The 71,677-nt window shown below is 48.1% G+C and overlaps 1 protein-coding gene and 1 long non-coding RNA gene across 3 annotated transcripts; one reads left to right on the top strand and one right to left on the bottom strand.

The window, feature by feature from the left end:
• Positions 1-16,377: 16,377 nt before the first annotated feature.
• fam110d (family with sequence similarity 110 member D) lies at positions 16,378-63,135 on the bottom strand. 2 transcript variants are annotated; one of them, XM_085962802.1, is made up of 3 exons: positions 62,952-63,135; positions 30,934-31,032; positions 16,378-19,157 (listed from the first exon to the last, which is right to left on the bottom strand). In XM_085962802.1, exon 3 carries the CDS (start codon positions 18,857-18,859, stop codon positions 17,744-17,746), a length of 1,116 nt encoding a protein of 371 aa, XP_085818928.1. In that variant the 5' UTR covers positions 18,860-19,157; positions 30,934-31,032; positions 62,952-63,135; the 3' UTR covers positions 16,378-17,743. The 2 variants fall into 2 exon arrangements, with proteins under 2 accessions (XP_085818928.1, XP_085818927.1); XM_085962801.1 differs by lacking the exon at positions 30,934-31,032.
• On the top strand, positions 51,146-69,873 carry LOC147103315 (uncharacterized). Its single transcript, XR_015072939.1, has 3 exons — positions 51,146-51,336; positions 63,866-63,962; positions 68,963-69,873. It is a non-coding gene; the product is annotated as an uncharacterized LOC147103315 (long non-coding RNA).
• Positions 69,874-71,677: the final 1,804 nt, after the last annotated feature.

Genomic DNA, 71,677 nt, shown 5'->3' with positions numbered 1-71,677 from the left:
GAACCACTAATGCTCCTCCCTGGCCCCGCCCCTCTTCTGGTATGTTCTACCAAGGGCTCGATTCGATGATGAACTCTGTTAACTCTGCCATGATTCTTATTTAATAAAATTGATGTGCCAAATAACTGCCCGAATCCGAAGTTAAAGCTTAAGACTGAAGCCTTTTATTAAATAAGAATCATGGCAGAGTTAACAGAGTTCATCATCGAACCGAGCCCTTGGTAGAACATACCAGAAGAGGGGCGGGGCCAGGGAGGAGCATTATTGGTTCCCCCCGGTGGAACATTCCAGACATTACAAGTACAAATATCAGAACAGAGTTATTTCATCACAGGTGGTCAGCGAGCACAGGGGTGATGGGTGAACAGGACTTGGTGCGAGTTAGGATACGGGCAGCAGAGTTTTGGATGAGCTGAAGTTTACAGAGGGTGCAAGGTGGGAGGTCGACCAGGAGAGCGTTGGAATAGTCGAGTCTGGAGGTAACAAAGGCATATATGAAGGGTTTCAGCAGCACGTAACTACGGCACAGTTGAATTCATTTCTGGTGAAGGTCTTTGGGATCCTTCTCTAATGTATTAGCATCCCGAAAGAAACGCCAGTTCCTTCTTATTTAATAAAATCTAGAGCCTACATCTGTGGTTATATTGTTACATCAAGTTGTCCGTCTTCCAGAGTTTTTCACTGTCTACACATCTTACAGTAAGAGATTTATTCTCCTCATGACCCATGACGGGCCTGGCGGTCGGGTCACTTGCCTATTAAATCACACGGACGTCAGCCTGCCTGTTCCATCATTGCAAAATGCTCAGCTGCCCCCCCGAAAGAACCACAAAAATAAGCAACACCTCCACACACCCAGGCCCTCGACAAAACAAGACTTTATTTATTGTATAAATATAAGATAGTCACTAATAAATCCAGTAAGGACAAATTTCTTTGCCCAGAGAGTGGTTAGAATGTGGAACTCACCACCATATGGAGTAGTTGAGGCAAATAGCGCAGATCCATTTAACGGGAAGTTATGATAAACACATGAGGACGAGAGGGACAGAAGGATATGTTGATGGGGTTAGATGAAGAGGGATGGGAGGAGGCTCGTGTGGAGCATAAACACCGGCATGGACCAGTTTGTCCGAATGGCCTGTTTCTGTGCCCTAAGTTCTATGTCATTCTATATAATATGTATTAAAGCTTCCACTTTTATAAAATGCAAACCTTTCCTTGAAAAAGAATTATTGAAAGCTTTGTATCAAACCTCAGTCCCTACATACTCCAAAGGCTTCCCATGTTAGAAACCAGGTAATTGGCAAAAAAAACACAGCGGGGAGATAAGGAGAATTCTTTTAATGCAGCGAGTTGTTACGATTTGAAAGGGCGGTGGAAGCAAATTCAATCGTAACTTTCAAAAGGGAATTGGATAAATGCTTGAAAAGGAAAAATTACAGGGGCTATGGGGAAAGAGCAGGGGGAGTGGGACTAATTGGATCGTTCTTTCAAAGAGCTGGCACAGGCACGATGGGCTGAATGGCCTCCTTCTGTGCTGCAATATTCTATGGCATCACTGAGATAGCTGTGCGAATAGGAGATAGATCATAGGACTGAATAATAATTAGCAAGTTATAGAAAAAGTAGATTTTCAGTCAGCACTGCTGGTACAGTTTAACCCTCAAAGCCATGGGCTGTTCCCCATGGTTAGCGTCCTCTTAAAAGGGGCATCCGTCTCCCTGGAAGTGTGTTGGGAATAGTCGAGTCTGGAGGTAACAAAGGCATGGTTGAGGGTTTCAGCAGCAGACGGGCTGAGGCGGGGCGGAGATGGGCGATGTTACAGAGGTGGAAGCAGGCGGTATCTCCCCTGCTAGGCTGCGAACCAACAGAAATTTCCAAGGCTGAGAGTGATTGATTCTTGTCAGGTGACGGTATCAAGGGATATGGAGCCAAGACGGGTAAATGGAGTTAAGAAACAGATCAGCCATGATTTAACTGAATGGCGGAACAGGCTCGAAAGGCTGAATGGCCTTATCCTGTTCCTATGTAATAGTAGGGCAGAAAATTTAAAAAAGTGGGGCAAGAAAGAGCGAGATAGAGAGAGAGAGAGAGACAGAATGGTAAAAGCAGGGAGAAAAATATCTGAATGAACTGAAAGATTAGTGTTTTGAAAGCGAAAGTAACAAAGACAGCAGATTCTTTCTGGATCTTGGAGTTGTTGATAATCCAACAACATCCTGCATTTATATAGCACCTTTAACATATCAACATGCCCCAAATTGCTTCACAATTAAACGCGTGGAAAACAGATGGGATTAGGAGTGGCTTGGTCCGAGGAGATGGATTTTGAGGCGGTTCTTAAAAAGTGGAGAGACAGAGAGGGTTAAGGAGGAAAGGTTCAGGAAAGGTTAGGCACGTTTGCATGGACCTCTGGTCTCCAGACCCCATTAACAGGCCCGATTCAGTCTCCTAGCACTGAAGATGAATGTGTGTCTAGACAAGAGCATTATCTATATATTAAACTATGCCCCCTACATTAAACTAGAAGGTACTGACTCATGGGTGAATACAACAGATGGTGCTTTAACCAGTGGAATGACCTGCCCATAATTCAGGGATAGGGCCCCTGATGAGTTAACCACTGCAGCCTTTCTTATTCCGAGGGGAATTACCGGGGTATAGTGACACTATCGATGCACCGGCCGAGAGGGCAAAATCAGCCCCGTACTTTCTGAATTGAATAAACAGTGAGTAGGAGAAAAGTCTGCGAGCAGTTTCAGACGATTCTGGATTTTGAATTTTAAACTGATAAACCTCCTGGGGTCAGCTAGATGCATGCTTCAGGTTGCCAACTCTCCAGGATTTCCCTGGTGTCTCCAAGAATTAAAGATTAATCTCCCGGGCACTGCTGCCAGCAACCCTGGAGAAAAATCATAAGGGCATATCTCGGCATAATGTATATCGCTGTTCCTTCATCCTTCAGGGCCAAAATCCTGGAACTCCCTACCTAACGGCACTGTGGGAGTACCTTCACCACACGGACTGCAGCAGGTCAAGGCGGCAGCTCACCCCCACCTTCTCAAGGGGCAACTAGGGATGGGCAATAAATGACGGCCTTGCCAGCGAGGCCCACATCCTGAAGAATGATAAAGAAACAAAACCCAAGTGCTGAACGTTCAGACACGTGCACTTTCCGGCTAGTGTCATTAGACTGTGATCAGCAGCAGGAAGTCTAGCTGCTTGACCCCCCTCCCTCACCCTAGGGACTGGAAGCCGAGTCCCCCTCCGCCCTAGCTCTGCGTAGTGCAGCTGATTCCCTCCTCCCTTCAGCTGAGAGGATGTAGATCACAACACCTTTGATAAACCTAGCACAGACCGACCTGGTTGCATTAATTCAGGCGGATGTTTGTACATGCTGCTGCACTTTAGTCTGAGAGAGGTAACGGTCTGTTTATTTTTGGTGTAGATGGATCACGATGATATGGAAAAGGTAGCCCTTCCTGGCCATGAATATCTCAGTATGGGAGTGACTCCCTTTCTCTCTCGCGTCTGTGTCTCATTTGCTCTGGTTTTCTATTTTTATCTGCCTCACTCACTTACTGTTTATATCTGTCTGTTTGCCCCTCTATTTCTCACTCTCACCCTCAGTCATTCTTTCTCTTTGTCTTTCTCACTCGTGTTTATCCAGTTGCTCAGTTTCTCTGTCTTTCTCTCTCTCTCTCGCTCACTCAGTTGCGGTCTCTTTTTCTCTTGGTCTGTGTGTGTTCGGCTCACTTTCTGTCCTTTCTCGCTCCCTTTCTCAGTCTTTTCCTCTGTCTTTCTTCTCGTGTTCTCTCACTGTTTCTCTTTCTCTCCCTCTCACTTTGTGTGTGTGCGTGAAATAACTTATCTTCCAACTGAAAAGCTGTATGTGGAAGTTTGTTGTAAAATCACTAAGTGAATGTCGATCAGTACTTTAAGACGACTTTATGAGTCATGGGACCGTGGTTCTTTCTTTCTTTCAACGCGGTATTTTAAATCAGAGGTGTGGTCACAAGAGGATTGCACCATTTTAGGTGTGGGGAACAGAGAGGCAGTGACCCCTTCGCCCAGTCCTCCCCCACTCTCTCCTGTCAGTGGTCAAACCCTTTTAGATAAGACCGCTACTAACTCCTTTACTTTTTCTTTTAAAAAGACCCAGCAGCTTTAAGCAGAACAAGCACTTGTGACAGAAGACCCTGTACTTTCCCATCTGAGGCTGTCCTACCTCATGCTGTTTCTGTGGGGGGGGGGGGGGGGGGAGGAGGACAGGATATAACTTCATGCCAACCATGGATGTGCTTTCTGTCTTGTCTATGTGCTGATTGCACAGATGCCAGTCTCATAGGAACAGGAGTTGTCCATTCAGCCCCTCGGGTCTGCTCCGCCATTCAATTAGATCGTGGCTGATCTGCACCTCAACTCTATTTACCCGTCTTTGTTCCATATCCCTCGATACCCTTACCCAACAAAAATCTATCCACCGTAGTTTTGAAAATTTCAATTGGCCCCCAGCATCCACAGCCTTTTGCAGGAGAGAGTTCCAGATTTTCACTACCCTTTGGGTAAAAATGTCCTTCCTTATTTTGCTCATTAATGACCTGGCTCTAATTTTAAGAGCATGTCCCCTTGTAATGATGCTCTTGATGATGATTGCTCCATCAGTGCCATTGATGCCCAGTTTGCGTTGCGGCTACAAGTCCATTGGGAACAAAAACAATGGCCAGCTGAAACAAATGCCCACATTTTACCACACATTGTAATGGGAGATGGGAGCGAACTGGGACTGATTTCTGAATTGGACTTCTGAGTATTGCAGAAGAATTGAAGAAAAGAGAAGGCTGCAGAGTGACCTGATTGAGGTCTTCAAGATTATGAAAGGATTTAATAAGGTAGGCATAGAGAAGATGTTTCCACTTGCGGGTGAGACCAGAACTAAGGGCCATAAATATAAGGTAGTCACTAATAAATCCAATAGGGCATTCAGCAGAAACTTCTTTACCTAGAGATGTGGAACTCGCTACCCCGTGGAGTGGTTGCGGCAATTAGCATAGGGGAAGCTAGATAAGTACATGAGGGGGAAAGGAATAGACGGATATATAGAAGTGCCCTTTGAGTACTGAATAAGCAAGATCTACCCACACTGTTTCATTTCTTTCAGTTGTGTTTATCATGGATGTCAGTCTTTTTATATCTTCACTGGTGAAAGCAAGATTCTTTCCTTGATCCTCCAAACTATGGAACCCCTTACCTCCCTCAGTCTTCCCTTCATTTTACAACCCACAGCCTGTTAAACCAAAGCTTGGCGATCCGCAATCACTGCTCCTCGACTTCTCTCCTACTCTTTTTAATCTTGACGCTGCCTTAAAAACAAAAGTGTGAGATTTCTCAACACTATAAAGGGCAAAGTGTGTGTGTGTGTGGGGAGAGGGTTTGGCAGGGTCAAAGTGTCAAACTATGACATCAGCCCACGGAGGCAGAGAACGCACAACAGTCACTCTGTGGAACCTAAATGAACAACATCAATTCATCCCACACGTTCATTCCAGAGTCCTCGCTGAGCAATGACTCCGAGCAGGAGCCAGTGTTCTGGTGTGAGTGACTTTGACTGAGAGATGGTTTGTCGTACCCCAGCCCACCACTCAGTTACTTGCACTGTGCCTTGTCGAGTTCAAGAAGGCGGCCCATCACCACCTTCTCAAGGGCAACTAGGGATGGGCAATACATGCCGTGGGCGACGCTCACATCCCAAGAATGAATAGTTACATAGAAGACACAGCACAGAAACAAGCCATTCGGCCCAACTCGTCTGTGCTGGTGTTTATACTTCATGAGTCTCCTCCCATTCAATCTACCTCATCTCAGCCTTTCAGCATATCTTTCTATTCCCTTTTCGCTCATGTACTCATCTAGTTTCCTTTTGAAAATATCTAAAATATTTGCCTCAACCACTTCCTATGGCAGCGAGTTCCACATTCGAACCACTCTGACGAAAGAAATTTCTCCTTATTTCCCTATTGGATTTATCAGTAACTACCTTGTATTTATGGTCCCTAGTGGAAACATTTTCTCCACATCTACCTTGTCCAACTCATTCGTATTCCCCAGAGAATAGAAAATTAAGAGGTGATCTAATTGAGGTGGTTAGGATGATTAAAGGCGTTGATAAGGTAGATAGAGAGAAACTATTTCCTCTGGTGGGGGGAATCCAGAACAAGGGGGCATAAACTTAAAATTAGAGTTAGGCTGTTTAGGATTGATGTCAGGAAGCACTTCTTCACACAAAGGGTAGTGGAAATCTGGAACTCTACCCCCAAAAAGCTGTTGAGGCTGGGGTCAATTGAAAATTTCAAAACTTTTTGTTAAGCAAGGGTATTAAGGGTTACAGAACCAAGGCGGGTAGATGGAGTTACGATACAGATCAGCCACGAATTAATTGAATGGCGGAATGGGCTCGAGGGAATGAATGACCTCCTCCTGTTCCTATACAACAGCTTTGATGTAATGTCCCACGATGGGATACAAGGGGGGGGGAGGGGCATACTGGAAGGAAGAGCGGCATTAGAGAATGCACCGTCACAGAGGGAAGTTGGGAGGAGGGTTTTGAAGGTGAGGAGAGGGGTAACGAAGCAGATAGGATTAGGAAGGGAAATCCATCGTGCAGGGGGCAAGGCAGATGCTGGCTTGAACACTAATGGTGGAGCAGAGGAAGGGGAGAATGGTGGGTGGATGGGGGATGATGGGGTAAATAGTAGACCATGGCCAGAAGAGTGCATGCTGGGATATGGAGCTGGAGAGCTAGAGGGAGAGCAAGTGAGAAATCTAAATCGTTAAAGTGGCACAGCCTTGCAGGGCACCTCTAATCCCTTAAACTGTCGCAAACTCGCTTCTTCAAGTGACGGAGGAATTAATGACGAATTTAAAAGAATTCCTAATCTCTCAGGCTGCTCTGTAACGATTGTCAAGAGGCAGTTCTAAGATAAACTGTCTCCCATGCTGCTGTTAACAAGAGTGGAAAATAGCACCTCACAGACTGGTACGACTCCAGAGTTTAAACAACATCTGGCCAAGTAAGAGAGCGGAGCATAAACAAAAGTAGTCCAGTGACCAGACTGAGGTCACGTCCTAATCACAATCTGGATTTAATGCTTGACATTTTGCACTAAACACATCTCGAGGGCTTTAGTGTTTCCCCCCTCCCCCCCCCCCCCCCGCAACACAATCAAAATAAAATACAAAATACTACTTAATGACAGATACCAGGTGCAGTTCACGTTCAAAAGTCCACCACATTCTTCCGAGTCAGTTTCTCCTTTTAAAAGTTTTTGGTTGAATTTCGATCCTCGTCAGAGACAGAGAATGGGACAGAGTGAGGCAGAGTGAATAGCGAGAGCGACTTCGAGAGAGAGCGAGAGACTAGGGTAATCTTGACATTTGTGCGATAGCGTATAACGGGCGATAGTGAGTCAGCAGCCCGGATATCTCTCTCCCGATTTATTATTTCCATTGACTTGAATAGAAATAAAAATGGGGCGAGATGTTAAATGGGCTTCCGACTCGCTGGCACCCATTTTACACTGTCACACAAATGTCAAGATCTACCCCAGTGCGTGCAATAGGAGAGAGAATGAGAAAGAGAAATAGAGGTAGAGACGGATACAGAAAGGTAAATAGCTCAGGGTGGGTGTTGACTTGTGCCGGGAAGGGGTAGAGGCAGATGGCAAACCGTCGGTGGACATTGGCAGCGTGAGGCCTGGGAGATTTTAACTCCTGGGCCTTGTCTGGCTGGGCCCCCATCAGTCACCCTCCTGAACCCAGCGGCGGGAGTGGGATGTTGGGTGGCCAACCTAACCGCCTGTCCAGGCAGGGTTAAAATCGGCCCAAATGCAGACCGAGGCAAAGACAGTGCGACAACTTTCATCCAGCCTGGTTGAAGCTGGATTTGAACCTGGGTTTCATGAGGTGCAAGTTAACTCACTGTATCGCCCTGTCACTGTGGTTTGGTCATTCTCCTGCGCTCAGCTTTCTGGACCTTGGAACTGGGTATACAGGATTTGTGATGGACTGTGGAGATCTTGCTGCCTCACACAAGTTTTAAAATACACAAATTACTTCATACCCGGTGTCAGCCTTAGCTCAGTGGGTAGCACTCTCGCCTCTGAGTCAGGAGGTCGTGGGTTCAAGTCCCACTCCCGAGACCTGAGCACATGATCCAGCCTGAGGGAATGCTGCACTGTCGGAGGTGCCGTCATTCAGATGAGACATTAAACTGAGGCCCCGTCTACTCTCTCAGGTTGATGTAAAAGGTCCCATGGCACTATTTCGAAGAGTAGGGGACTTCACCCTGGTGTCCTGGCCAATACTTATCCCTCAACCAACGCCAGCAGATTATCTAGTCACTATCACATTGCTGTTACTGGCACTCTGCTGTGTGGGAATTGGCTGCCCACAGACCCTATGGGCCTTTGCACTGGAACTTGCTGTGATTAGAAATCCACTTCGGTGCGGCGCCCTCGACAGGGGATCCGGGACCTGTGTGAACAGGGCAAGCAACAGCATGTCGTTTCATCCAATCAGATTGAAAAATACTTAGTGGCACGCAGGAGGGAGTTTTAACCCCAAAAAACAGGCGGGTTCGGGTTGGGCGAGAGGTTAAAGTGTTAAAAATCTGAATCCCAACCCGCCCATATCGGTTTTAAATGGAGGCGGGACGGGAAAGTGGGCAGTTAACCTGCTCCCAGGAGGCGGGTTGGCATTTTAAATATGATAATAAGGCTTGGAGCCTCGGATTTAACCTATTTTGCAGGTTTAACTGTGGCCAGCTGGGGTTTCCGGGATTCTGAGTAGCTGAAGCGAGGCAAGGACATCCTCAGGGGGCACTCCATGTGGACCGGGAGGAGCAGGACTGCTTCCCCACCCCCAGCCACCCAACCTCCGCCTCCCTCCCCAAACAAATCCCCCCCCCGGGATCGGACCCTCCCCGGGGTCAGATCAGACCGCCCCCGGGATCGGACACCACCCCCCTGACCACCGCCCCTCCGGGGTTGGGGCTTGGACCTACCTGAGGCTGCGGCCTCTTCTCCAGCATTTCCTGCCCAACTGGAAGCCAAGCCTGTCAATCAGGCTGACATTTGTGCGGGGAACCTGGGAGAATGGGGCGTTAAAACTCCACAGCGTGTGGGGAGGCCAGGATTCGTGGGTTTCCCGCACGCTATCAGGCCTTCCCGCTCCCAGCGGGTCCTAAAGTAAAACTTCCCCCCCCACAGAGTGTTGTTAGAATATTTAACGCAAGGTCAAATCATTTACAGAAAGCGAAATGACGTGCAGAAGTTTAATAGGGAGGCGGGTTGGGAGTGGGGGGTGGTGGGGATGGGTCAGAAAATGGTTGGGAAACCAGGCAGAACGGGTTTACCAAAGGCCCTGCCGAATTTAACGGCAGGGCCTGACTTGCATTTCAAACCTGTTTCCCACCCGCAGCCAGCCAGATGGAGAGGCTGGCTGGCTGCGGGCGGGTAGGCCTGCGGCACCAGGCTGCAGAGGGGACGGAGGGAGGGATCGGGTGGGGGCCAGGGCCACAGCAGCATCGGGAGAGGGGAGGATGGATTGGGGCCGGAGGAGCATTGGGGGTTTGGGGGGGGGGGGGGGGGTGGGGGGGGGCGGGGTGCGGAAAAAAGAGCCCGGGAAGGCAATCGGAGGCCTCGTTGGGGGGGGGGGGGGGGGGGGGAGAAATCGGACGCCTCGTGGGGAATCTCCGATCGTGGGGGGGGGCGGGGGGGGGGGTGAAAGTTAGGCAGGGATGCTGGATCCAGGAGGTAAGTATAAAGGCAGATATCTCCTGGATCCAGCAGTCCTCGCCTTACTTTAGCTGGCCTGAGAAACCCGACCAGCCAGAGTTAAATTTGAAATGCTGGTTAAATCCGATGCATGCCAGCCTCATTATTATAATATTTAAATAGACAACCTGCCTCCTGGGAATGGGTCGGGGTTCACATTTTTAACACTTTAACTTCCCACCCAACCCTAACCCACCCGGCTTTTTGGGGTTAAAATTCCCGCCAAAGAGAGGGAAAGAAAGATATGATTAAGAGAGAGAGAGAGAAAGAGAGATAAGAGACAGAAAGGAAAAAGGAAAAAATCATTTAAAGTTTTTAATTTTTTAAAATCTCCAACAATAATTAAAATCTGAAGGAATGAGACTTGTAAAAGTTAATTTTCAGTGTCAGAGAGGTTGTTTGGCGGAAGTAAGGCTTATTATGCTGTTAAAAGGTCACGTACACTTGCATGCACCAGCCCTAACTTCTGGCGAGTTTAGTGGGTATCACGTAAATACAGTAACCTCACGCACTTCAGGTGTTTTAATGCAGAGTGTCTCCGCAAGGTACGGGTGTAGCGAAACTTGTGGAGGAGCAGGGCAACTCTGACAGCAACTTCATGATATCTGCGTTTAACTGCACATATACAGACGCCAGAATTTGCTGTCCAATTTACTCCTTAATAACGGTGAGCGCCGATAGCCTCACTGCTACTCCTACCGCAATATCGGGACCAATGTAACTCGATGTGACAGTGGGTATCTGAAATGAGAACTTTCATTTCTTTATTTTGAACTCATGACTTCTCCCCCTTGATATGGTGAACCTTGGTCCAGTGCTAAATGACAGACTCTTCCCATTGACGTTTATAATTACTGATGTTAGAAACAGTTTCCACAGGCAGGAGGGTTAGTTACCAGGTGACACAAATTTAAAATAATTGGCAAAATAGGCGGAGATGAGAAGATTTTTTTAATGCAGTGAGTTATGATCTGGACCGCACTGCCTGAAAGGGTGGTGGAAGCAGATTCATTAGCAACTTTCAAAATTGCAGGGCTATGGGGGAACCACAGGAACTAATTGGATCGCTCTTCAAAGAGCCGGCACAGGCACAATGGTCCGAATAGCCTCCTTCTGTGCTGTAAGATTCTATGGGAGGCCAAACAAGACAAGGGAATACACAATGAATGGTAGGATCCTAGGAAGGACAGAGGATCAGAGGGACCTTGGTGTGCATGTACATAGATCCCTGAAGGCAGCAGGACAGGTAGATAAGGTGGTTAAAAAGGCATATGGGATACTTGACTTCATTAGCCAAGACAAAGATATATAAGAGTAGGGAGGTTATGATGGAGCTGTACAAAACGCTAGTTAGGCCACAGCTGGAATACTGTGTGCAGTTCTGGTCGCCACACTATCGGAAGGATGTGATTGCATTGGAGAGGTTGCAGAGGAGATTCACCAGGATGTTACCTGGGCTGGAGCGCTTCAGCTATGAAGAGAGATTGGACAGGCTGGGGTTGTTTTCCTTAAAGCAGAGAAGGCTGAGGGGGGGGCCTGATTGAGGTGTACAAAATTATGAGGGGCATAGATAGGGTAGATAGAAAGGAACTTTTTCCCTTAGTAGAGGGTCAATAACCAGGGGGCATAGTTTCAAGGTAAGGGGCAGGAGGTTTAGAGGGGATTTGAGGAAAAACTTTTTCACCCAGAGGGTGGTTGGAATCTGGAACTCACTGCCTGAAAGGGTGGTAGAGGCAATCCTCACAACATTCAAGAAGCATTTACACGAGCACTTGAAATGCCATAGCATACAAGGCTGCGGACCAAGTGCTGGAAAATGGGATTAGAATAGACAGGGCTTGATCGCCGGCGTGGACACGATGGGCCGGAGGGCCTCTTTCTGTGCTGTAAAACTCTATGACTCTATGGCCTGGATACTTATGGGGTTGCGCGTTCGGAGCGGAGGGGGAGGAGTTATGGATGGGAAACTTGGAAGTATGGGTTTCCCAAACACCTGCAGTGCCTTTATATTTTTCTCCGGTTATCCCACCTGACAGCCAGACTGGCTGCCTGTCAGACAGGAAATCCTGTAGCAGAAGGATTCTGCGGAGGATCAGGTAGGGAGGCAGGGAGAGGTGGGGGGGGGGGGCTCTTGTGGTTGGGGGGGGTGGGGTACAGGGGAAAGGGTGAGATTGTGAAGGGGGGTTTTACTGGGTAGCTTGTTGGGCCTGGGGGAAACATGCGTGCTCCTCCTGGCCCACAAGCAGTGCTGTAAAAGGCACTTATCTGATGGATCCGGCCCTTTTCGCCTCCTTTTACCTGCCAGGTTTCCAGAGGCCTGGGAAACACGGCCGACTTTAGTTAAAAATAGAAATCTTGTTAAAATGGAGGCACGCAGCCTCCTTAAATGGTGCAACCGACCAACCCGCCTCCTAAGTGCAGATTGGTCGCCCGCCTCCCCTGTCTTGCCTCCGTTAAAACCAGAGGTGGGCAGTTCGAGGCGGTTTTGGGGTTGGGTTTGAAATTTTTTTTAATGTTAACTTCTCACCCGACACACACCCACCCATTCTTAGTTAGCTGAGAGGAGACCCAATACAGCGGTTTAAAATTATGAAGGGGTTCGATAGGGTGGATGTGGAGAAACTGTTTCCACTTGTGGGGAAGTCCAGAACAACGGGGCATAAATATAAGATAGTCATTAACAGATGAAACAGAATAGAGGAATTTATTTGCACAGTGGTGAGAATGTGGAACTCGCTACCACATGGAATGGTTGAAGTAGAGAGCATTGATGTATTTAAGGGCAAGATTGATGCATACATGAGGGCGAAGGGAAGAGAGAGAGAAGGGAATAGAGGGACACAGTGCAGGGCGGGAAGAGGTCATTAGAGTGGGAGGAGGCTCGTGTGGAGTAAAAACACCGACATAAACCAGTTGGGCCAAGTGGACTGTTTCTGTGTTGTAGAGTATATTGAATCACACTCAGGACAGGAACTGGGGCACCGTAACTGACCCAGAAAACCTGGGCTGGAAAAGAGGTTGGTAGCGGGGGGGTGGTGGGGAGCGGGAATTTGCAGTGTTCCAGTGTCCCCCGTTGGAAAGCTCATGTCTGTCGACATCGAGTGTAAACTGGGTCAGGTTGCATTGTAATGCCCCACCCCACCCCCTCAAGGTAAAATAGCCTGCTGATACTCACAGTCTAAGCCAATTGAGTGAGGCGCTGGATGGTGACCAGCACCCATGGAATAGTCAGCGCCTTGAGGAGAGGAAAGGAGAGAAAATTGGAATTGGAGAGAAACCTTCAGGACTCGATTTTGCCAGGCCCGAGGAGGTGGGATTGGAGGCATGTGAGGTGGTAAAATCGCAAAAAATGGCGGGCGGCCCAGATCCCGCCTCCATCCCACCTCCGAGCAATTTTCCCAAATGCGTGTTTTCCGATCCCGTTTCCATCCCGCCTCCAAGAGGCGGGATAGGTTCTTACCAACCACTTAATTGCCTCTATAATCCCATTTTGAGAGGCCTTTCTGATTTTACCACTTTTCCCACCTGCTGCATGTCGCCTCTGGAACACGCCAGGTGAATCCTGCCGGCTCCACGAGTGGACGGGTTACTAATAGCTGCAGCTCCACCATTAAAAAGGAGTTTTCAGCAATCATCATTTGCAGGTGGCAGAACTTTGTTGTCTCAGGTCTGGGGGAACTTTTAGCAGGTATACCAATTGTTGTGGAAGTTTGGAGCCTGACACCCATCTCCAGTGTGACCTCTTGGGAAACCCGTCTCGTCACCTTCACTGAGTGCTTCCTCAGCTGAGGTATATACCAGAAGCATGGGAACCATTTATTTCCTTTCCTCCTGGACATCAGATTCGGACGAAGACAAGCCGTGGCAGCAGCAGAACCATGAACAGCAGCAGCAACAACATGAGCGCCAAGCTGCTGCTCACCCACCTGAAGCTGCACAGGCCAGAAGGCGCCAGCGAGCGACCACATTGCTGCCCGGGATGCAAGGGACACACTCATCTTGGCCAGATTTGCTTAGCCTGCACAATCAAATACTTTGGCCTCGCAGCTTCTTATCAGATTATCGACAATGGCCAAGAACCTACGGATTCCTATCACTCTGACCACCATACTGACAATTGCAAGTCGCTCTAAGCCCTCAATGTGGAAGTCCCATTAGCGAAATGACACACGCCACAACTGCAACAGATTGCCATCAGAATTTTTTATGACAATAAGCAACTGATGGCTTTTCAAAACGAAACACAACATTACACCCAAGTGACTACCCTTGTGACTACTTGTGCATTCTCTTCCTCTCACGCATGCTCCTACGTGGAGCTTCCCCTGTGGCTTCAGCAGATGTGGAGGACCCCTGCTCACTTTCTTGCTGCTCCTGTCTCGATACCTTTGGCGGGTGTCCTCTGGGGTTGCGAGCCTGTGAGGGCCCGGCAACAGTCTGCTGTTCCTGCGGCTGTGCAGGGGTTGAGAGGCTGATCTCAGTTGGGTGGAGACTCTTGTGGGGCTCTGACTGAGGGCTTTGCTGTGGCATGGTCGTGTGAACACTTGGAGAGGAGCACCCACTTCCTTGTTGTATGCCACCAACATCCCTCTCATGGGTCAGCCCCATTTCAGAGCTAGCAAGTGGCTGGACAGCACCTTGCTGCACTTCAGAGGGGCCATGAGGACCCGTTTCTGCACTGGAAGTCCTACTACAGAGGACTTGCATGAAGGTCTGGTTTGTTTGCTCAATAGCTGACCATCGCTCCTCAAGAGATGTCAGTCTATTCTGAACAATGACCATGTTTTCAATACCCTGGCGACTAAGCTCCTCCATGGACATAGCCATCCTTTCCGTGGTGATGCATTCATGAACCAATGCCTCCACAAAGGCTCTGCTCATGTTCGCGATGGATTCCTCCATTCGCTCCACACTCGCAGCGACCCTGGAGACAAAACCTGCCAGAGGCTCCTGCACCTGTTCCTGGAGTTCCAGCACCGCTCTCCTTCTGGATGGACCCGGAGGCACAGGGTCGACATGCAGCGGAGCTGAGCTGGGAGCGCCCTGCGCCCTCCGACGAGGACTCTGCACTGCTGTCCCCGTCTCCACTATCTGCTGATGCTCACTTGTGAGCTGTGATATACCAGGTGACAACTCTACTCTATGTCCCGAAGGTCCTACCGAGGTGTGAGCGTCTGCGCTGGTGCTGGGCGTGCTGAATTCTGCTGACGCTGCGCCCTCAGAGGTGGCAGCTTCCTCTGAGGAGCCTGGAAGCTCAGGCTCTTCCTCCTGCACAGTGGGGACGGAGGCTTTCGATGGTCCTGTGGGGGAGTAAAGGAAAGAGTTAGAGATGTGAGGTCAAGGTTACATGCACATTGAATAGCGCAGATGATCATAAGTCAATCTGTTAGAGCATCAGATTCATTATCAGTGACTCATGCAATGTCAATGAGAGAAATGCCAAACTATTCTGTCGCCAGCTTGCTGTGATGCGCCTGCCTGTCCGTCCCCCACTTGGGAATTCTCCTCGATCCCAGCAATTTCCAGGGCCGCCTCCTCCGAGGTGGTGAGCTGGGCTGAGGGTGGCCCTCCTCCTGTCCTCGCTCTTTCCCTCTTAATGTGGGCTCTCTTTTCTTGCAATGAGGGACACAAGTGGAGTTTTAGTGAGAATGAAGGAGTGAGTGTAGAGATTCCATAGCATACATGCTTAGAAGGAGACAAAGGGCCCTCCCTGTGTGTTGTAAGTTGTCATTGCATCAGAGAGTGTGAGGGCTGCATAGTCGAATAGTTAAGTGAATGTGACCATAAAGTGGGTAAGGCTGCAGGGATGTAAGTGTCAAGTGGGATGTGGAGGAAGAGGTTGGCAAAGCAGAGTGCTGGTGAGGAGAGGCGATGGGAATCAGATTGAGGGTGATGGGAAAGTCATACTCACTTTTCCTGTGCGGAGAAGGTCATGAAACCTCTTCCTGCACGGCAGCCAGGTTCTGCGGCACATAGAGATGGAGTTGACCTCCTGGACCACTTGCAGCCACACAGCTTTAGTCTGCTGTGGTGGCTTTTTTCTCCCTGAGGAAGGGAAGAGCACCTCCTTATTAGATCTTGCTCCCTCCACCAGAGCTTGGAGGGAGGGCTCATCAAAGCAAGGTGCACACTTTTGCTTGCTGGTGGACATGGTCAGTAAATGAAGTCCTTCATACAATGTCCAAAGCATTTCCAGTCTCCAGAAGAAGCAAGGCTGCTTGCAGGCCTTAAATCCAGCAGCACTGATGACATCATCGGAGGCGACTTTCAGGATGGAAAGACTAATTGGGCCAGAGGTTTCCACACGCTGGAAATCAAGTGCCCAATTAGGGGAAAATCCCACTTTTTTCCCCACTTCACATCGGAGTTGCGTTCCTGACACGAAAACCACCTGACACGCCCCCAGCCCGCCCCAGTGGCAAAATCCAGCCCACAGTCTCTCTTTCATGGGACAAACCAACCAGTTATTTTGGCCCAGTCACCACAACAGAAACAGAACAAGTTAGACAACTTTTTACAAGAAACCGATCAAAATCGAATACTTGTTTCATATGTTTGTTTTAATTTCCTTAATAAAATTTAGCATTTTTAAAAAAACTTCAAAATCCTCCAGAAAAAGAATACTGCCCCTTTAATATGGGATCATTGGGAAATGGTTTACGTTTAATGCTATCGTCAGGACTGTGTTTGGGAAGGTCACTTTGCTTTGGTTCCAGGATCAGCTCTTCACTTCCCTTAACTTTTGCTGCACATTTTCTAACATAAAGAAAAAAGGTGTTGGTGCACATACTGGGGTTTTGCTCAAAGTTGATCAAAGGTTCTGGGACCTGGGTTCATATCCATCCCAGAACGTGATGATGAAAGACACCTCTTCCCACTGGTCCTACGAGAGATCACTTTGGGCAATCTCATTCCAGTGTTTAATGGTCACAGAGCTATCCCTAATTTGGCAATCTCACTCGGAGAGCCAGAGAATTGCCACCCTGGTACGGTGAAGGATGTTCTTGTGAGGTTGTGTCTGAGGCATGTCGGGGAAAAAGTGTAGAGGAAGCTTTGCTTGGCCTCTAAATTTTACTTTACGCTGGGTGTCAGCTGTGGCTCAGTGGGTTCCACTCCAGAGATTAGCATAAAATCTAGGCTGACGCTCCCAGTGTAGTACTGAGGGAGCGCTGCACTATCGGTGATGCCGTCTTTCGGACGAGACGTTAAACCAAGGCCCTGTCTGCCCTCTAGGTGAACATAAAAGATCCCACGGCATTATTTCGAAGAGGAGTAGAGGAGTTCTCCCCTGGGTGTCCTGCACAATATTTCACCCTCTATCACTAAAAAGCAGGTGGTCATCAGCACATTGCTGCTTGTGGGAGCTTGCTGTGCGCAAATTAGTTTCCACATTGCCTACATTACAACTGTGACTAACTACACTTCAAAAATACTTAATTGGGTGTAAAGCACTTCGGGGCGTCCTGAGGTCGTGAAAGGCGCCATATAAATGCAAGTCTTTCTTCCTAATCCATGTTGTACTGGACCTAGGCATGCTTGCTGCCAACACGGGAGTGTTAATTGGAAGGCGGTCTGCTCCCCAGGAGTAACGTCCCTGACCTCAATGAGTACACAACTCCGCAAAAGGAAAAGCTCACTAGCTCCCCATCCCGCCAGGGCTAATACTGCATTAAACGCTGCATTCAGCATTAATTACTTCAACTAAAACTTTCAGACCAAAGCTGAAGATCAGCCTTACGAGTTAAATTATGAAAATAAAACTTTTTAAATATCTACTGTAGTAAATGTTTGAGCTGAAGACAGAATCGGTTCCATTTCCCCACGTTTTTTAATGAGACAGTAATGTAACTGTGGGGACAATATCCTCTTTGCATGTTGGGGTAAATTCAAAAGGTCTCTTTTCCTCTCTACACTGTCGACTCCCTTGGTCCTTCTTTGGCCTTTTTGCAACCGTACAGCCACTTGATGACCCGTGCATTCCGTTCAATGACAGATATCCCCAAAGAGATTTGCTCATGAATTTCTTCTTCATAAAGGCCTTCACCATCTCTGCTCCAGCGGGAGAATTCGCTGCCTTCGCTCTCAGTCATGCTGACATTCTGAACCCTGGGCAAGATAGAGTCTGAGGCGGCAGGAGAGAAGTTTGCCAACCCGAGATGTTCCGCCACATCCAGGTCAAGGCCGCAGTAATTAAAAAACCTCTCTTTCTCCGACAAGGCTACTGAGTTACGCAGGGGGAGGTCAGAGTTTGAGCGCTGTAAAGTCCTGCTTCTCAAAGCTACTCGTGCATTAGCTTCAGAGGGATCGCTTGGTGGGTTGAGTGCTCTGGTCACGTGAAGGGTTGGAGAAGCGGAGTCTACGATTTCTTTGTGGGTGAAGAGATTGACGCAATGCTTCTCGGCCTTTGTTGCTCCTCCGTCATTGAGACGACACACGTGCAACAAGGGGGAGCTACCTTCAGAGAAGGACCTACCGTCCTCTTTCAGGATGATCTTTGGCAATTCCAGGGAGGCCACTTGTTTGTCCCTCATAGACCCCTGAAACAGTCGTCGGATGAAGTTGTAGCCCCTGGAGTTCTCGCTGCTCCCCGCCTTGCAGTCACGTTTCTGCCGGTAGATGATCAAGGAGTCGGGCCTCATGACTCTCTTGGAGATGGTCCTCCTGGTGACCACTGCGTCGTGGGATGGCTTGTCCAGCAAGCCGTTCCTGACGTTGTTGAGCTGTTCCAAATTGGTATTCTCTTTTCTGGCATCAAAGTCCTGGCAGGGACCTCTCGCCTCGCACGGCCAGACCCGGTTCCGAGCAGAAGATGGCGGCGTCGCGCAAGGCCCAACGATGGGCTCTTGCTTGGCGTTCATCGCTTGCTGGCTTTTAACGTACTTGGGCTTGTCCGCTTCGAGCCTCTCGACAGCGCTCAGCGCCCGACCCCTGTTGTCGCTTTCCATTTGCCTGCGCAGATACTCTGGGCCTTTGTTCAGTAGCCTGAGAGGCGAGGGGGAACTGACTGGAGTGACCGGCTTCATTCTCCTCACTTCAACATCGGTTCGGGACAATAATACAAGTCCCGAGCTGAACCCAGCAGCAGTAGCAGCAGCATTCAGACCAAGTCTCCCATATCCAAGCCACTGAAATCAGGTCACTTGAAGTCTTATAAGTTTTTGAGCGGGGCGGGAGGTTTACGAACGCAGACTCCTCAATGATTCCTTTATTGCAGAAAACAGCAAGAGACGAGATGAAGAGCTTTCAGACTGCGTCTGTTAAGACACTCCACTCTCAACTGGAACGCTTCACCAAACTTTCCTCCCAGCTCCACACGTCCTCCTGAAAAATAAATCAAAGCACGCCGTGCATCAGTTCAAAGCCTCTGGACTCAATCCTTAAAGCTATTTTGTCTCTCAGCGCTGACAGATCCACTGCACCGGCTCCATCAAGACAGAGCTACACAGAGGGTCAGCTGGCTTGGCTTAAAGGCAACCGAGACACACAATGCACCAGGGAGGGGCGGTCTTTAAGCAGGGGGCACACATTAGCAAAACCCAGTGAAAAAATCCTGTACGGCCAACAGAAACTACATGCATTTATGTAGCGCCCTTCACGACCTCAGGACGTCAGAGAGCGCTTCACAGCCAATGAAGTATTTTTTTTAATAAAGTGTAGTCACTGTTGTAATGTAGGGAAGCGCAGCAGCCAATCAGCACACAGCAAGATCCCACAATGTGATAATGACAAGATAATCTGTTTTTAGCTGTCGGTTGAGGGGGAAAGGTTGGTCAGGACACCGGGACGAACTCCCCCGCTTAGTGCCATGGGATTTTTTACGGCCACCTGAGAGGGTAGACGGGTTTAACATCTTATCCAAAAGATGGCACCTCCTACAGTGCAGCGCTCCCTCAATACTGGCACATTTAACCAATTGGCTATATTTGTAGTTTTGCATGTATTCGACAACTTTTTTCACATTGTTCAGAAACGCCTCAGTGCTTGAACTGCAGTTAATTATTTTGAGGTGGATTGACTGTTGGATAGAAAGATGAGGCCTTGGTAAGGTCTTATCACAAGGACGGTACCTCCGACAATGCAGCAGTCCCTCAGCACTGCACTGATGTGTCAGCCTATTCAGGAAAACAGATTATCTGGTCATTATCTCATTGTGGTTTGTGGGAGCTTGCTGTGCACAAACTGGCTGCCGCATTTCCTACATTACATTCCTCAAAAGAGATGGCATAGGTATGATGGGCCAAATGGCCTCCTCCTGTGCTGTATGATTCTATGGCCCAGATTTTGCTGGAGTGGGGCATCTCACGGTGTGCCCAATGAGTTGGCTTTTTTCCTCACCCTTGAAAATTTTTTACACCATGACTTGTTGGAAGTGCAAGCTGGGATAAGCTGGGAGGGCAACGGGGCAGCTGGGACCTCAGCGAATGACAGGACCAACTGTCTATCTCCTTAACCAACGAGATTTAAGGATTGAGAAAGAAACAGAGAAACGACAGAGAAGGAGATAGGGTGAATTAGAGTCAAGTCAGGTACAGAAAGAGAAATAAAGAGGGAAAGAAAGATTGGATTAAGAGAGAGAGAAAAAAAGACAGAAAAGGAAAAGTAAGAAAAACAATTAAATTGTAAAATTCAAAAATATACTTGGGAACAACTTACTACCTGTAGGAATGAGACTCCACAGATCCAATTGTTCCCTTTCTGGGCCTGAGAGGCTGAATGGCATTACAGAAACATAAATCTCTTCATTAACGGGTCCTTACGCCATTAAGTACTAGCCATAACTGTGTGGTGAGCTTAAATTGGTAATTAATGCACAAATGCAGCAATTTCTTGAAACTCACAGAGAGGTTGAGGGTGAGCTGCCTTTTTTGCGAGGCTAACGCTGGAGCGGAGCATATCATCCAGCAACTTGTGGGGATTTGGAACTCGTGGGGTATCTCCCCCTTGCAACAAGTTGCTGGACGATTTATACATTAATAACAGTGAGCGCCATTAAACTCACTTATTTTGGCAGCAAATTCTGGCCCAATGATTTCAAAAGTACTTCATTGGCTATAGAGCACTTTGGGGACATCCTGAGGTCATGAAAGGTACTATCTAAATGCAAATCTTTCTTTTTTTTAAAAAAAGATTATAGGCCCAAGTCCTGGAGTGGGGCTTGAACCCACAACCTTCTGACATACCCCAAAGGCGAGAGAGGAACCAACTGTCATTACAATCACATTTCAATTAAAGTATTGTTCATTCTACTGCTCAGCATTGATTAACCAAATATTAATTTCCTTCTGCAGAAATATGCTAGAGACTGCACCTTTTTTACTGTGTTGTTCTCAAATCCCCCTATGGCATCACCCCTCTCTATCTCTCTAACCTCCTCTGTAACTTCCTCCAGCCCTAAAACCCTCCGAGATCTCTGCAGTCCTTCCAATTCCCCCACTTCCTTCGCGCCACCACTGGCGGCCATGCCTTCAGCTGCTGGACCCTAAGCTCTGGAATTCAGCCCCTAAACCTCTCCAACTCTCCACCTCTCTCTACACACTGCTTGATACCCAACTCTTTGACCAAGCTTTTGGCCACCTGTCCTAATGTCTCCTCTTTGACTCAGTGTCAAATTTTGTCTGACAATGCTCCTGTGAAGTTTTATTACGTTAAAGTCATTATATAAATGCAAGTTGTTGCTCAAGGGATGTCAAGCACAGTGACCAATCCAGCAAAAATTATTAATTGGAAGTGGGAGAGGTACATAATGTGAATGGATTTGGTCCATTGGAAACCTATATCATGATGACAGTCAATGGCAAGGGATTTGGTGTATGGGGGGCCTTCTTTAATTGGAATCAGCACTAGGACTCTGCATGATACCATGCTTTGTTCGGATGTGCTTTACGTGGTTAGGTTTTGTGATTTCTTTCTCCCAAGGCAAAAGATTTGGCACATCACTTGAGATTATTTTTATGATGCCACCTCAGTCTGTTTAGTAATTCATTGCTTGTCGTTGTTAGAGTAACCTAGGTGTGAAATGGCACAGTGTGATATTGATAACAACAGTGTTAATGAGTTTCTTATCAAATGCCTATAACAAAAGGTGTTAACCCAAATGGTCGTCGTGATATGTAGGCGACTGTAACAGCTGTTTTGTGTACAGCAAGATACCAAAACAGTAGTGAGATCAGTGATCAACATAATAGATTAAACTTGCATTGATGTGAAGTCTGATCACATCCTCAGGATGTTCCAAAGTGTTTCACATCCAATGAATTTTTTTTAATTTTTTTTATAAAAAGTGCGTTCGATAGCTAAGTGGATTAATATTTCCTGATTATAATCGCTCAACCTTTGGTGGCCATGCCTTCTGTTGCCTAGGCCCCAAGCTCTGGAATTCCCTGCCTAAACCTGTCTGCCTCACTACCTCTCTTTCCTCCTTTAAGACGTTCCTAAAACTGCCCTAATTTATTCTTATATGGATTGGTGTCAATTTTTTTGTCTTAAAATACTCCTGTGCAGCACCTTGGGACATTTTACTACGTCAAAGGCGCTATATAAATACAAGTTGTTGTTGTTGTAATATGGCGCCCATTTTGTACACAAGATCTCAAACAGCAAATGAAACGAATGATGGGTTAAACTACTTCTGGTAATGTTAATATACTGATCAATGTTGGCCCAGGACACCGGGGAGAATTCCCCTGCTCTTCTTCGAATAGTGCCGTGAGATCTTTAACATCTACCGGATCAGGCAGACGGTGTATAAAATGTTAAATCGCACTGCACGATTCGAATCCACTTTTAAAGGCAGGCAGGGAACCATGTGGAAGTTTTGAAGGGAAGCAGTGTAATGACTAGAAGAGCAGCCACTGCTGGCAGAGAGAGGGAGCGAGGCTGAGGAGCAATCCATTGCAATCCAGTGTCGGAGGAGGAGAAGGTGCATGGAGGGAAGGTTGGGTGGAGGAGGAGAGGAGCAGCTGGACTGGAGTGAGGCTGCTGGATGACTGGTTAGTGAAAGGAAAAAGATTTCTGAACAGTTCAAAGACATTAAGATCGATAACTTATTAAAATTGTCACACCTGCACAGCCTTACCCAATTATCCCCCAACCCTCTAACCCAGCTTCACCTGCAGCATTGCAGCAGGACTAGCTTGAATAGAAGTACTTTTTTTTCAGAGATATGCACGCACATTCAGGCAACAGAAATGCACTTTTCTAAAAAGGATATAGAGGCACTGGAGAAGATGCAAACAAGATTTACAAGGATGATAGTTATAACATCTCAGTTCTGCTATCAGGAAAGGATGAACAGGCTGAGGCTATTTTCTCTAGGAAATAGAAGACTGAGGGGTGACCTGATAGAGGTCTTTCAAATTATGAAAGGGCTTGATAGGGTAGATAGAATCACAGAATAATACAGCACTGAAGGAGGCCATTCGGCCCATCATGCCTGCGGTAGAGCAATCCAATTATTCGCACTCTTCTGCTCTTTCACCATAGCCTTGTAAATTTTTCCCCTTCAAGTATATATCCAATTCCCTTTTGAAAGTTACTATTGAATCTGCTTCCACCGCCCTTCAGGCAGTGCGTTCCAGATCATAACAACTCGCTGTGGAAAAAAATGTTTCCCCATGTCGCCTCTGGTTCTTTTGCCAATCACCTGTGTCCTCTGGTTACCAACCCTCCTGCCACCAGAAATAGTTTCTCCTTATTTACTCTATCAAAACCCTTCATGATTTTGAACACCTCTATCAAATCTCCTCTTAAACTTCATTGCTCCAAGGAGAACAACCCCAGCTTCTCCAGTCTCTCCACATAACTGAAGTCCCCCATCCCTGGTACCATTCTGGTCAATCTCCTCTGCACCCTCTCCAAGGCCTTGATATCCTTCCTAAAGTACGTTGTCCATAATTGAACACAACACTCCAGCTGGGGCCTAACCAATGTTTTAAAGGTTTAGCATAACTTCCTTGCTTTTGTACTCTATGGGCAGGATTTTCATTGGGCCATGGAGGCGGGATTGGAGGCATGTGGGGGATTAAAATCCCGAAATCGGGGAGCACGAACCCATCCAGCACCCAACCCGCCTCCTTGCCAGTTTCAAAGGAGGCGGGTACCCGACCCGCACTGGACCCGCCTCCCCGAGGCGGGAAGGGGATTAGTGCCAATTAACTGCCTGTTAACAGGCAGTTTTTAGCCTAATCCCTATTTTTAATGTTGAAGTGTGGGATTCCTAATGGCTCCAAACCACGCTAAGTTAGAGGAGGCGGACCGTCGGGATGAAGGGCTTGGAGGGATCGAGATGTCCGGTGTTGTACTCGCTGGAGTTTAGAAGAATGAGAGGGGATCTCATTGAAACGTATAAAATTATGACAGGACTGGACGGACTAGATGCAGGAAGGATGTTTCCGATGGTCGGGGAGTCCAGAACCAGGGGTCACAGTCTAAGGATAAGGGGCAGGCCATTTAGGACAGAAATGAGGAGGAATTTCTTCACCCAGAGAGTGGTGAACCTGTGGAATTCTCTACCACAGAAGGCAGTAGAGGCCAATACATTAAATATATTCAAGAAGGAGTTGGATATATTTCTTAAGGCTAAAGGGATCAAGGGGTATGGGGAGAAAGCAGGGACCGGGTACTGAATTTGGATGATCAGCCATGATCGCATTGAATGGCGGAGCAGGCTCGAGGGGCCGAATGGCCTACTCCTGCTCCTATCACAGAAATCACAGAATCTTCTATGTTTCTATGCGTTCAGGTGAGTGATGGGTGCATGAGTGCAAAGGTAAGTGTGTTTGGTGTGTGTAGTGTTTAAAGAAGTTTTACTTACATTTACAGCCTTCCTTCAGGTCTCAGGAGTACCTCATCTCACCGGCACAGAAAGCAGAATGGCCGCGAGCTGTCAAAAATTGCAGCATTCAGCTTTCTGTTCCGGGGAGATCTCCAAATCATCCTGAGAGGAAGGAATTTACCTGGAGTACAGATTGTCAGTGTTTGACAGCTTCAAACAGCTGTGAAACGTTGATATTTCATCTGTCAAAAGGTCTTGACAGATGAAATATCAATCTGTGACGTCACCTGTTGCCGGGTGGCCCTTAATTGGCCTGCTGAGCCCACTGGGTGGGCTCAACAAGGTCAATCAAGTCAAAATTGCGTGGGTTGGCTAGAACTCGATGGAGGCGGGACTACAACCCCAAAAGTTGTAGTCCCGCCTCCTAAATGAAAATCCAGCCCACTGCCTCTCTATATAAAGCCAAGGGTCCCGTATGCATTTTTAACAGCCTTCTCAACTTGTCCTGCCACATTGCAGGATTTGTGTACATACATCCCAGGTCTCTCTTTTCCTGCAACACCTTTAAAATTGTACCATTTAGTTTATATTGCCTCTCCGCATTCCTCTTGCCAAAATTAACCTCTTGTTTTCTCTCATTGGATAGCTCAACAACAGCCAATGAGATCAGCCATGGTCTTATTGAATGTGGAACAGGCTTCAGGGGCCATAGGGCCTACTCCTGCTCCTATTTCTTATGTTCTTATGAATGATGAAATTTTACTATTAGATTATTGGGGGGCAAAATTTGCCCGGGTGCAGCACCGCTAACTCCTCCTGCGAAATTCAGCGGGAGGTTAGCGGCGGTGGTAGCCGGTAGCGCCCTGTGGCGTGCGCCTCCGGCGATGACTTCATCGCCGTGCGCAGCGCCTTGCTCACGCCCCGGCCGCAAACTTTGGTTGCGCCCCCTGACATACCACCGGACGCTATGTCCGACAGGGTCAGGGGGGGGGGGGCGTACGTGCGGCCGGGGCGGCGATATTTAAAGGGAAGGTGCCGGGCGGCCATTTTTTTTGCTGGCCGCCTGCCACCACCTACCCCCTTGTTGTGTATGTACCTTTAAGGGAATAACTGGTCTCAGACTGCAGTACCGGCAGTGACCACCCCTGTATAAAAGGCCCTAGCAGGCTTCTGTAGTTTTCAGTTTCCAGGTTGTCTCCATTCAGTAAAGGCTTGTTATAATCAACTCCTGCAGTCCGTGTCTCAATTATACACGGACATAATACCCCTCTGCCGGGATATTGGGCTGGAGCGCCCCAAGAGGGAGGGGGAGCGCTTCCAGTAGTGCCCCGCCTCCTGCTTGGGGTGCTACCATCGAATTTTGGGCGCGGGGGCGCTAACTTTTCCGCGAAGTTAGCGCCCCAAATCAAATCAAATCAACTTTTATTGTCATTGTTAGTGCACAAGTGCAGTACAACGAAATGTAGGCTTGCGGCTCCCGAGAGTGTACAATTTGGATTAGGACACTTAACATTCAACCCAATTTTTGCCCCTTGCAGTTTTAGCAGACAGCTTTCACTATTGCCACCATGGCAATGATCTCTTTCTGCATTGAGAGAAATGCTGGGAATTACCAGCACCGTGCATTGCTGAGAGAGACTGCAATCTTCAGGCAGTACGTGTAATGCCCCCTGTGATATTGCCACTCAATGAAGAGTAAATGCGTAAACTTGAGCTCATCCAAAACTGGGGGGGGTGGTCACCGAGTTCTGTACCAAATGCCCTTTGATGTGCCACCTCCAATTTGCTTTCACCAGCTTCCTAAAAATGCTTTCTTCTTGGCCGTGCCTTCAGCCTGTTGTTTAAATTTATTTTATATGTTTCCTGCTCAGAATCTCCCCTTTTCGTCTTGTTAAATGGCTGAGACACATTTCTCTTCAAGTGAAGACTGTCATAGGAATCTGTTTAAAAAACACACCACAATGAAACAGTTTGGAGAGTATGAAACCACAGGCTTTTAGACCACAATCACTTTCGAATCTATCCCGAACCCCTTCACTAGTGCTATCTTTGTATTTTCTTTTTGCTTTTTATAGTGACTGACACACTACATTCGCAGCCTAATTTTCCTACCCCACCCTTCATGTGGGAAAAACATAGTTAGAAAATGAGAACAAAGATCAAAGCAGAGGGTGACTTTAATTAGAGGCTTGTTACTTTACATAGAATTACATAGAATGACACAGTATGTACAGCACAGAAACAGGCAATTCGGCCCAACGATCTATGCTCCACATGAGCCTCCTCCTACTCCTCTTCATCTAGAGCAGAGCAGGTTAAGGGTCGGTAACCAGAGGACACAGGTTTATTAAGGTGATTGGCAAAAGAACCAGAGGCGACATGAGCAAAAAATGTTTACACAGCGAGTTGTTGTGATCTGGAACGCGCTGCCTGAAAGCAGATTCAATAGTAACTTTCCAAAGGGAATTGGATAAATACTTGAAAAGAAAAAATTTGCCGGGCTATGGGAAAAGAGCAGGGGAGCGGGACTAATTGGATCGCTCGTTCAAAGAGCCGGCACAGGCACAATGGGCCGAATGAACTCCTTCTGTGCTGTATGATTCTAAACCACTTGCTGCGCAGTCAGGCAGAGCTGTGCAAAGAGGAAGGGAAATAAAGAAAAGGGAAGGCCGACAAAGATAGAGGGGGAGAAATTGGGTTGAGCCGCAAACGGGGCGCCAAGCTCGCCTGGGCGGCAGATTTTGCGCTGCGATCGGAGCAGCAGCGATCGCCGGAAATTCAGCTTGAGCGCCCCAAGAGGGACACGGGGCGAGGCTCGAGGCGCTCCGCGTCCCTCTTAGGGCGCTGAAACTGAATATCGCAGCGCAACGTGCCGCAGCGGCGCGCTGCGGTACTGCAGGCTTTCCTCCCATTCTTAAGGGGGAGGGGCCTGCACCAGCGCGATGAGCGATCGCGAGTGCCGGAAAAAGAGCCCGGCACCAAGGAGAAGTGCCGGGCTCTCGGAAAACAGCCGGCAATGCCGCGGGGGGAGAACAGGAGGCCAGGGACGGAGGTGCTGGCAGGCGGCCGCTGAAAAAAACGGCCGCCCTGCACCTCCACCTTAATTTGCGCCACTGCCGCCACAGGTAGGCCCCGTGAACTGGGCGCGATTAGCGAGCGGCGCTACAGAGGCGGTCGCTGCCAAATATCGCGATCGGGGCGGTAGCGGGGCGCTGCGCACACCGATGACGTCATCGGTGGTGGCGCAGCGCAACAGGCTAACGCCGCCATTAGCACCCCAGCTAAATATCACGGGCGGCGTGGCCAGTGGCGCTAAAACCGAGTGCCCTCTTTAGGCGCTAACTGGTGGCGCAACCCACCGAATTTCTAGGCCAGAGAATCATGAAATCATACCGCGCAGGAGGCGGCCTTTTGGCCCACTGTGCCGGCTCTTGAAGAGCTTTCCAATTAATCCCACTCTCCCTGCTCTTTCCCCATAGCCTGGCAATTTTTTCCGATTCAAGTATACATCCAATTCTCCTTTGAAAGTTACTCGTGAATCTGCTTCCACCACCCTTTCAAGCAGTGCATTCCAGAGCACAACAACTCGCTGCGTAAAACAATTTCTTCCCATCTCCCCTCCGATTCTTTTGCCAATTAAATCTATGTCCTTTGGTTACCGACCCTCCTGCCACTGGAAACAGTTTCTCTCTATCAAAATCCTTCATAATCTGAACACCTCTATTAAAACTCCCCTTTAACCTTCTCTGCTCCAAGGAGAACAATCCCAGCTTCTCCAGTCTCTCCACATAACTGAAGTCCCCCATCCCTGGCATCATTCTGGTAAATCTCCTCTGCACCCTCTCCAAGGCCTTGACATCCTTTCTAAAGTACGGTGCCTCGAATTGGATGCAATACTCCAGCGGAGGCTTAACCAGTGATTTATAAAGGATTGCCATAACTTTCTTTCTCTTTCTTACAAAACCAAGGAAGAAAGAAAAAGGAATAGAGGATGCGAAAGAGGATGGAAGAATACATCAACACTGCTTGATGCCACTTTTAGCCATGTTTGCGATATGTGGCTCGCAACTAAAAGCCCGACACTTCCGGGCGTGCCTAATGTTCACAGCAATGCATGTTGCTTTCATTGTTCTTCCTACAGGTCTGTAATAAAGCTGGTCTTTGCCCTGTTTCTATGATGAGACTGTGCATCAGCAGCTCACCAGTCCTCGGGCTCCAGCTCGTCGAGCACTGCCAGCGTTTGATTGCCTCGACTGGCTGACCTGACCCAATTACTGCTGGGACACCAGTACCACCTTGTCCTTTGGTGTCAGCTGTTGCTCCATGAGTAGCTCTCTTGCCTCGGAGTCAGAGGGTCATGAGTTCAAGTCCCACTCTACAGACTTGAGCCCACAATCTAAGCTGACGCCCCCAGTGCCAATATTGGGGGAGTGCTGCACTGTCGGAGGTGCCGTCTTTCGGATGAGACATTAAACCGAGGCTCCGTCTGCCCTCTCAGGTGGACGTAAAAGATCCCACGGCACTATTGCGAGGAAGTGCAGGGGAGTTCTCCCTAGTGTCCTGGCCAATGTTTATCCTTCAACCAACATCACTAAAACAGATTATCTGGTCATTTATCACATTGCTGTTTGTGGGACCTTGCTGTGCATAAATTGGCTGCTGCATTACAACAGTGACTACACTTCAAAAAGTACTTCATTGGCTGTAAAGCGCTTTGGGACATCCCGCGGTCATGAAAGGCGCTATAGAAATGCAAGTTCGTCCTTTCTTTTCTTCCTTCTGTTGGTAATCCCCAGCTGCGGAACAAGCAAGCCGCTCTTTCACCTTAACACACCACTGAAGGCTTCCATGCTTGCAGCAGGAAAATACCACACGCCAGGCTTTTATTTCCATCGGATGAGAGAGGCCAAATGAAAAGGGGAACTGTATCGCTTTTAGCCATCAATTCATGACATTAGCAAAATCTGAAACATTCGTAAAAGTTTCTTAAAACAAATCCCCTCTTTTAGAAAGGCATGTAATACATTAACATCAGCGTGTGCTTTATACAACCAAAGTTCACATGACTCACCATAAATTCAAGGAGAAGGCCCACCACCACCTTCTCAGGGCAACCAGAAATGGGGAACAAATGTCGGCTTTGCCAGTGATGCCCACATCCCAAGAACAAATAAAATCCCTTTAAGGTCACAGCTATACATGCCATGCTATCTTCAGGTTACTCAGAGTCTAATTGTTCCTAGTAGTTAGGCCACATGATTTTTTTTTTTTTTTTTTTTTTTTTTTTTTTTTTTTTTAAGTGCTTAAGTGTGACAGGGATTTGCACATACACCAGAAATGCGAGGGTATACCTATCAGGAAAGGATGAACAGGCTGAGAAATGACCTAATTGAGGTCTTTAAAATTATGGAAGGTTTTGACAGAGTTGATACAGAGAGAACTAGCTGAAGTGCCCGGTGGTGCCGAGGGATTTTTGAGGGCATGTTGTTGTTGGGAGAGAGAGAGAAAGAGAGAGAGAGAGAGAGAGAGAGCGCGCGACTGGGGGGAAGAGAGACCGCGACTGGGGGGGGGGGGGGGGGGGGAGGAGAGGGGGGGGAGGAGGAGGAGGAGGAGGGGGGGGGGGAGGAGGAGGAGGAGGAGGGGGGGGAGGAGGAGGAGGAGAGGGGGGGAGGAGGAGGGGGGCAGGGGAGAGGGGGGTGGGGGGGAGGAGGGAGGGGGGGAGGAGGGAGGGGGGGAAGGAGGGAAAGGAGGGAGAAGGAGGGAAAGGAGGGAGGGGGGGAAGGAGGGAGGGGTGGAGGAGGAGGGAGGGGGGGAGGAGGAGGGAGGGGGGGAGGAGGAGGGAGGGGGGGGAGGAGGGGGGGTGGGGAGGAGGGAGGGGGGAGGAGGAGATGTGAGGAGAGTAGCCAGCAGACCCTCTCCCCTCTGCCGGCGATGGCTCCGCTGAGCTCTGTGCCACCCCATGCACTGACATGCCGAGCGCAGCGCCCCGGTGAGCCCGAGCCCCGCCCTCCCGAGGCCGGGCCGGAGGCGGCTTGAGACGGCCGATTGCGGCTTGTCGGGCCCGGTTGCCTTGGTAACCCTCCTCCCCTCTCTGCCTCCCGATCTCCGGGACTGGGCCTGGGCGGCTTGAGACGGCAGATTGCGGCTGGTGAGCCCGGTTGCCGGGGTAACCCTCTCCGCTCCCCCTCCCCTCCCAAGCCCCGCCCCCCCCGCTAACCTGCTCGCTTCCCTCTGGCCGCGCTCTGTGTGGAGGTGCGCGTGCGCCGTGCAGCGCGAGCGCGAATGAAGCGCGAGGAGCTTGCAGTGAGCTCAGCCAGCATTTACCAAGATGGCTGGTCGCTGGTTCGGAATCGGGCCCAGCGGGATGGCCGGTGCGTAGCTCGGGCGTGGCTGGGCAACAGACGCCCAGGCTTCGAGGCCTGCCTGCAAAAACGGTGAAAGGTAGGAAAATTATAGAGGTTAGAAAAAAGATTTACAAATGAATTAACTTTTTTAAAAACAATGTGTGTTTCAAAAGCAACTTTTTTTTTGGTGGAAATGTAGATTTGAAAAGAAACACGCAGAAAGCGGGAAAAAGAAATGAAAAGTTTGGAATCAAGATGGCGGCGACTCACCTCGGTTCAGAACGATAAGGCCCGCCCACACACGGACCGATTGGTCGACCGTCAGGTCACCGAAGCGTAGGATTGGTCAATCGTCCCGCCCGCACGCGCCAGGAACCCGCCCCCGCCACGCAGCAATTGGTCGACCATCGGGTCGCTCGACCGTATGATTGGTCGACCTCGACGTCACTCAATGCTAATGAGCAGATAATGAGCGGAATTTTGAACGTTTTTTGGATACCGCGGACGCAATTTTTGTCTCACCGAAACGTAAATATGCTTACGACCGTTCTGGAATCGTAAGCTTTCTTTTGATGTAACACACGTGTAGGTACGCTCTAACTTTTGATTGTATAGCCGGACAGAGAGACAGAAAGACAGACAGAGAGACATACCGTTTTATATATATAACTAGCTGAAGTGCCCGGCGGTGCCGAGGCTTTTTCGAGGGCATGTTGTTGTTGGAAGAGAGAGAGAGCGCGACTGGGGGGGGGGGGGTGAGGGAGGGGGAGAGGGGGGATGGGAAGGGGGGGAAGGGGGGGGGAAGAGGAGGGGGGGGCGCGGGGGCCTTCCCCCGAGGGTCGCGGCCCCCGAGGTGAAGACCGCCGATTGCGGCTGTGCGAGACGGCCGGGGGGCCGGTTGCCAGGGTGACGCTTGACGCTCAGCAAGCCCCGCCCCCCGGCCGAGCCAGAGAGAGACGCCGCGTCTCAGCTCCTGCTGCGCACGCACCCTAGCGGCGCTGGGCTGAGGCTCGGCCCTCCAGCCTTCGAGTGGGGCCGGGAGGTGCCTAGCTCGGGCGTGGGTGCGAAGGAGAAGCCGAGGCTTCGAGGCCTACCTGGAAAAACGGGGAAAGGTAGGAAAATTAATGAGATTAGATATGTTAATTCGTTTCTAAATCATTTTTTTTTTTAAAACAATATGTGTTTTAAAAGCAACGTTTTTTTTAAAGACGCAGAAAGCGGGAAAAAGAAAGGAAAAGTTTGGAATCAAGGTGGCGGCGACTCACCTCGGTTCAGAACAATAAGGCCCGGCCACACACGCACCGATTGGCCCGGCGGCACACGCCAGCAACCCGGTGTACGATTGGTCGAGCTCGAGGTCACTCTGTCGCTAATGAGCGGATAATGAGATGCTAATGAGCGGAATGTTGAAGGTTTTTGGGATACCGCGGGCGCAATTTTAGCCCGGCCGAAACGTAAATACGCTTAAAACCGTCTCGGAAGCGTAAGCTTTCTTTGGAGGTAACGCGCGCGTAGGTATGCCCTGTAACTTTCGAGCGCATAGCCCGACAGACGCACAGGCAATGACAGACAGAATGACAGACAGAATGACAGACAGAATGACAGACAGAATGACAGACAGAATGACAGACAGAATGACAGACGTACCGATTTATATATATAGAAGATAGATAGAGGTTTCCACTTGTGGGGAAGAGCATAACTAGAGGCCATCAATATAAGATAGTCACCAAGAAATCCAATAGGGAATTCGGAAGAAACTTCTTTACCCAGAGAGTGGTGAGAATGTGGAACTCCCTACCACAGGGAATGGTTGAAGTGAATAGTATCGATGCATTTAAGGGGAGGCTAGACGAGCATATGAGGGAGAAGGGAATAGAGGGTTATGCTGATAGATTTAGATGAGGAAAGACAGGAGGAGGCTCGAGTGGAGCATAAACGCCAGCATGGACTGGTTGGGCCGAATGGCCTGTTTCTGTGCTGTATAGCCGATGTAATCCTATGTAATATGACAGCTTGGCACCTGAAGTGTGAAGGACACAGACACACACTAGATGCAATATAGACAGGTCTCATTTCTGAAGTACCTCTGGGGTACATTGCAAACCAGAAAGTCCCTAGTTCTGTTCTGAGGTAGCTGATCTCGTCCCGATAGCCGGAGGTGAGATGTTGCAACAAACATCAGCAGCGCTGGACTAGGAAGGAGAAAGAAAATCAGCCGTGGCTCCGAGCCGCTGATCGCTAACCAGTGAAAACCGCTGGACAGTACTCGTGTGAATATCGGGGGCTGGGTGGGGGGAAAAGGACAGAAGCAAGCTCAGCTGTGCTGCCCCCACCATCAGATATTCACTGTCTAGGCTCATACACAAGAAATGGTAACTTGGGACAAGTGCCAGAGGGGGTCCGGTACCCAAACCCCAGAGTCAGCGCCTTCGAGACAAATTGGCAAAAAAATAAATAAGTCCGTCTCTGTTTTACTATTCACAACACACTTTACAGGATGTTCCATGGAATAAGATCTCAGGGTCAAGATGACTTTGATAAACCAAACTTGGGAGGTTTGACGTCACCTCAGTCTCGTGAAGCATCACTGACTTGTAGCACACAACAAGTTGGGTGCTTTCCCGCACTCTCGAGCACTAACTGTAGTGAAAAGACTGAAACATGATCATACAGAGAACAGTGCCCTGGCAACCGGAATACTGTTTCAAAAAGTCAATCCTAACTGAAAGGCTTTTTGCATCTAAGAAATCACATGGGGAAATAGCAAGAATGTGGTCGTCCCACTATCCTAAAAGCCCCTTTGATTGATGAATATTTATGCAGATTCACTTCTGCCAGAGAAGCTGAAACCAATTCTAGCCCCAACAGCAATGAGATAAAATCTATTTTTTCTCTTTATAGATATGGAGGAACTGTAAGCATATCCATTCTACTCCAGCCCACTCCGGGGCTCCGAGCCCAGCCCACTCCTAGCCCTTTCTAGGTAGATACCCCTGGAGTTACCTTCTCATTTGAAGTGTCTTGTTTGACACTTTGCACAGCAGCCATTTTCCCTTTCAATTTTCCCCTCCTCTCCTGAAGCTGCAGTACCGCCCCACAGGTACTAGATACCTTCCATTACTGGAACCAGGTGGTCGCTCTTCATCCGTGAGTATAGGAATACTATTTGGCTGTAGAGGGCATCACAGCAGTCAGAGTTTCTCGTCACCCACCATCTACACGCATGTCCCTTCCCGCAGAAGTTATTGGAAATCTATCAGTAGTGACCAATTTCCCCCTTCCTTGACCAGGGATCCTGGGACCAATTGCAGTCCCTTTTTGCCAGCTTGGCTAAGATCAGTTAGCCCACCACAGGCCAGGGGTTGTACCTGGTTTCCCCTGGTCCATATGGCTAAATACTGCCAGTGCTCTTTCCAACATCAAGTTGCTCCAATTTAAAAAAAACACGGGTGGGAAGGAACGCTATGGATAGATAACACCTTCAAAGAGCCTGGTTTAAAATTCTGCCAGGGCGTCCTTTTTATTCTGAACTCTGCTGCCTGCATCCTAACTTGCACCAAGTCCCGCTCACCCATCACCCCCTGTGCTCGCTGACCTACACAGCCTTGTCTTCAAATCCCTCCATGGTCTCGCCCCCGCCCCACCCCCATCTCTGTAACCTCCTCCAAGCCCTACAACCACCCCAAGATTTCTGTGCTCCTCAAATTCTGGCCTCTTGCGCATCCCCGATTTTTATTGCTCCACCATTAGTGGCGGCACGTCCAGCTGCCTGGAACTCTTCCTAAACCTCTCCGCCGCTCTATCCTCCTTTAAGACAGTCCATAAATCCTACCTCTTTGACCAAGCTTTTGGTTACCTGTCCTAATATTTCTTTATGTAGCTCGGTATCAGGTTTTGACTGTTAACGCTCCTGTGAAGCGACTTATGATGTTTACACCACGTTAACGACGCTATATAAATACATGTCATTGAACTGCACATCTAGGTCACCAGGAGCTACACGTCATGCAGAAAGAATTTAAATGAATAAGTTTCACTGGTACAATTGCTCTACAACTAGTTGTGATTCCTTCAATATATAAATGCTGGTGGTGTCAGCAATAGTAATCAGGTATTCATCGGGTATGACCCTTTGACCTCAGCTTCAATGGCTGAAGACCACAGACCCGTGTTAAAGATTTTCAATCACTTTTTTATTGGCCTTTCATCCATGTTGCCAAATGGCCAGAGGATAATCGGACTCGGTGACCCCATGTGGCCAAAGGACCAGAGAAGAGTGAGATTCATTGACCCCAGCTGGTCCCTGACTTTTATAGCCCTCAATAAAGACAGTTTGAAATCGCACCTCAATGAGGTCCTTTGGCTTGTTTCAAGTTTCAATTTACAATAGACCCTTAGCTCTGCAGTCTTTAATCCTTGAAACCCAATGTATGAACAAAAAAGCATCTTGCATGGCCAATCTCAAAAAGAGGGAGGGCACAAAAACAGGTTAACTTTGCAAACATGATTTAGGGTAATGAGTTGTGTCTGTATGAACACTGTAAATAATTAAAGCAGACGAGGCCAAAACAAAAAGGGTTATAGTAAACGTGCCAAGGTGTGTGGGCTGCATTCTGGGTCTTGGCCCTTCACCCGAGTTGTTCAATCAATAAACCATTGGATAGGCTCATTAGCACATCTGCCACTGCGCTAGTGTTACCAGCTCTGGTTGGAGGTATTCTAGGAGGTTTCATCACAGGACCTCCCACCTCCAACTGCCCACTCCCACACCCACGCCACTTGTCACTTGACATGCCCATGGCCAATCAGAAAGTGAGCCGACTCTTCATTATAGCCAATGTAGTACTTTGGAAGTGTAGTCACTGTTATAACGTAGGAAACGCAGCAGCCAATTTGCGCACAGCAAGCGCCCACATATAGCAAGGTGATAATGTCCAGGTAATCTGTTTTAGTGATGTTGGTTGAGGGATAAATATTGGCCCAGGACACCGGGGAGAACTCCCCTGCTCTTCAACATATTGCTGGAGGTGTCATCACATGACCTCCTGCCGCCACCCGCCCCACCATTGGTTGCCCAACACGTCCATCCTCACCTTCCCATGGCCAATTAGAAACGGAACAGACTCTTCGTTAGCCAATTGGATGATTCTTGACTGTCAGTCAAACGGCCTTTCTTTCGTATCTTGAATATTTTTATAACTAATAAACAAAAGTCTTCAAAAGAAAATTAAAAAGCATTTTTTTTTAAATGACACAAATGATTTTGATCACAGCAGGGCCCTGGAGATTAATCTGTAGTTCCCGGAGACTCCAGGACAATCCTGGAGGGTTGGCATTGATCCCTGGACGATGGCAGAGGTCAGGAGGGCTGCTTGAATTGGGAGGCTTTACTGCCTTAACAATTAAAATAAAATCTGTCCTTTGGATCTTGCATTAATCCGAAGCCTCGTCTGCCTGTTCCTGAGGCTCAGGTGGATGTTAAAGATCCCACGGGACTTTTTGAAGAGGAGCAGGGAGTTTGCCCAACATTCCTCCCTCAAACAAAAACAAAGACTTGCGTTTCTCCAGCACCTTTCACGGCCTCAGGACGTCCCAAAGCGCTTTACAGCCAGTGAAGTACTTTTGAAGTGTAGTCACTGTTGTAATATAGAAAACGCAGCAGCCAATTTGCGCACAGCAAGCTCCCACAAACAGCAATGTGATAAATGACCAGATCATGTTTTAGTGGTGTTGAGGGATAAATATTGGCCAGGACACCAGGGATAACTCCCCTGCTCTTCTTCGAAATAGTGCTATGTGATCTGTTACGTCCACCTGAGAGAGCAGATGGGACCCCGGTTTAACGTCTCATCCGAAAGACGGCACCTCCAACAGTGCAGCACTCCCTCAGTACTGCACTGGCGTGTCAGCCTCGATTTTATGCTCACGTCTCTGGAGTGGGACTTGAACCCATAACCTTCTGATTCAGAGGTGAGAATGCTACCAACACCATCAAAAATAGATTAACTATTGAATTTATGTGGCCCCAGCCACAAACTCTGTACTCTCGCCAGTGATTCCATCCATTTCCTTGGCCATTGTCTCAGGCTGAACCAGACTGTTCACCACCTCTGCGACCTATTTGAACCCGAGCTGAGCTTCCACCCCCCATCTCCTCTCCATCACAAAGACCGCCTACTTCCACCTCCATAACATCGCCCATCTCCCCATCTGCCTCAGCTCATCTGCTGATGAAACCCTCAACCATGCTTTCTTTATCTCCAGACTCGACTATTCCAATGCTCTGCTGGCCGGCCTCTCATCTTCCACCCTCCATAAACTTCAGCTCAACTAAAACACTGCTGCCTGTGTCCTAACTCGGACCAAGTCCCGCTCACTCATCGTCCCCTGTACTCACTGACCTATATCGGTACCTGGTTCACCAAAGCCTCCATTTTAAAATGTTCATCCTCGTGTTCATATCCCTCCATGGCCTCGCCCCGTGCTATCTCTGTAGCCTCCTCCAGCCCCACAACCCTCCAAGATCTCTGCGCTCCACCAGTTCTTTCACATTCCTCACTCCATTCGCCCCAATATTGGCACCCGTGCCTTCAGCTGCCTAGGCCCCAAGCTCTGGAATTCCTTCTCTAAACCTCCCTGCCTCTCTCTCCTCCTTTAAGTCACTCCTTAAAACCAACCTCTGGTGACCAAGCTTTTGGTCACCTGTCCTAATATCTCCATATGTGGCTCGGTGTCAAATTCTGATTGAGAATACTCCTGTGAAGCAGCATGGGACATTTTACTACGTTAAAAGGCGCTATATAAATGCAAGCTGTTGTATATTGAGGCTGTGATGCATGTAATTTCCTCTCTAGTTTTCTCCTCTTCTTTGAGTCAAGTTAGGGAGGATGGACAAGCTATTCAACCATAGGGGTCATCACAAGTGGCCCCAATCCTGTCCACACACATAATAAGGATAGGAACTGGAATCCTGGCTAATTTCCCACCCCCACGCCCCCTCCCTAGCACAGGGCTAGTGTTGTAGACCAACTATAGCAGTGTGAGATCAGCTGACACAGCACAGACCAGTGATTGAGCCTGGGTCCTGCCCGGTTTCCATGGTTTAGTACGGCACTGGGCAGCACCATTATCCACAAGGCCACGGGTGGGGGGGGGCCACCTATAATCAACTATTACTACAGAGTGAATGAAATGTGATGCAAGCTGTACTTTCGGTTCCAAATTTATAACCCAGGGCTGCCCTTCCAAGGACTGAAACAGAAAATTCTTCAATGCATCTGGGAGCAGCCCAAAAAAAGAAAAACCGAGAGGTGTGTCACGCTTGCAAACTGTCCAGCCAGCTATCCTGGCTAGACTGACATGTTATTATACCAGAGCTTAAGGTCAGGGGGAAAGGCTTGGTTGAACCTAGCTCGCAATCACTGGTTTACCACACAGCCATATATACGGAGGTTTAAAAAGAACAAAGAAAGACTTGCATTTATTTAGCGTCTTTCACAACCTCAGGACATCCCAAAGCGCTTTACAGCCAATTAAGTGCTTTTGAAGTGTTGTCACTGTTGTAATGTAGGAAACGCGGCAGCCAATTTGCATACAGCAATACAATGACAACTAGATCATCTGTTTTCACAAAGTGATGTTGGTTACAGGACAATTATGGGCCAGGCCAAGAAGAACACCCCTTGCTCTTCTTCAAAATAGTGCCACAGGATCTTTTACTTCCACCTGAGAGGGCAGACAGGGCCTCGGTTTAACGTCTCATCTGAAAGACGGCACCTCAGACAGTGCAGCACTCCCTCAGAACTGCACTGCAGTGTCAGCTTAAGTTTCGTGCTCAAGTCTCTGGCATGCCACTTAAACCCACGACCTTGCCTTACAATGTCTTACCGATTGTTCTAGGTCATGAAGTCGCCTGGAGCATGGAGTGCTGGGGGGATAAGGAAGTAGTAAAATCACAGCTCAGTGGCACTGAATGAGGATAACGATTGTGATTTAATGTCAACCCTTTGCAAAAGGAGGGCTGGTCTCTGTTGTAACTGAAGGGGCAGGGGAGGGAGAGAAGTGGGTGGGGGCTTTTAACAAGTAAAACTCCAACAGGTGACAATTTTTCTGAAGAGGTCTGAAGTCACAAAGCGCCATAAATGTAAAAAAAAGAGGCCCAAGGAAATAATGGGCACCAAGTTAAATGAGGAGAAAACAGGAGGGGTTGGCCAAAAGCTTGGTCAAAGAGGTGGATTTTAAGGAGGGTCTTAAAAGGAAGAGGGGAATGTGGAGACCCGGAACGGTTTAGGGAGAGAATGCTATGTTACACTATGTTACAGCTTGCCATAAACAGAGGGACAACCACTAAATATAAGAAAAGAGTATATACAAATTATATGAATGTATATTTATACACTCAGGGATATATCTGTTTATACACTGTATGGATAGATCTGTATTTTTGTGTACAACCATGAATGTTTTTTGATGCTTTGGCAACATAAGATGTACCTTGTCATGCCAATAAAGCGATTTGAATTGAATTGAATGCCAGAGCATGGGGCCTAGGCAGCTGAAGGCACTGTCGCCAATGCTGGGCAAAGGGCGTGAGAGATGCACAAGAGGCCAGAACTCAGATGGGAGATGGGGTAGTAGTCTTGGTGAAGGTTGCAGAGATAGGGAAGGGGAGGCCATGCCGTCAGCTGCCTAGGCCCTTAAGCTCTGGAATTCCCTCCCTAAACCTCTCCGCCTTTCGCTCCTCCTTAAAAACTACCTCTTTCACCTGTCCTAATATCTCCTTATGTGGCTTAGTGTCAAATTTTGTTTGAGAACGCTCCTGTGATGCACCTTTGGACGATTTACTATGTTAAAGGCGTTAATGCTTGTTGTTGTTGTTGTTGAAGGGATTTAAACACAAGAATGAGGATTTTACATTTGAGGCGTTGAGACACTGGGAGTCATTATATTGTCAGTGAGAACGGGGTGATGGGCGAGCGGGTTTTGGTGCAGAATAGGATACGGGAAGCAAAGTTTTGGATGAGTTGAGGTTTATGAAGGGTGGAAGATGGGAAGGTGACCAAGTACTGGGAATGACCCCCATTTAACCTCTGGTGTATGCAAAGTTTTCCAATATTTACCCCTCAACCAACGTCACTGAAACAGGTTATCTGGTCATTGTCACAATGCTGTTTGAGGGACCTTGCTACGCTCAGAATTGGCTGCCACGTTTCCTACATTTACGACAATGACTGTATTTCCAAAAAAGTACTTAATTGGTTGTGCAGTGCATTAGGACGTCCTGGGGTCGTGAAAGGCGCTGTAAAATTGCAAGTTCTTTCTTTTCTCTATTCCCTAGCTTGACCTTCTCTTTTTAAAAAAATCTCTCCCATCTCCCTTTCTCTGGATTTTTCCTTATTCTGTCTCGGCCTCCCGAGTGTTTGTCTGCATCCATCTTGTCGGAGAGGGCCAGGAAGCAAAATAAAACTCGGAAATGACCAGCACAGGACATGCGGCTGCGAGACTCACAATCCAGCTTTTGCTTCTTGATCCTCTCCTGCAAGTGGCTCCCAACAAATGTGGAGGAGTCCTTAGGGTCACCAACTCTGGTGTGACGTATTCCTGGAGGATTCATCACATGACCTCTCACCTCCAACTGCTCTGCCCCTGCACTCCCGTCATTGGTCACCCGACACGTCCATCCCTGCGGTGCCCCGCCCTCCCACGGCCAATCGGAAAGCGAAGAGACTCTTCATTACCCGGATGATTCTTGACTGACAGCCAAACAGGCTTTTTCCCCCCCATCTCCAATATTTTTTATAACTAATAAACAAAAGTGTCCAAAGAAAATGTAAAAATCCACAATCTTGTTTAATTCCCGTAGGATTTTTCTCCTGGGTTTGCTCACAGCAGCGTCCTGGAGATTAATCTCTAATTCCTGGAGACTCCAGGGCAATCCTGGAGGGTTGGCAACTCCGAGAGTCAGTAGGGCCATCCAGAGATCAAAAGAAAGAAAGATCAGACTAAGGGAAGGAAAGAAAGGGCCGGGTTACTTCCAGAAGCTTCGCTTTACAAGTCTGGAATTCCAATTCCAACACCTTTTGGAGATGGCTATGGTTTACAATGACCTTGAGACAATCTGTTGTGATGACGTATTTAAATGCAGCTCCGATGGACGGGTCACATTGTCCGCATGCCCGATAAGAGACTCCCAAAACAAGCGCTCTACTCGGAGCTCCGGCACGGCAAGAGAGCCCCAGGTGGGCAGAGGAAACGCTTCAAGGACACCCTCAAAGCCTCCTTGAAAAAGTGTAACATCCCCACCGACACCTGGGAATCCCTGGCCCAAGACCGCACAAAGTGGAGGAGAAGCATCCGGGAAGGCGCTGAACACCTCGAGACTCTTCGCCGGGAGCAAGCGGAAGCCAAGCGCAGGCAGCGCAAGTCAACCCAAGCACCCCACCTACCCGCCCCTTCAACCACCGTCTGCCCCACCTGTGACAGAGACTGTAGGTCCTGCATTGGACTCATCAGTCACCTGAGAACTCATTTTTAATGTGGAAGCAAGTCATCCTCGGTTCCAAGGGACTGCCTAAGAAATGCGCAAACATTTCCTCTCTAATTAGCCACTTAAAGAGACTGGTACAACATTTTATAGTTCGCCCACCCTCCAACCTGGGGGCTTCAGGTGGATTTCCAAAGGCCATCGTCACCAAACGTCTGCGACCCTTCAATCTATTAATGGTCTAGCGGAGTGGTGGGAGACTGACTTTAATCTGCTCCTATTTACCTGAAGTTACTCATTGCTTCATCAGTACTGGTTCTGTGCGGCAGATATTTGGACTGGTTTTCGTGGAAACAACGTGTCAAAACTAGAAGCAAAGATTAGTTCCCAAATTTTCCATTCCCGGGGAGAACATCTCCTCCATTTGACGCATTTTTAAAGAACACATTTATTATTTTTCCACACCTAGCACACACACACTGAGAGGGAGTCTCCACCTCTTCCTGCTCCCTTGAGGCACTTTACATAAAGCCAACGAACTTTTAAAATTCATTCTCTTTTCTCCTTTCTTATAGTGGAGAGTTCACGCTAGGCTATGAAGGTAATGTCAACAACCCAGCATTGCCAGTGACAGGGAGCATGGGTCGGATCCACGCTCCTTTTCCCACATTACAACAGTGACTACACTCCAAAAGTACTCATTGGCTTTGAGACGTCCGGTGGTTGTGAAAGGTGCTATATAAATGCAAGTCTTTCTTTTATCTTTTTTATGCATGACTCCTCGCTGTGCTTTCACGGTGACTCACCAACAATAACTTGCATTTATATAGCGTTTTTAACATAGTAAAACGTCCCAAGGTGTTTCACAGAAGCATAATCAGAAAAACATTTGGACATCGAGCCAAAGAAGGTATATTAGGACAGGTGACCAAAAGCTTGGTCAAAGAGGTAAGGAGCGTCTTAAAGCAGGACAGAGAGGCGGAGAGGTTTAGGGAGGGAATTCCAGAGCTTAGAGCCCAGGGAGCTGAAGGCACAGCCGTCAATGGCGAGGTGAAGAAAATCAGGGATGTGCAAGCGGCCAGAATTGGAGGAATGCAGAGATCTCGAGGTGTTGTAGGGCTGGGAGGTTACAGAGATAGGGAGGGATGAGGCCATGGAGGGATTTGAACACAAGGATGAGAATTTTAAAATCAAGGTGGTGCCGGACCGGCAGCCAATGTAGGTCAGCGAGCACAGGGGTGATGGGTGAACAGGACTGGGTGCGAGTTAGGACACGGGCAGCAGAGTTTTGGATGAGCTCAAGTTTACGGTGGGTGCAAGGTGGGAGGCCGGCCATCCTTAACTCGGAGGCACTCGAACCCATCGTAATTCCCCTACCAATGTCCCAGCCAACTTACAACAGACCGGGTATTGAACCTGGGACCTTCCTGTTTTATGTGGTCATAGTAAAAGTTAGCTATTAAACTCTGCACCATCACAAGCCCTCCCAATGATGCAATTAGACCACACTGAGTCATCAGTAGAGCTAGTGAAGGCACAGAATTTAATGACTACCTTTTGCTACGTACAAAGCATCACCAGTGTATTTTTACATAGATGGACAGCAGAAAAACAACAACAACAACTTGCATTTATATAGTGCCGTTAACATAGTAAAATGTCCCAACAGGTCTATGCCAGCGTTTATGCTCCATGCAAGCCTCCTCTTACCCCATTTCATCTAACTTCATCAACATATCCTTTCATTCCTTTCTCCATCATGTGTTTATCCAGCTTCCCCTTAAATGCATCTACACTAGTCGCCTCAACCACTCCCTGTGGTAGCGAGTTCCACATTCTAACCACTCTCTGGGTAAAGAAGTTTCTCCTGAATTCCCGATTGGGTTTATTGGTGGCTATCCCGGTTGTGGTTTCCCCCACAAGTGGAAACCTCTTCTCTACATCTACCCTATGGAACCACTTCATAATCTTAAAGACCTCTATCAGGTCACCTCTCAGCCTTCTCTTTGCTGTGTCTGGATCAGCCCTGCTCCCAATCATCCCATCAGGAGGCGGTGGTATTCATAGAATCATAGAATGATACAGCACAGAAGGAGGCCAGTCAGCCCATTGGGTCTGTGCTGGCTCTTTCGAAGAGCGATCCAGTTAATCCTACTCCCTGGCTCTTTCCCTGTATCCCAGCAATTTTTTCTCCTTCAAGTATTTGAACTGATAATCGGTTTTATGGATGTTGGTTGAGTGATAAATATTGGCCAGGACACCAGGGAGAACTCCCCTGCTCTTCTTCGATATAGTGGGATGTTTTACGTCCACCCGAGGGGGCAGACTGGACCTCAGTTTAATATCTGATCCGAATGACGTCACCACTGCAGCACTCCCCCAGTACTGCACTGAAATATCAGCCTAGATTATGCGCTCAAGTCTCTGGTGTGGGATTTGATCACACAACCTTCTGACTCAGAGACGAGAGTGCTACCCACGGCTGACTAACATCTTCCAACAGCCACCTGGCAGTGTTCAGCCTACAGACTGCTGGGAACTCCTCCCCAGCACAAGTGGCATGTTTTAGAGCAGGGTCTAGAATGAATTTTAGAGAAAAAAACCCCAGCACCCATGAGTGATTCAGTGGGTGAATGCACAACCCAACGTCACAAGGACATATAGGCCAGGGAGGTCCCGGGTTAAATCCTGGATGTGTGGAGTTAGATGGGCTCAGTTGTGTTGTGGTAAGGAAGGTACAGGCTCTGCACTCCGGGGTAGGAAGAACTAATTGGATCGCTTTTTCAAAGAGCCGGCACAGGTACGATGGGCCGAATGGCCTCCTTCTGTGCATAGAAACATAGAAGAGGAGCAGGAGTAGGCCATTCAGCCCCTCGATCCTGCTCCGCCATTCAATGAGATCATGGCTGATCATCCAAATTCAGTACCCTGTCCCTGCTTTCTCCCCATATCCCTTGATCCCTTTAGCGTTAAGAAATATATCCAACTCCTTCTTGAATATATTTAATGAATTGGCCTCTACTGCCTTCTGTGGTAGAGAATTCCACAGGTTCACCACTCTCTGGGTGAAGAAATTCCTCCTCATTTCTGTCCTAATGGCTTACCCCTTATCCTTAGACTGTGACCCCTGGTTCTGGACTCCCCGACCATCGGGAACATCCTTCCTGCATCTAGTCTGTCCAGTCCTGACAGAATTTTATAAGTTTCAATGAGATCCCCTCTCATTCTTCTAAACTCCAGTGAGTATAAGCCCAATCGACCCAATCTCTCCTCATACGTCATTCCTGCCATCCCAGGTATCAGCCTGGTGAATCTTTGCTGAACTCCCTCCATGGCAAGAACGTCCTTCCTCAGATAAGGCGACCAAAACTGCACACAATACTCAAGGTGTGGTCTCACCAAGGCCCTGTACAACTGCAGCAAGACATCCTTGTTCCTGTACTCAAACCCTCTCGCTACGAAGGCCAACATACCATTTGCCTTCTTAACCGCCTGCTGCACCTGCATGCTTACCTTCAGCGACTGGTGCACAAGGACACCCAGGTCTTGTTGCACTTCCCCTTCTCCCAATCTATTGCCATTCAGATAATAATCTGCCTTCCTGCTTTTGACACCAAAGTGGATAACCTCGCATTTATCCACGTTATATTGCATCTGCCATGCTTCTGCCCAATCACCCAACCTGTCCAAATCATCCTGGAGTTTCTCGGCATCCTCCTCACAGCACACACGCCCACCCAGCTTTGTGTCATCTGCAAACTTGGAGATATTACATCTAGTTCCCTCGTCTAGATCATTAATATATATTGTGAATAGCTGGGGTCCAAGGACCGATCCCTGCGGTACCCCACTAGTCACTGCCTGCCACTCGGAAAAAGACCCGTTTATTCCAACTCTTTGCTTTCTGTCTGCCAACCAGTTCTCTATCCAAGTCAATGCCTTGCCCCCAATCCCATGTGCCTTAACTTTACACGCTAATCTCTTATGCGGGACCTTATCGAAAGCCTTTTGAAAGTCCAAATACACCACATCCACTGGTTCTCCCTTATCTATTTTACCAGTTACATCCTCAAAAAATTCATTCTATGGTTAGCTGAGATTCCCGTTCTTGACACCTGTCCAGTGATCCCTGCTGGAAGGTGCATTGCCTTGGTCCCAAGCTCCAGAATTCTCCTCATAAACCCCTCCTCCTCCCATTCTTCCTTTAAAAACCTCCTTAAAACCCACCTAGAAAGAAAGACTTACATTTCTACAGCGCCTTTCATGACTTCAGGACGTCCCAAAGCTCTTGACAGCCAATGAAGTACTTTTGAAGTGTAGTCACTGCTGTAATGTAGGAAACGCGGCAGCCAATTTGCGCACAGCAAGCTCCCACAAACAGTTATTTCTGGAGTTCCCCGAAGATCTATCCTTGGCCCCCTCCTTTTCTTTATCAACATGCTCCTCCTTTGTGACATTATTTGAAGACATAAGGTCAGGTTCCTCATGTACGCTGACGACACCCAGCTCTACCTCTCCACCGCCTGTGTTGTCACACTGCTTGACCGACATCCAGGCCTGATTTCTGTGAATCATCTTGGGCTGTCTTTTTCTACGTTAAAGGTGCTATATAAATGCAAGTTGTTGTTTCTGTATTATGCCACGGAGCCTACAAAGACTAGATCCCAACACCGAATGTAAAAGCGGGAGAGTGACAGCAGATCTCTTCTTAATCCCATGTGTAAAAGTGCTCTTAATCATAGAAATAAATCTTAGGAGTTTCACTTGTTTTTAGTGTCAAGTTTGGTTTCACTCACTTGAGAAGATGATAAAATATGAAACCCTACCAAAGGCTAATGCACAGGAAATTTACCTTTAAAATGTGGTGGGAATGGCTGCTGTGGCTGTACAATTCTCCGCAGTTTAAACATCAGGTGGACACATGTTTCCTCTGCAGTCTGTCTCGCTATAATGTTTGGCCGGGAGGTCCAGGATTCACCCGCTGCTCATAGCAAAACAATCGGCCAGAATAAAGTCATTAGTTTCAGGTAATGAGGGGGCCGGCACCTCTGAAGTTCCTGGGATCAGCCCTCCACACATCAAACAGTGGCTGCCTCCATTCCCTGCCACAACACAAGCTGCTCTCAGGCAGTGTGCTGCATTACTCACACAGGAGGGGTGGTGCTCCTGAACAAGAGCAAGACAGGAGAGGAAATGAGAGAGTGGAGGGGGGAGAGGGAGAGAGAGAGAGAGAGAAACAATTAGAGTACATGAAGGAGAGAGAGAGAGAGAGAGAGAGAGAGAGAGAGTGACAGAGAAACAGTGAGTGTGTGAAGGAGAGAGACAGTAAGCGAGGGGCAGAAAGAGGAAGAAATAAAGGGACTGAGAGAGAGTAGGAGAGAGAGACCGTAAGAGAGGGAGAAAGAGAGAGGAACAGTGAACAAGCGATGGAGTGAAGGAGGGAGAGGGAGAAAGAGAGATAAACAGAGTGAGTGTGTGGAGGAGGCAGAAAGAGAGAGGGAGAGAAAAACAAGAGGGAGTAGGGAAGGAGCACAAGTGGGAGAGAGAGACAGTAAGAGAGGGAGAGAGAAATAGAGTGCGAAAGGGAGCAAAAGTGGGAGAGAGACAGAGCAAGAGAGGGAGAAAGAGGCAGTGAGTGAAGGAGAGAGGGAGTGAGAGTGGGAGAAAGAGAAAGAGAAAGAAAGAGTGAAGGTGTTTCTTGTCCTCTCCACAGATGCTGTGTGACCTGCTGAGTGTTTCAAGCACTCTCTGTAAATGTACACACTTACTAGACTGATTTAACAAGTGGCTTTGCTCACCCAAGGCCGATGAAAGAGCAGCACATCACAGTGCAATAGTCACTTCTCTACCCTTGATATGTAAAATAATAAAAACAGACTCCAACAGCTTCCGCTCTCAACGGAGACGTTAAAGAGAAGTTTACTTGTAACCTCAATCTGGCAGGCTCCTCGGCTGGTTCACATAAAACTTCAAAAAGCACAGCTCCCTGATGTAGGGTCAGGACTGACTGTAAACTGCCTTTGAATTACACACGCCACCCAATATAACCTGTAATTGGAAACTCCATAACTACTGGGTTGTCCATCAAAGAAGACTACAGCCAATCAATCACCCTGACCCCTTCTCAAACCTGTCAATCAAGCCCACTACCCTCGCCTGGGCTTGAATCCTTTGATCTTTGCCAAGGTGGCCTGGGAACATCCAGATACAATCCTCGGGAGAGGCATCTCTCCGCCTATCTGTGAGCAAAGTGTCGAAGTGTACAAATTGACCATGAGCAAGCAGCGAGGTGTCACAAAGGAGCAGTGATTCTGAAGTGGCCTTTCTTTTGCATGTTAAACTGTATGAAAATGATCTTGCAGATAACAGCTAGCCATGACTGATCCTACTCTGGTGTGACTGCTTTATCTAGCTGACGAATTCAGACAAAAAAGTAATTTTTCTCCCCCCCTCTACAGGGAGTGTTACTCAACTCCCAACGGGCTGGTCTCATAGCCAGAAACAACCCTTTGAGTAAACGCCAGAGAAACCTAGGCTGACACTCCAACGCAGTACTGAGGGAGTGCTGCACTGTCAGAGGTGCCGTCTTTCAGATGTGACTTTAAAACCAAGGCCCCGTCTGCGCTCTCAGGTGGACGTAAAAAGATCCCACGGCACTAATTTGAAGAAAAGCAGGGATCCTGTGTCCTGTCAAACAGCATCACTAAAATAGATGATCAGGTCATTTATTTAATTGCTGTTTACAGGACCTTGCTGTGTGCAAATTGGCGGCCACATTTACACTTCAAAAATACTTCATTGGCTGTACAGCACTTTGGGACGTCCCGAGTTTGTAAGAGGCGCTATAGAAAGATTTTATGCTCATGTCTGTGGACTTAAACCCACATTTCTTCTTCTCATCTTTCTTCTTAGGCAGTCCCTCGGAACCGAGGATGACTTGCTTCCACATTAAAAATGAGTTCTCAGGTGGCTGATGAGTCCAATGCGGGACCTACAGTCTCTGTCACAGGTGGGGCAGACAGTGGTTGAAGGGGCGGGTGGGTGGGGTGCTTGGGTTGACATGCGCTCCTTCCGTTGTTTGCGCTTGGCTTCTGCTTGCTCCCGGCAAAGAGACTCGAGGAGCTCGGCGCCTTCCTGGATGCGTCTCCTCCACTTTGTGCGGTCTTGGGCCAGGGATTCCCAGGTGTCGGTGGGGATGTTGCACTTTTTTCCAGGAGGCTTTGAGGGTGTCCTTGAAGCGCTTCCTCTGCCCACCTGGGGCACTCTTGCCGTGTCGGAGCTCCGAGTAGAGCCTTCTGACTCACAAACAAGAGTGCCACCCACTGAGCCACAGCTCGCACATCTCTGGGGGAGGTACCAGCGGGCAACCAGTGCCCTTGGAACTGCAGCTCAGCAAGAAGCAGTACCATCAGGGGGGGTAGGGAGCAAACTGCAGGTGGAATTAAAAATGCACACAATCCGATGCTGCATTTCACTGGCTGATAGCTTCTCAGATTAGGGTATCTGAGAATCTGTAACCACCAACACCTCTTTAATTGAGTTACAACCCGAGGTTGTGCGATCACACGTGGCAACTGAAAGCAGTTGACTGTAACACCTCCATTCTATGACCTTCCGGCACCAGATTGTACTCATTTTAACATAAACAACAACAACTTGCATTTATACCGTGCCTTTAATGTAATAAAACGTCCCAAGGCGTTTCACAGGAGCAATTAACAAACAAAATTTGACACCGATCCACATAAGGAGATATTAGGACAGGTGACCAAAAGCTTGGTTTTAAGGAGTAGTCTAAAGCAGGCGAGAGAGGCGGAGAGGTTTAGGGAGGGTGTTCCAGAGTGTGGGGTCTAGGCGGTGAAATCACGGCCGCCAATGGTGGAGCGACAAAAATTTGGGATGCTCAAGAGACCAGAATTGGGGAAGTGCAGAGATCTTGGAGGGTTGTAGGCCATGTTCCCTTGTCAGCTGTGTCTCAGTGGGTAGCACATTCGTCTCGGAGTCAAAAGGTTGTGGGTTCAAGTCCCACTCCAGGGACTTGTGCACATAAAGCTAAGCTGACACCCCCAGTGCACTGCTGAGGGAGTGCTGCAGTGTCGGAGGTGCCGTCTTTCAGATGAGACGTTAAACCGAGGCCCCATCTGCTCTCTCATGTGGACGTAAAAGATCCCACGGCACTATTTCGAAGAAAAGCAGGGGAGTTCTCCCCAGTGGCCTATTTATCCCTCAATCCACAACAAAAACAGATGATCTGGTCATTATCACATTGCTGTTTGTGGGAGCTTGCTGTGCGCAAATTGGCTGCCACGTTTCCCACATTGCAACAGTGACTACACTCCAAAAGTTCTTCATTGGCTGTAAAGTGCTTCGAGACGTCGGTGGTCATGAAAGGCACTATAGAAATGCAAGTTTTGGGGAAACATTCGGTTGCTTTGCGCCCTAAGAGGGCGTTAACGGGGCGCAAAGCAACTAGCGCCCGGGAGCAGCGCCGCCAACGTCTCCCGTGAAATTCAGCGGGAGGTTAGCGGCGGCGGTAGCCGTTAGCGCACCGCGGAGCTGCACCACCGGCGATGATGTCATCACCGTGCACAGCGCCCCGGCCGCAATCTTTAGTAACACCCCCTGACTTACCGCCGGATGCTATGTCTGACAGGGTCAGGAGGGCCTTACCTGCGGCCGGGGCCGGCGCTATATAAAGGCGAGGTGCCGGGCAGCCATTTTTCTTGCTGGCCGCCTGCCAGCAGCTGCCTCCGCTGGCGTCCCTGGCCTCCTGAGCACCCACCCCGCGGAGTGCCAGCTGTGCTCCATCAGCCCGGCACTTCTCGAGTGCCAGGCTCTTTTGCCGGCACTCCAATCCCGGTGGCCCAGCTGGGCCCCGGGTCGCGCTGCGCAAGGCCCCTCCCCTTTAAGAAGGGGAGGAAGGCCTGCAGTACCGCGACCGACGTGGCGCTGCGGCACGTATCGCGGCGATATTCCCTCGCAGCGCCCCAAGAGGGAAGCGGGTCTTGCGGCGCTAACACTCAATTGCGGCCACGGGGGCGCTAATTTTTCCAGCGACGTTAGCACCCTCCTCAATTTTCCCCCCTTTCTTTTCTTTTTAATTTCTGTCGGCGCTGTGCGGGCCCTTTAAGGGGCCACACAGACCATTCAAAATACCGCGCATGCGCATTTTTAGTATTGAAAGGCCGACCAGCCGGCTGCACGGAATCCCTGGAGCGCAGTGCGGCCGCGCAGTCTACAGGGAACATCGGTTGTAGGGCTGGAGGAGGTTACAAAGATATATGGAGGGATTTGATGGCAAGGACGAGAATTTTTTTTAAATCGAGGGGTTACCAGACCGGGAGCCAATGCAGGTCAGCGAGCACAGGGGGTGTTGGGTGAACAGGACTCGGTGCGAGTTAGGATACGGGCAGCAGAGCTTTGGATGAGCTCAAGTTTACGGAGGGGTGGACGATGGGAGGGCGGCCAGGAGAGCATTGGAACAGCAACAAAAAACTGCAAATACGCAGCAAGTCAAATGAAAGGTTATATTCAAAACATTGAAGTTCTCTTCACAGAGACAGCTTGACTGCTTTGAACTGCCAGCATTTCTCGGTCTCTGTCTCTGTCTCGCATTTTAAATCCCTGCTAACAGACTCTCTCTCCAGTGGGTCCTGTGGATGATGTAATGGTTCTGTTTTAAGCATTTTACACCATTGTAAACCAGTCAAAGCAACAAGTAGGCAAACAACAGCTGGAAACAGAGAGGGGAAGAGGAAAGGAGAATGCTCAATAATTACAGTCAATTATCAACCGGTCAGTAAAACGCAAAACACTGCAGATGCTGGAAATCCGAAACAAAGACAGAAAATGCTGGAAACACTCAGCAGATCAGGCAGCAGCTGTGGAGAGAAACAGGTGAGTTCATGGAACTGGTTAAGCTTCCCATTCGGAAACGTGCCTGTTCTTTCCACAGATGCCGAGAGACCGGCTGTGTGTTTCCAGCATTTTTTGTTTTTACATCAAGTGGTTATGCTTCTGTTCTTAAAAAGTGCAACCACACGCAAATAGGCAGCCCTTCGTCAGAAGACCGTGGGTTCAAGGCCACTCCAGAGGCTCGAGCACGTATTCTAGGCCGACACTCCCAGTGCAGCACTGAAGGAGCAAATGGTTTTGATAGAGTAAATAAGGAGAAACTGTTTCCAGTGGCAGGAGGGTTGGTAACCAGAGGACACAGATTTAAGATGATTGGCAAAAGAACCAGAGGCGACATGAGGAAACATTTTTTTTCCCCACAGTGAGTTGTTGTGATCTGGAATGCACTGCCTGAAAGGGCTGTGGAAGCAGATTCAATAGTAACTTGAGAATTGGATAAATACTTGAAGGGGAAAAAAATTTCAGGGCTATGGGAAAAGAGCAAGGGGAGTGGGACCAATTGGATCGCTCTTTCAAAGAGCCGGCAGAGGCACGATGGGCCGAATGGCCTCCTTCTGTGCTGTATCATTCTACGATTCTATGCTGCACTGTCAGAGGTGCTGTCTTTCAGATGAGATGTTAAACCGAGGCCCCGTTCTTCCCCCCCCCCCCCTCAACCCCCTGTGTTCTGAGGATGGTCTACCTTTCGCTTTCAGGTACTGAGCCACCTGCTGTTCCTTTCCAGCACTTTCTGTTGAAGTTGCTTTTTCTCATTTTTTTTTAAACTGCTAGAATGTGGAGAGCAAGTTAAAGGGCATTAGTGAGGAAATCCCCACACTGAAAATTCCCTCAGGAATCTACAGCTGCTGGGTTATTTAAAAAAAAAAGAAATGTACTAATAACTCAAACTTCAGAAAACATCCGTCTCCGATAGGGTGACCAGCGCCTGGTTTTGAACCGTAAAACTGAGGAGCAAAAACTTGGCACCACGAGCCAGTTTTCTCCTAGTGTATTTTAAAGAACGGCCTAAGCCAAGTGACAGGGCAAACACAAGCAGCGTCTCACATTCCCACCTGCGCCGGTGGAACTGTGGCGCATCCGCACGTTTGCAAACAACAACTTGCATCTATACAGCGCCTTTAACATAGTAAAACATCCCAAGGCGCTTCACAGGAGCAGTTATCAAACACAATTTGACACCGAGCCACATAGAATCATAGAATGCCATAGCACAGTAGGAGGCCATTCGGCCCACCGTGCCTGTGCCGGCTCTTTGAGAAAGCTCTCCAATTAGTCCCACTCCCCTGCTCTTTCCCCGCAAATGTTCCCACTCCAAAGTATTTATCCAATTCCCTTTTGAAAGTTACTATTGAATCTGCTTCCACCGCCCTTTCAGACAGTGTATTCCCGATCACATCAACTCACTGTGTAAAGAGATATTAGGACTGATGACCAAAATTTTGGTCAAAAATGTAGGTTTTAAGGAGCATCTTAAAGGAGGAGAGAGAGGTAGAGAGGCGGAGAAGTTTAGGGAGGGAATTCCAGAGCTTAGGGCCTTGGCAGCTGAAGGCACGGCCAGCAATGGTGGAGCGATTAAAACCAGGGATGCATAAGAGGCCAGAATTGGAGGAGCGCAGAGATCTCGAAGGGTTATAGAGCTGGAGGAGGTTGCAGAGATAGAGAGGGGCGAAGGTGAACAAAACCTGATGCATTAGGTTAGGACACGGGCAGCAGGGTTTTGGATGAGCTCAAGTTTACGGAGGGTGTAAGGTGGGAGTCCAGCGAGGAGAACATTGGAATAGTTGCAACTAGGGATAACAAAGGCATGACTGAGGGTTTCAGCATGAGCTGAGGCCGGGGCGGAGACGGGCGACGTTATGGAGGTGGAAGTAGGCAATCTTGGTGATGGAGAGGTTATGGGGACAGAAGCTCAGCTCAGGGTCAAAGATGACACCAAGGTTGCGAACGGTCTGGTTCAGCCTCGGACAGTGGCCAGGGAGAGGGAATGGAGTGGGTGGCTCAGGAATGGAGTGTCAGCTGTGGCTCAGTGGGTAGCACACTCGCCGCTGAGTCAGAAGGTTGTGGGTTCAAGTCCCACTCCAGGGACTTGCACATATAAAGCTAGGCTGGCACTCCAGTACAGTGCTGAGGGAGTGCTGCACTGTCGGAGGTGCCGTCTTTCGGATGAGACGTTAAACCGAGGCCCCGTCTGCTCTTTCAGGTGGACGTAAAAGATCCCATGGCACTATTTCGAAGACGAGCAGGGGAGTTATCCCTCAACCAACATAACAAAAAAAGATTATCTGCTCATTATCACATTGCTGTTTGTGGGAGTTTGCTGTGCATATGGCCAATTGTCATATGATCAAACCCTCCAGGAATACCTCCAACCAGAGTTGGCAACCCTGGATTCACTTTGTCTCCTACTCCCTCATTCTTGGTGTTGGCCTGCACAGGTCTTGGACCCTCCCCAAAGTTCTCAGAAATAACCGACAGATCTGGAGTGAACTTTAAAAACAAATAACTGCGGTATTTTATTAAGGTGGCTGCCTCTGTCCGAGAACCCATGTAGTTTAGAAGGAGTAAGCAGCTATAACCCAACAAAAAAAATCCAGTATCTGTAGGTTCCTGGGGCAGTTAAGGTTGCCAACCCTCCAGGAATTAATCTGAATCTCCTGGACACCACTGCGAGCAACACCCAGGGAGGAATATCATTGGCGCATTAAAAAAGTGTTTTTTTCCATTTTCTTTGAATATTCGTTTTTAAAATATTGAAGATGGAAAATTGACTGTTTGAGGCGGTTGGAGGCAGGATGGTGAGCGATTGGGAAATGTTGGTGTTCAGAGGGACCTGGGTGCACTTGTACATGCTTCACTGAAAGTTAACATGCAGGCACAGCAAGCAATTAAGAAAGCAAATGGTATGCTGGCCTTTATTACAAGAGGATTTGAGTAGAAGAGTAAAGACGTCTCACTGCAATTATATAGGGCCCTGGTGAGACCACACCTGGAGTATTGTGTACAGTTTTGGTCTCCTTAGCCAAGGAAGGATATACTTGCCATAGAGGGAGTGCAACGAAGGTTAACCAGACTGGTTCCTGGGATGGCGGGACTGTCCTATGAGGAGAGATTGAGTAGACTAGGCCTGTATTCTCTGGAGTTTAGAAGAATGAGAGGTGATCTCATTGACACATACAAAATTCTTAGAGGGCTTGACAGGGTAGATGCAGGGAGGATGTTTCCCCTGGCTGGGGAGTCTAGAACCAGGGGTCACAGTCTCAGAATAAGGGGTCGGCCATTTAGGACTGAGATGAGGAGAAATTTCTTCACTCAGAGGGTGGTGAATCTTTGGAATTCTCTACCCCAGAGGGCTGTGGAGGCTCAGTTGTTGAGTATATTCAAGACAGAGATCGATAGATTTTTGAATATTAAGGGATATGGGGATAGTTCAGGAAAGTGGAGATGAGGTAAAAGATCGGCCATGATCTTATTGAATGGCGGAGCTGGCTCGAGGGGCCGAATGGCCTACTCCTGCTCCTAGGTCATGTGATGAAACCTCCCGGAATACACCCAACCAGTGTTGGTAACCCTGGGCCAGCACTGCTCGGAATATCAGTAACACACAACCTGGAAGGGACTGCAGAGTCTCTGGGCTTCACAGTGATGATGGATGTCAGCTCAGTCAGTCAGCTTCACACAGACATCTGGGTTTCGTTAGATGGTCAGTAAAGTGCAACGATAAGAGGAAAGATGGCTGATTGTATCCTGTGCTGGGGCCCTGTTGTTGGGGGAGGGGCAGATCCTTGACTAGAGAATTGATAGAATTGAGTTCCAGGCAAAGACGGAATTAAAAAGGTTTGAGAACTCCACCAGGTGTGAGGAGCTTTTTAGAAAGAAAAAGAAAGAGGAGAGAAAGAGAAAGAGAAAGAGAGAAAGAGAGAAAGAGAGAAAGAGAAGAGAGAGGAGAAAAAGAGAGAAAGAGAGAAAAGAAAGGAGAGAAGAGAAAGAAAGAAAGAAAGAAAGGAGAAAGAAAGAAAGAAAAAGAAAGAGAGAAAGAGAGAAAGAAAGGAGAGAAGAGAAAGAAAGAGAGTGAAGAGAAAGAAAGAAAGAAAGAAAGAAAGAAAGAAAGAAAGAAAGAAAGAGAAGAAAGCGAGAGAGCGCCTTTCATGACCGCAGGACGTCCCAAAGTGCTACACAGCCAGTGAACAATTTTGAAGTGTAGTCACTGTTGTAGGAAACGAGGAAGCCAATTTGCGCACAGCAAGCTCCCACACACAGCAATGTGATAATGACCAGATAACCTGTTTTAGTGATGTTAGTTACAGTAATTAAAAGCAAGAAACACACCAAATCAGTCAGCGTTTGAAAGAGAAAGGATTGGTTAATGGAGAGACCTTTCCTCAGTATTGCCACCCGATACGTAAAGCTGCCTCTTTTCTCTCAGACTGTGTCGATCCCGGACTGGGTGTCGATCCCGGACTGGGTGTCGATCCCGGACTTTATTTCAGTTTTCCAGCATTGGCAGTTTCTCTCTTTATTGGGACTTGTTTAGGTTTTGTACTTTTGAAAACATTCCCAAACAACAAATGTTTACAGCAAACCCATGTTTATGCTGTCTTGAACTGAGGCCCTCTCTTTGGTACAACAACTTGCATTTATATAGCACCTTTAACATAGTAAAACATCCTGAAGCGCTTCACAAGAGCGTAAATCAGATAAAAACTGACCCCGAGCCACATAAGGAGATACTTGGGCAGGTGACTAAAAGCTTGGTCAAAGAGGTAGGTTTTAAGGAGCGTCTTAAAGAAAGAGAGACAGAGGCGGAGAGGTTTAGGGATGAAATTCCAAAGCTTGAGGCCCAGGCAGCTCAAGGCACGGCCGCCAATGGTGCAGCGATTAAAATCAGAGATGCGAAAGAGGTCAGAATTGGATGAACATAGAGATCTCGGTGGGTTGTAGGGCTGGAGGAGATTACAGAGATAGGGAGGGGGCGAGACCATGGAGGGATTTGAAAACAAGGATGAGAATTTTATAAATTGAGGCGTTGCCGGACCGGGAGCCAATGTAGGTCAGCGAGCACAGGGTGATGGGTGAATGGGACCTGGTGCGAGTTAGGACACGGGCAGCAGAGTTTTGGATGAGCTTATGTTTATGGAAGGTGAAAGGTGGGTGGCCGGCCAGGAGAGCATTGGAATAGTTGAGTCTGGAGATAACAAAGGCATGGATAAGGGTTTCAGCAGATGAGCTGAGGCAGGGGCAGAGACAGGCGATGTTACGGAGGTGGAAATAGGCAGCCATGGTGATGGCACGGCTATGTGGTCGGAAGCTCATCTCGGGGTCAAATCCGACACCAAGGTTGTGAATGGTCTGTTTCAGCCTCAGACAGTGGCCAGGAAGAGGGAGAGGTTAAACCGAGGCCTCGGCTGCCCTTTCAGAACTAGAGAGTCACCTGGAAACACAGAAAAATAAAAGAGCACTCGATCCCTTCAATCTGACCGCTCTCTGTTCATCTTCTGCATATGGCCATAATGACCTTTCACACCCGCACTGTGCGTTACCTCCCCACTCACCAACCAGACCCAGTTACAGACACACTACTTGTGGACTGGAATCCTTTCGGGGGGGGGGGACGATGGTGTATTTTGGAAAACAGTGGTTTTATTCTGTAGATCCTGAGACAGAAACCGCAGCCTTGCTCCCACATAGTGCACCAATGCCCTTCAAAAATATCCAAACTGATATAATAGTTGTGTCAGTCCCAACAATTAAAACCTCATGCCCATCGGCATTTGGGAATCTCACACTCAATAGTCCATCTCATTTTTTGGGGGTCCCACGGCCCCTTTTAACGGGTGTGCTGCCCATTCAAAAATCCGCGCATGCGCAGTTTTTGCATTTAAAATAGTGAATCAGTTGCGCAGAAGCTCCAGACCGCTGCGCAGCTGATAAGGAACATTGCTCACACTTACATGGACTGTTTTTGAAGCTAAAATCTCTTCTTTTCACCCCTCCAGTTTCTCCATAAAAGTGTGCTGGGATAGGGTGCCACGGGTACCCGGCCCACTGACTATTCAACATGTTGGGAGATAAGAAGAAACTGAAATTAAACCAGAGTGCTAGAAATACAGACCAATGTCTGACATCAGCTGTGGCTCAGTGGGTGGCACTCTTGCCTCCGAGTCAGAAGCCACACTCCAGAAACTTGAGCACAAAAATCTAGTGCTGACACTCCCAGTGCAGGACTGAGGGAGTGCAGCACTGTCGGAGGTGCTGTCTTTCTGATGAGACGTTAAACCGAGGCCCCTCCCGCCCTCTCAGGTAGATGTAAAAGATCCCATGCCACTATTTCGAAAAAGAGCAGGGGAGTTCTCCCCGATGCCCTGGCCAATATAATCCCTCAAGCAACACCACTAAAACAGATAACTTGGTCATTATCACATTGCTGTTTGTGGGAGCTTACTTTGCGCAAATTGGCTGCCACGTTTCCTACATTACAACAGTGAATACACTCAAAGTTCTTCATAGGCTATAAAGTGCTTTGGGAATTCCTGAGGTCGTGAAAGACGCTATATAAATGCAAGATCTTTCTAGCTTCTTAAAGGGATATCTACTGTCTCAGGTGGTCACCCTTTGTCAGAACTCCTCAGATGCCGACAGACCTGCCGTATATTTCCAGCACTTTCTTTATGTAACCATTCTCCATGTGCAACACTAAACTGTACAGTTGGCTATTCCACTGCAAGGGCATCACATCCTTTGCTTGTATAAAAGAAACATAGGCATTATCCTGAAGGAGTCACGGGATTGCAATCAGGAGTCGGATTTTCCCCTTCCCAACCCAGGGATACTGAAGTCAAATGTAGTCCCATCCCCAACTATCATCCCCCCCCCCCCCCAAACTTATGTCAATTGTAGCCCTCCCCTCCCTCACACCACAACTCCGCCCCCCCCCCCCCCCCACTGTAATCCAGGCTGAGATCAGCTAACTCCGCACAGCCCAGGGCTGGAACCAGAGACCGTCCTGCTGTAAATGGGTTATGCTAATCAGAGCACTGACCTACTGAGGTACTGGGTGTGGTAGCTATTGGAGTTTCTACTTCAATTTTTTATCAGGAGAGGATGAACAGGCTGGGGCTTTTTCCTCTAGAAGAGGGGTGACCTGAAAGGTCTTTAAAATTCTGAAAGGGTTTGATAGGGTAGATGTAGAGAAAATGTTTCCACTTGTGGGATAGAACAAAATTAGAGGTCATAAATATAAGATAGTCACTAATAAATCCAGTAGGGAATTCAGGAGAAACTTCTTTATCCAGAGAGTGGTTAGAATGTGGAACTCGCTACCACAGGGATGAAGTGGGGTGAGATGAAGAAGAATGGGAGGAGGCCCGTGTGGAGCATAAACACAGGCATAGACTTGATGTAACTTTCCAAAGTCTCAGTAAAAAAACTAAACTTGCTAACATTAGTGTAAACAAGATGTAGTTCTCAAATAAAACCACGTAGCACAATCCAGTGGCCCATTCATAGGGGTCTTACAGCACTCCCGGTAACCTCCTGATTGGATATCACTTTAAGGTGCTGTTGTAGTAGCAGTAGAATCCGCAGAGAGACACCCTACACATCTCTCACTGACACACACCGCTTCGTAACTGGTAAAACAACAGCAAAATACTGCCGATGCTAGAAATCTGAAATAAAAAAATAAAAACAGAACACGCTGGAAACACACAGCAGGTCACTCCCTACCTAACAGCACCTTCACCACACGGACTGCACGATTCAAGAAGAGGGCCCACCACCATCGTCTCAAGGGCAACTAGGGGAGGGGCAATAAAGGCCGGCCTTGCCAGCGACGCCCACATCCCGGGAATAAATTAAAACAAAGGCCATGTAACAGCTGTGGAGGGAGAAACAAGAGTTAACGTTTCAGATCGACGACCTTTCATCAGAACTGGAAGATGTTGGAGATTAACATTAAGCAAATACAGAGCCAGTGAAAAAGGAGGGGCAGGTTAATAACTGGTGGCTTATTGTACTCTACTGCCAACTGTTTTTTATTCATTCTCAGGATGTGGATGTCGCTGGCAAGGCCAGCATTTATTGCCCATCCCTAATTACCCTTGAGAAGGTGGTGGTGGGCTGCCTTCTTGAACCGCTGCAGTCCGTGTGGTGAAGGTACTCCCACAGTGCTGTTAGGTCGGGAGTTCCAGGATTTTTACCCAGCGATGATGAAGGAACGGCAGACAGGATGACGTGTGACTTGGAGGGGAACTTGGAGCAGGTGGTGTTCCCATGCGCCTGCTGCCCTTGTCGTCCCAGGTGGTGGAGGTGGCGGGTTTGGGAGACGCTGCTGATGTAGAGTGCTCAATCCGATTCAGGCCCTGTCGTTAGGACAGCCCTGCCCTCCAAGGGACTGAGGACTTCCTCACGGGTCTCCAAGGGACCTGGAGAGGCAAATTGCCTGCCCCTGCCACTACAACAAGTTTAGTTGTTGCGGGGTCGGAGAGGGAGTGGGCAGTGATCGCTGGCTATGAGCTTTACATGCTTCTGACCTGTGTGCACCTTTTCCCCTCCCACCCCCTCCCCTCCACACACGGGAATGTTTGCAGCCCGAGACCTAAAGTCGCAATTGGGACTTTCGAGCAGCAGCGCATGGTCGAGCTCAACGTGCGGCTGCGGCAGTGTTGTAGGCAATGCTCTGAATGTTCGGCCACAGTGGGAACCGGGTAAATCCAGACTCGTATCCTAACTCGCACCAAGCCCCGTTCACCCATCACCCCTGTGCTCACTGACCTAACATTGACTCCCAGTCCGGCAACGCCACGATTTAAAAATTCTCATCTGTTTTTCCCCCAAATCCCTCCATGGTCTCGCCCCTCGCTATCGCTTTAACCTCCTCCAGCCCTACAACCCTCAGAGACCTCTGCGCTCTTCCAATTCTGGCCACGAGCACATCCCCAATTTTCATTGCTCCACCATTGGCGGCTGTGCCTTCAGCTGCCTATCCCTAGGGTTGTAGGATTAATCACCAATTAAAATCTGCGTTACTGAGAGAGCAAAGGGCTGAAACCAAGAATAAAAGCTTAAAATTATTTAGATTTTTTTTACCCCCATCTCCATTTATTGTTATTATTTTCTCCACAAATTGGAGTCTCTATTTGAAATTCTCCAGATTAAATAAAACATGCATGCATAAAAAACACTACAGAACAACAGGGAGCTGGAATCCCCGACTGAATCCCCTGTCTGTACAGAGTTAGCTGATACAGGAACATAGGAATCACTAGAGTAAACAAGACCAAGGTCCATCTAGCTCACCTACCAACATCCTGGTAGTCGCACGATACAATGATAATGGAGTTGTTGACTAATCGTAGCAATCAATCTCTATCAATTAGTCCATCAGACACGAGGCGAAGAAAACCTCCAGTGCTGGAGAGCTTTGGGAACCATAGGCCCAGAGTCACTTGTTCCTCCCAGACATGCTTGGATGTCAGAGCAGCAATTGGTAGGAGTGCTACAACTGAGCTCAGCACCAATGGGCTAGAGAGGGGTAAAAAAATTCAAACAATGAGTCAAGGCTCCTGCTCTTGATCACTGTCATAGAGTTATACAGCACAGAAAGAGACCCTTCGGCCCATCGTGTCCGCGCCGGCCATCAAGCCCTGTCTATTCTAATCCCATTTTCCAGCACTTGGTCCGTAGCCTTGTATGCTATGGCGTTTCAAGTGCTCATCTAAATGCTTCTTGAATGTTGTGAGGGTTCCTGCCTCTACCATCCTTTCAGGCAGCGAGTTCCAGATTCCAACCACCCTCTGGGTGAAAAAAAATTTCCTCTAAACCTCCTGCCCCTTACCTTGAAACTATGCCCCCTGGTTATTGACCCCTCTACAAAGGGGAAAAGTTCCTTTCTATCTACCCTATCTATGCCCCTCATAATTTTGTACACCTCAAATCAGGTCCCCCCTCAGCCTTCTCTGTTCTAAGGAAAACAACCCCAGCGTGTCCAGTCTCTCTTCATAGCTGAAGTGCTCCAGCCCAGGTAACATCCTGGTGAATCTCCTCTGCACCCTCTCCAATGCAATCACATCCTTCCTATAGTGTGGCGACCAGAACTGCACACAGTATTCCAGCTGTGGCCTAGCTAGCGTTTTGTACAGCTCCATCATAACCTCCCTGCTCTTGTATTCTATGCCTCGGCTAATGAAGGCAAGTATCCCATATGCCTTTTTAACCACCTTATCTACCTGTCTTGCTGCCTTCAGGGATCTATGTACATGCACACCAAGGTCCCTCTGATCCTCTGTCCTTCCTAGGGTCCTACCATTCATTGTGTATTCCCTTGCCTTGTTAGTCCCCCCAAAATGCATCACCTCACACTTTTCAGGGTTAAATTCCATTTGCCTGTCTAGTGAACAGTACTGGAAAGTGCACCTGTGTGGGCTTCAGCTGTGAGGCACCACACGCTCAAATAGCCAGCCCACACGTGATGAACAGTTAGTTGAGGCACCGGAGGGCAAGTGTAGCCATGAATCCCGGCAGGAGACGGCTCCTCCGAGAGCAGAGGGACGAAAGCCAGGCAGCAAATATTCAGCCGTGGCTCAGTGGGTAGCACTCTCGCCTCGGAGTTGGAAGGTTGTTGGTTCAAGCCCCACTTGATGCCTTTTCTAGACACAAAAGGGCATCAAGGGGTATGGGGAGAGAGGGGGAATATGGTATTGGGATAGAGGATCAGCTTCAATCATATTGAATGGTGGAGCAGGCTCGAAGGGCCGAGTCCTGCTCCTATTTTTCTATGTTCTATGTTCACTCCAGAGACCTGAACACATAATTCAGGCTGCAGTGCTGAGGGAGTGCCGCACCGTCGGAGGGGGCGTCTTTCGGATGAGACGTTAAACCGAGGCCCCCGTCTGCCCCCAGGTGGACGCAAAAGATCCCACGGCATTATTTCGAAGAAGAGCAGGGGAATTTTCCCCGGTGTCCTGGGCCAATATTTATCACTCAACCAACATCACTAAAACAGTAATCACTATCTGGTCATTATCAAAGTGCTGTTTGTGGGAGCTTGCTGTGCACAAATTGACTGCCGCATTTCCCACATTACAACAGTGTATTACACTTCAAAAAGCACTTCATTGGCTGTAAAGCGCTTTGGGAAGTCCTGCTAAATAAATGCAAGCCTTCCTTTTCCATCCAGCAGAAATAATCAGGAGGGAACAAGTTCTAAGGAGGAATTTTCCTTGTAAAATGAACAAGGCAGGATCCTGTCTAATTACAATTACACGATTAAATATTTATTGAACTTTTGCGGTTAGCTTTATCTTAAAGTCTGAGAAACCTGTGGACCGGCCGAATAAAGTTAGACAGTAGCTGCCCGCAGGAACTCAATTCATTTATTGTGTGTACAGCCAGACATATGGTCAAGCATTTAGCCTGTTTAACACAACAGCTATATAACCCGTCAGACATCATAAAAGAACAGTCACCTGAAAATCAGAGTTTACACAGAATGAGCTGGTTAAGTCAACGCACTTTTAATTAACGGCTGGAAATCTGATTCACACTCAAAGCCCACGTTAAGGTCAAGTTATTGGTAATTTGTATTGAAAAGACACACTGACCCCCACAAGGCAGGTTGTGACTGTGACCATCGTTGTGTATTTCCAGTAGGATTCGTCCTCTTGATGCCCCCTCTCCACTCAACATTGTGTTAAAGGTCCTCCTGCAGGATACACTCCAGAGACAAGCACTGCGATGAACAAGCTGCTGACTGTGGCATTGCAGAATTAGGACTGAACCACCGGTTTCACCCTCCCTTCCCTGGCCCACCCCCTAACAGGAATGCTCCATTTGCTACTTCTTCAGAGGGGTGGCTAGCAATACGATGCCAGAGTGGCTTGAAGCTTCCCCAGTTCTGTGACCAGTGGGCACCTCCACAGGGTACCAGGGTTGCCAACCCTCCAGGATTGCCCTGGAGTCTCCAGGGATTGAAGACTAATCTCCAGGACACTGCGGCGAGCAACACCCAGGAGAAAAATCCTAGGGGTAAACTCTCTTTTGTTCATTAGTTCCAAACATGTTGGACATGAGAGAAAAAAGGCCGTTTGACTGACAGTCAAGCATTATCCAATCGGGTAGCGAAGAGTCTGTTCGGTTTCTAATTGGCCGTGGGAAGGCACGACCCCGTGAGGATGGACATGTCGGGCGACCAATGGCGGGAGTGTGGGGGCGGGGCGGTTGGAGGCAGGAGGTCATGTGATGACACCTCCAGGAATATTTCGAAGAGAAGAGCGGGGGAGTTCTCCCCGGTGTCCTGGGCCAATATTTCTCCCTCAACCAACATCACTAAAACAGATGATCTGGTCATCATCACATTGCTGTTTGTGGGACCTTGCTGTGCGCAAATTGACTGCTGCGTTTCCTACATTACAACAGTGACTACGCTTCAAAAACTACTTAATTGGCTGTAAAGCACTTTGGAACAGCCTGAGGTCATGAAAGACGTTATAGAAATGCAACTTCTTTCTTTTTTAAGAGCGGTGCTCTAATGTAGATGCAGTGCAAGAGGAAGCTGTGAGACTCCTGGCTTGTCTTCAGAGTGTGTGTTGCACTCCTCCTATTGGCCGGACATGGTAAGCCACATTTTGTGAATTTCTGCAGATGAAGGAATGTGACACACTTGCTATTGTTAAGTGAGATTTGGTCAGTGAGCATAAATTCCCATTTAAATGATGCGCGGATGTTTTCAGCGCTGTCCGATGTTGACATGAGATTGCCGTGGGATGCGGGGCACACCGTTTAAATCACCTCTCACGAACATCTATTCAATCACTGGTTAGGCCTCAGCTGGAGTATTGTGTCCAATCTGGGCACCACACTATAGAAAGGATGCCAAGTCCGTGGAGTTGGCTGCAGAAGAGAATAACTAGAATGGTACCAGGGATGAGGGGCTTCAGTTACATGGAGAGACTGGAGAAGCTGGGATTAATATCCTTAAAGCAGAGAAAGTTAAGGGGAAGATTTAATAGAGGCGTTCAAAATCATGAAGAGGTTTTGATAGAGTAACTAAGTAGAAACTGTTTCCACTGGCAGGAGGGTTGGTAACCAGAGGACACAGATTTATTGTAATTGGCAAAAGAACCAGAGGGGAGATGAGGAGAAATTGTTTTATACAACCCTCCAAGATATCAGCGCTCTTCCAATTCTGGCCTCTTGCGCATCCTCAATTTTAATTGCGCCACCATTGGTGGCCGTGCCTTCAGCTGCTGAGGCCTGGGCTCTGGAATTCCCTCCCTAAACCTCTCCGCCTCGCTACCTCTCGCCTCTCTTTCCTCCTATAAGATGCACCTTAAAACCTACCTCTTTGACCAAGGTTTTGGTCACTTGTCCTAATATCTCCTTATGTGGCTCGGTGTCAAATTTTGTCTGATAATTGCTCCTGTAAAGCACCTTGGGTTGCTTTACTGCATTAAAGGCGCTGTATAAATGCAAGTTGTTGTTGTGATCTGGAATGCACTGCCTGGAAGGGCGGTTGAAGCAGATTCAATAGTAACTTTGAAAATGGAATTGGATAAATACTTGAAAAGGAAAAATTTGCAGGGCTATGGGGAAAGAGCAGGGAGTGAGACTAATTGGACAGCTCTTTCAGAGTGCCGGCACAGGCACAATGGGCCGAATGGCCTCCTTATTTGCTGTATGATTCTATGAGGTAAATTGGATGACAGCAGGAGTTCAGACTCCGTGATCATTGCGGCCAGTTTGCTGCCAGGAACAGTGTCGACTATTGGTATGTTGGACCCTAGCTGCTCAGTCTGCCCCCTACAGGCCAGCAATGCACTTACACAGTGCCTACTCTCCACATCAGGGATGATCCAGAGGCAGACTGACAGAAGAGCTTAAAGGTAATCTTTGCACTAACTGCACAGTGCGAGGTGTGAGGTGGGACATTTTTGGCAAAATAAAAAAACAGCAATAATTAGACATAAAAGACAGAAAGAGTTGCATTTCTATAGCGCCTTTCACAACCTCAGGACATCCCAAAGTGCTTTACAGCCAATGAAGTACTTTTTGAAGCTTAGTCAATGTTGTAATGTAGGAAACGCAGCAGCCAATTTGAGCACACGCTGATGTTAATGTAGTACATGCCTTTCTAAAAGAGGGGATTTGTTTTAAGAAACTTTTACGAAAGTTTCAGATTTTGCTAATGTCATGAATTGGTGGCTAAAAGCGATACAGTTCCCCTTTTCATTCGGCCTCTCTCATCCGATGGAAATAAAAGCCTGGCGTGTGGTATTTTCCTGCTGCAAGCATGGAAGCCTTCAGTGGTGTGTTAAGGTCAAAGAGCGGCTTGCTTGTTCCGCAGCTGGGGATTACCAACAGAAGGAAGAAAAGAAAGGACGAACTTGCATTTCTATAGCGCCTTTCATGACCCCGGGATGTCCCAAAGCGCTTTACAGCCAATGAAGTACTTTTTGAAGTGTAGCCACTGTTGTAATGTAGGAAACGCAGCAGCCAATTTATGCACAGCAAGATCCCACAAACAGCAATGTGATAAATGACCAGATCATTTGTTTTAGTGATGTTGGTTGAGGGATAAATATGGGCCCAGGACACCAGGGAGAATTCCCCTGCTCTTCGAAATAGTGCCATGGGATCACCTGAGGGGGCAGACGGGGCCTATGCAATGAGAACTAAATCAGTGCTAGTACGTCTCCCATGGCATTGCTCACAGGTAGTCTGGAGTTTGTTGTTGGAGGTTGCGATGTTTAGCTGCTAACTTGGCCTCTCCCTTTAAGGTCAGCACTCACTTACTCACCTTGGGGAAGTCATCTAACTAGGCGTGCGCTGAGGTCAATTAGAGGCTAATTACTGATGGAAGTTGCTGTAGATTGGCAGCTGCTTGTAAATACCCAGCTCCAGCTCTGATGGAAAGGCTGGGTTACCAAGGTCATAATCAAACCCTCAAGAAATGATTGGCTGACTTTTTCTTTTGTTGTATTCTTATTATTCTTTCAACACTTTGCAATGTGACCTCTACAAGATGATGGATATACACTAGGTACAAAACTTGAATCTAGAGCAAGGTTAGACAGATTGCGAAAGGATATGGCAAACAGAATTAGCTTTATCTTTATTATAAATAAAAGATGGGCAGACAGCAACAGAATAAGACAGTGAAAGCTACATTTCCTCAACTCACTGAGTGCAAAACTGAAGGGGCAAAGAAATCATTTGTAAACATCCCGTCCATTCATGCCCGAATTTATCTTTGTGTTAACATGTGCTTTTCTACTTCCCTTCTCTCTCTTTTTCTCTCTCACTCACTTTCTCTCTCCTCACTCGTACCAGCTGACAAATACTCCCACATCTGTTCCACATTACACACTTAACAGGCCTGAAAATTGTTGTTTGTCACTGGAGGATCGAACTCACATTTCAGCTCAGAACGGTCAATTTCATGTTAATCCGTTTGACGGACTCCCTGGGAATCCTTACTTTAACCCTTCGTGCACAATGCTACCATTCAGCAGGTCTGATTTTGTGACCCCTGGTCCCCGGTATAATGTGGGCATTAATTGTGATGGTGCAAAGTTGGTTTTGAGCAAAGCCTCGCCAGAGGTTCAGAAACTGGTCCCCGGCAGATCCATTTTCGATCACCTATATGTGTTGGCAACTGGCATCAACAACTTGCATTTACATAGCGCCTTTAACGCAGTAAAAACATCCCAGGTGCTTCACAGGGGCGATTATCAAAGAAAAATTGACACCGAGCCACGTAAGGAGATATTAGGACAGGTGACCAAAAGCTTGGTCAAAGAGGTGGATTTTAAGGAGCGTCTTAAAGGAGGAGAGAGAGGTAGAGAGGCGGAGAGGTTTAAGGAGGGAATTCCAGAGCTTGGGGCCGAGGCAGCTGAAGGCACGGCCACCAATGGCGGAGCGATGAAAATTGGGGATGCGCAAGAGGCCGGAATTGCAGGAGATATGAGAGGGGGGATCTCATGCAAGGAAATATTAGGAAAAGGTGACGATGAGGTCACACAACAGTGCTCCTTCATCGTTATGTTTTGTGGCTTAAAAATGTCTCCAATTAGAAATGATAAAGCCTGAGCTGTAGACAGGGCACTAGCAATATTGACCCTTTCTGCTCCAACTCATTTATACCCTTTGCGTTCCTGAAAGTGGGGGTACAGTACCATGGGAGTTAACGCCCGCCAGTGCCTTGCTCAAGTGTGAGCCCGAGCAGTCAATGTTGACAGACTATTCGACTGCAGTGGGCTTCAGAATTAAGTCCAATTCTGCCCTCATCCGATGTCCACATACACATTCCTGGAAGATGAGGGTCAAATATTGGCCAGGACACCGGGGAGAAACCCCCCCCACCCCCTGCTCCTCTTCGAATAGTGCCGTGGGATCTTTTACGTCTATCCGAAAGATGGCACCTCCGACAGTGCAGCCTGTTGTTCTGCTCTCCATATACAAAGTATTAGACTTCAGCAGCTTTAACATTTGCCACTTGTTTTGAGGGCAGGACAATGATATGCGTGAGCCCGATCTTGGTGTTTACATTGTTAAAGCCAGCTTCTTAGAGCCACCATAGACACATGCAGATCAATCATCCTTTATCACACATTGTTTAAGTGGCCTCCTTGTCCTCAGCATCCTGCGTTCGTTTTTGAAGATTGGCTTGGTGCTGCAAGTAGTACTTGACGCTTGTTGGAAACACCCTATTGTGCACCAGGAGAACAATCAGTTCCAAACCGAACTGCAACTCCCTCCTCATTTAATGAGCATGAGCGCTAAACCGTTTGTGTGCTGAACATTAATTTGTAACGGGGAGACAGAGAAAACAGGACAGCGGGAACCAGCTGGGAGGCGACAAGGAGCACTGGGTGGGGCATAATAATGAAGTAAGATCACAGCCATAAAAATGCTCATCAGAATCGATTCTCTTTTGGTCAAAGTCCCTGTTACAAGTGCTATGAATAAAACATGTCACAGCCAATAGTGTGAATGATTTGTCTCTCTCCACTTGTGAGGCCCAATCATAAGTCAAACAATGATGCATCAATCTTTAAAGGTGCATATTCTCGAGAGAACAGGGAGGGCTGGGGCACTAACCGTCCACGCCTGGGAGCTGGGTCTGAATGAAGCCCAGAGTACAATCTCTGTCCATTGGTTGCAAGGGACCTAAGTGGACGAGTTTTAAGCAATTTCACCCTGGTTCTGAGTGAGTGTGTCCACATACAGTACAAAACTGCCTCCTCATTCAACATCATCCTATCAATCTCACTGAGAGAGGCCACAGGATGGTCGGTACTGTATATGGGAAATGGAAAAATGTCTCACTGATTATGGTAGTGGGTGATCTTCTCGGGTTGGTGCTGAGGCACATTGACGGAGCATCTGTCTTGATGCTAACACTGGCTGCCTAAAATGGAAAGTATTCCATTCCCCAGCATTAACTCGATAAGAACAAAATTCAATGGGGCAATTGGGAAACAAAATTTAAAAAAAAAAGTAAATCTCTATATTCTGTTGTGAAATTCAAGCATGTTTCAAAAATCAATTGTGTTCTTGTAAAAAAAAACTAAAAGAGATCTGAATATTGTCTGATGAATTTCTGTTGCTGCAGGTCTCAAAAGAATTATGGGTTGTTTCTGCAAGTGACCTTTCCACTCTTCCTATTGCGGCCCATCTGTTGATGGACCTCTTCACCTATAACAGGATCCAGACCCTGCAGAGACCTGAGATTAAGTTGATTGATACGATCTGTGCTTCAGTCCAAGCCTCGAGACATTTCCTGTGTCAAGGGGGTCTGTGTCATATTGATGGGGTGGACCAATTGAGGGTCAACAGACAGGAAAGATTTACGACCTGAATCAAGGATGAGGGTTATATACGGCCATATCCTGAGAGGAACTGACCTGTTTTCAATGAGCGGGACAGGTCATTTATTAATAAAGGTTGGTGCTGGTCCTTTGGCTACAGTCAGATTGGTCTCTTTGCAGAATGTGGGTTTACATCTCATCCACAGACCACATGCTGAGAATAATTCTTTTTTTTAAATTATTAACTCCCTCTTTGATTCTTAGGTGCTCCCTACCCCCCTGAAGGTACTGCTTCTTGGTAAGATGCAGTTCCAAGGGTATTGGTTGCCGCTGGTACCCCACCCAGGGTAACACTCTTGCCTCTGAGTCATGAAGGTTGACATGAATCAGTAATTCATGAAAGAAAGACTTATGAAATAATACTGAGTGGCCTACGGGTGGCGCTGTCCAGGGAGAGTATAAATTCTCGGGCACGGGCCCAGCTTGCGCAGGACATTCTTAACAGGAACTAGTGAAGGACACAACTAGACCTCCATGTTGTAAAACAGTTGATTAAAGCTTTGTTTAACGCTTAGACCAAGTGCCTAGTAGTTTTCTTACATCAAAGGTCGTGGGTTGAAGCCCCACTCTAGTAGACCTGAGCACCAAAAAATTACACTTCTGTAGCCCCGTTCATGACGGCAGGAAGTCCCAAAGCGCTTTACAGCCAATGAAGTACTTTAGAAGTGTAGTCACTGTTGTAATGTAGGAAACACGGCAGCTAATTTGTGCACAGCAAGCTCCCACAAACAAAATCAAATCAAATCAACTTTTATTGTCATTGTTAGTGCACAAGTGCACTACAACGGAATGTAGGCTTGCGGCTCCCGAGAGTGTACATTTAGATTAAGACATTTAAACATTCAACATACATTTGGCTTGTAATACATTAACATAAACATAACCATAATAAAGTGCATTGGCAGATGTGCAGGCTTTAGAGTTTATTTGTGGAGTTCAGTAGGATGACAGCCCTGGGAAAGAAGCTGTTCCTAAATCTGGTCGTACGGGTGCGAATGCATCTGTAGCGTCTCCCAGATGGCAGGAGGGCGAACAGGCTGGGGTGGGTAGGGTCTTTGATGATGGTCCGTGACCTCCGTAAACAGCGTTTCTGGTATATGTGCTCTATGGTCGGTAGCCGGGTGCCGGTGATGCGTTGGGCAGTTTTGACTACCCGCTGCAGGGCTTTCCGGTCATAGTAGCTACAGCTGCCATACCATACTGTGATACAGTTTGTCAGGATGCTCTCTATTGTGCAGCGGTAAAAGTTAGAGAGGATCAGGGGTGACAGGTTACATCCCTTCAGCCTCCTTAGGAAATATAGGCACTGCTGGGCCTTCTTCACCAGAGAGGAGGTATTGAGGGACCAGGAGAGGTCTTCCGTGATGTGGACTCCGAGGAACTTAAAGCTGTCCACCCTTTCCACCACAGCCCCATTGATGTCCAGATGACCAGATAATCTGTTTTTAGTGAAGTTGGTTGAGGGATAAATATTGGCCGCAGGACACCGGGGAGAACTCCCCTTCTTTTCTTCAAAATAGTGCCGTGGGATCTTTTACGTCCACCTGAGAGGGCAGACGGGGCCTCTTTTAGCATCTCATCCAAAAAACAGCACCTCCGACAGTGCAGCGCTCCCTCAGTACTGCGCTGGGAGTGTCGGCCTAGATTGTGGGCTCAAGTCTGTGGAGTGGAATAAAGAGGTTTTCTTGTTTTACGTTTTCAGTTCTGATGAAAGATGTGAACCGTGGACACTGACCTCTCCTTCCCCCTTTTACAGATGCTGCGAGACCAGCTGTACATTTCCAGCATTTGTTCTTTCTCATTTCCAGCGTTCCTTGAATTTTTTTTTTATCGCGAGGTCTTTTTTCACGCAATTGAAGCTCTACTCTAGATGAACGGTGTTAACACGGGCAGATTACAGGGACATATAACCCAGCACAGACGGGGCCGTGCCTGACTCTGGTTACAGCTCAGCAGTCACTATAATGGATTTGCAATAGGGTATCCATTACCCTCAGGATGATGCCTGAAACCTGAACACATTGCACAGCTGTAGAATTCCTGCTTCCTGTTATGTGTGGAAACGTAAAAGGATTTGCTATAAATCTCGCAGTGAGCACTGAGGCAGTTCCTGGCGAGGGTCTAATTTTGACAGCCAAATTTGGAAAAGCCAGACTTTGCTTCCATTGTTTGAACTTCTGAAATGTAGTGTTGAGAGTTCAAAGGTTTCTGTTGGCGTATTTGTACACTTGCAGACACCCCGGACCTGAACAGGTCACATTTATGCTGCTGCAGATAAAACAATTTTGCCTCTCAGTTTTGCTCAGTGTGTGCGACTGCTGACTCTAGCCAGGAAGTGTGGGTTCAAGCTGCACCCAGGATTGAAGTGCATGACCTAGACTGGCAATCTAGTGACGTGCAGAGAGAAGGTTACATTGTTGGAGCTGCTGAACGTCTGATGAGACGGATGTTGAAGATTC

This window comes from Somniosus microcephalus, chromosome 20, assembly GCF_052327205.1.
Source record: "Somniosus microcephalus isolate GS21.2 chromosome 20, FLI_Smic_1.0, whole genome shotgun sequence".
NCBI classification, from domain to species: Eukaryota; Metazoa; Chordata; class Chondrichthyes; order Squaliformes; family Somniosidae; genus Somniosus; species Somniosus microcephalus.
This window is presented reverse-complemented; position numbering and strand designations above follow the sequence as displayed.

Excerpts from the sequence above, each read along its gene's own strand:
- fam110d (XM_085962802.1), bottom strand. The coding sequence starts at position 18,859 with ATGAAGCCGGTCACTCCAGTCAGTTCCCCCTCGCCTCTCAGGCTACTG.